The sequence below is a fragment of the Rutidosis leptorrhynchoides genome, chromosome 2, assembly GCF_046630445.1.
Source record: "Rutidosis leptorrhynchoides isolate AG116_Rl617_1_P2 chromosome 2, CSIRO_AGI_Rlap_v1, whole genome shotgun sequence".
NCBI classification, from domain to species: domain Eukaryota; kingdom Viridiplantae; phylum Streptophyta; class Magnoliopsida; order Asterales; family Asteraceae; genus Rutidosis; species Rutidosis leptorrhynchoides.
The window spans coordinates 148247371-148319459 of NC_092334.1; positions in this window are offsets into that span (position 1 = coordinate 148247371).

Consider the following 72089-nt stretch of genomic DNA (forward strand, 5'->3'; position numbering starts at 1 on the left):
TTCAAACTCCGCGAGTCGCGGAGTTTGATATATATATATATATATATATATATATATATATATATATATATATATATATATATATTTTTTTATAATCATTAACTTATGAAACAATTAAGTACTTAATTTTGAAATTTTGTTTCCCTTGTTATTTGGGACGAGGTCGTTTCGGATCGATGTCCTAGTCCGTCCCTCGACAAAATTTTAAAATTTGTCTTTTTGTAGCGATTGTTTTAAAAGCTAAGATTTTTGGGTTTTTTCAATGTTTTTGGCATACTTTAATTCAATAAGATTAAAAATAATGATAATAAAAGTTCTCGTCCCTCTCTCGGGTAAAGCAATTTCGGTTCAAAGACCTAGTCTTCAACTTACGACGACTTTTAAAAATCATATTTTTAACTTAATGAGATAAAGTAAATTTTTGTTTTTAAATTCACACAACTTAAATATAAAATTCAAAATTAATATTAAAAATTCACACCAAACTTAAAATTTGAAATGCATAAAATTAAAAATTTATATTTTAAAAATTAAAAATTCACACCAAATTTAATTTAAAAATTTACAAATTCATACCAAACTTATATTAATTTTTTTTCAAATATTTACAATTTTAAATATATATTTTTTACAAAGTTTACAATATTAATTTAAGATTTAAATATTAATTTTAAAAACATGGTAAAAATAAATTTTAAAATCTTTTTGTCTTTTTATCCCACTTTAATCAATCAAATATTATCAAAAATATGCGCCCCTCTTTTCGGTAAAGTAATTTCGGTTCCAAGACCTAATTTAACTCATGACGAATTTTTGAAATATTTTGGGTTGATTGTTTAAAGATATTTATACCTTAAGAATAAACGTTAAATTTCGCAGTGATGTAATAAATTTTTGAATGATATCAATAATTTCGGTCGCCAAACCTAATTTTATTCAATACCAATTTAATACTTTTTAGCGAACAAATTAGCGTTTATTATCAAAAGGTTAAAAATAAAAATAAAAATAAAAACTGTACAGACATACCTGTGAAATAGATTTCTTAGTTATATGATCTATCCCATTCATAAGATAGTCGGTTTAATTGGTTTTCCATGGCTACATAGGCGTAACCTCGAGCATTCAGTGTCTTTTCTTCTAAACATATGAACGGTCCGTCTCTGCATAAAGTAACAAATTCGGTATTTGAATAGGTTTGATTATTTGAACATTTACCTCCATGTGACCATTTTCCGCATTTGTGACATCTTTCTAGGTGTCGTGCTCTTCTTTTCGCTGCGGATTTTGATTTTCCTTTACCAAATTGTAACTTATTATCTTCGCATCTGGATTCTTTTCTAACTCCGTCCATTCTTTCTCTGATTACTGATACTAGTTCACTCGGTAGTATGTCATTATTACGTTTAGTGATCAAAGCGTGTAGCATTAGACCATGGTTTAGTTCACAGGCAGTCTTCATTTTGTAAAAACCTAAAAAAAATAAAAATTCAGAATGGGGGGAGAAGACTAGTTCTTTAGGGTCTGCTAGGGAAAGACCATTCGGGTTCCATTTTCGAGAACTACATGAAAACAGACAATCTAACTCTAACAGAAATACATATTATCCTTTAAAGACTTGATTCTCCCCACACTTAGTTAGCTGTGGTGTCGAAATTGTGATTAACTTCGTTGTCGACTTCCATCGGACCATGTATGTAATGTTTAACTCTGTGACCATTAACTTTAAATTCAATCCCATTTGAATTTATTAATTCTATCGTTCCGTATGGGAAAACTCTTTTGACTATGAATGGTCCAGACCATCTTGATTTCAATTTTCCAGGAAATAGCTTGAATCGTGAATTGAAAAGAAGAACTCTGTCTCCTTCTTTAAATTCTTTTGAACTTCTGATTCTTTTATCATGCCATTTCTTCGTTCTTTCTTTATAGATTAATGAATTTTCGTATGCTTCATGTCTTAATTCTTCTAATTCATTTAGTTGACTTAATCGTAGACGTCCAGCTTCATGTAAATCAAGATTACATGTCTTCAAAGCCCAAAATGCTTTGTGTTCAATTTCTACTGGAAGATGACATGCTTTTCCATAAACAAGTCTAAAAGTTGTGGTTCCAATTAGAGTTTTGTAGGCTGTTCTAAAAGCCCAGAGTGCATCCTCCAATTTAATGGACCATTCCTTCGGATTTGATCCTACGGTTTTCTCTAGAATACGTTTTAAAGCTCGGTTGGTATTTTCAACTTGTCCACTTGTTTGTGGATGATATGCGGTGGAGATTTTATGAGTTACTCCATATCTTTTAAGAACTTTCTCATGTTGATTATTACAGAAATGAGTACCCCGATCACTTATTAAAGCTTTCGGTGTTCCAAACCTTGCAAAAAGACGTTTTAAAAAGTTGACTACAACTCGTGCATCGTTAGTTGGGAGAGCTTGTGCTTCCGCCCATTTAGATACATAATCAATGGCTACGAGTATATATAGATTATTATGAGATTTTGGAAATGGACCCATAAAGTCAATACCCCAAATGTCAAATACTTCACATACTTGGATGACATTTTGTGGCATTTCATCACGTTGACTTATTTTTCCGGCCCTTTGACATGCATCACAGGATTTGCAAAGAAGGTGTGCGTCTTTGTAAATTGTAGGCCAATAGAATCCAGCTTCATAAACTTTTCTTGCTGTTAGTTGAGGCCCATAATGCCCTCCTGTTGGTCCTGTGTGACAATGGTTTAAAATTTTACTAGCTTCATCTCCAAATACACATCGGCGTATTATTCCATTGGGACAACTTTTAAACAGGTGTGGATCTTCCCAGAAATAGTGTTTTATATCACTGAAGAATTTCTTTCGTCTTTGGTACGATAATCCTTTTTCAAGGAATCCACAAACTAAGTAGTTTGCATAGTCTGCAAACCATGGTATTTCTTTATAATCTATCTTCAATAGATATTCATCAGGAAAGTTGTCTTGTATGGCCGATTCATTTAGAACTTCTAACTCAGGATTTTCAAGACGAGAAAGATGATCAGCGGCGAGATTTTCTGCTCCTCTTTTATCTCGGATTTCAATATCAAACTCTTGTAAGAGTAAGATCCAACGGATTAATCTTGGTTTAGCATCTTGTTTTGAAAATAGGTATCTAAGAGCAGAATGGTCGGTATAGACCACCGTTTTTGCTAGAACGAGATATGATCGAAATTTGTCAAAAGCAAAGACAATAGCAAGGAGTTCTTTTTCAGTAGTTGTATAGTTTGTTTGTGCTCCTTGTAATGTCTTACTAGCATAATATATAGGTTGAAATCGTTTTTCAATCCTTTGTCCTAAAACGGCTCCCATTGCAAAATCACTTGCATCGCACATTAGTTCAAATGGTAGATTCCAATTTGGTGTTATCATGATCGGCGCATTAGTGAGTTTCTCTTTAAGAATATTAAAGGATTTGATACACTCATCTGAAAAGATGAATGGAGCATCCTTTTCTAGGAGTTTATTCATAGGAGTGGCAATTTTAGAAAAATCTTTTATGAAACGTCGGTAAAAACCGGCATGCCCTAGAAAACTCCTAACTCCTCTAACATTGGTGGGATGTGGAAGTTTAGCAATTACATCTACTTTAGCTCTATCCACTTCAATTCCTTCTTTTGAAATTTTATGTCCAAGAACGATGCCTTCTTTAACCATGAAATGGCATTTCTCCCAATTAAGTACTAGATTTGATTTTTCGCATCTAATTAGCATTCGTTCCAGATTAACTAGACATGATTTAAATGTATCACCGAAGACTGAAAAGTCATCCGTGAAAACTTCCATGCATTCTTCTATCATGTCGTGAAAAATCGCCATCATACACCTTTGAAAGGTTGCAGGGGCGTTGCAAAGTCCAAATGGCATGCGTTTGTAAGCAAAGGTACCATAAGGGCACGTGAATGTGGTTTTCTCTTGATCTTCGGGTGCTATTGGAATTTGAAAATATCCGGAAAATCCATCTAGAAAACAATAGTAACTATTTCCGGCCAGTCTTTCCAACATTTGATCAATGAAAGGTAAGGGAAAGTGATCTTTTCTGGTGGCGTCATTTAATTTTCTATAATCAATACATACACGCCATCCTGTTATAGTCCTAGTAGGAATAAGCTCATTTTTTTCATTTGTAATGACAGTCATGCCACCCTTCTTAGGCACGCATTGAACTGGGCTTATCCACGGACTATCAGAAATTAGATATATCAAACCTGCATCTAGCAGTTTAATAATCTCTTTCTTAACTACATCTTGCATATTAGGATTTAGTCTTCGTTGGCGTTGCACATACGTTTTATGACCTTCTTCCATAAGGATTTTATGTGTGCAATACGAAGGACTTATTCCTTTAATATCATGAATCTTCCATGCAATGGCTGGTTTATGAGCTTTCAACACAGAAATGAGTTGTGATTTCTCATTTTCAGTAAGAGAAGACGATATTATTACAGGTAATTCAGATTCACCATGTAAATAAGCGTATTCCAAATGGTTTGGAAGTGGCTTTAACTCTAATTTCGGAGGTTCTTCTATCGATGATTTATATCGATATCTGTCTTCTTCTTTTAGCATTTGAATTTCTTCTGTTGTTGGTTCATATCCATTAGCTATAAGTGTAGCTAACATTTCAGCTTCATCAATTGGTTCATTACCTTCTCCTAAAGAACATTCTCCTGTTCCTTGTAATTCTGGAAATTCTTTTAATAATTCTGCATGTGCATCTATAGTTTGAATATAATGACATGTATCATCTGCAGATTGTGGTTGTTGCATTGCTCTATCAACTGAAAAGGTAACACTCTCATCCTCTATACTTAGGGTCAGTTTCTTACCGAACACGTCTATCATTGCTTTAGCCGTGTTTAAGAATGGTCTTCCTAATATGAGAGGAACTTGAGAATCTTCTTCCATGTCTAGAACAACAAAATCTACTGGGAATACTAAAGTACCAACTTTAACTAGCATGTTTTCCATTATCCCTCTAGGATATTTTATTGATCTATCGGCTAGTTGTATGCTTATTCTGGTTGGTTTCAATTCTCCAAGGTCTAGTTTAGTGTATAGTGAATACGGCATTAGATTTATACTAGCACCTAAGTCTGCCAATGCTTCTATTGAACTAAGACTACCCAGAAAACATGGAATTGTGAAACTTCCTGGATCAGATAGTTTTTCTGGTATCTTATTCAACAGCACTGCTGAACAATTAGCATTCATAGTAACAGCCGAGAGTTCTTCCATTTTCTTTCTATTTGAGATTAGATCTTTCAAGAATTTAGCATATCTAGGCATTCCTGAAATCACATCAATGAAAGGAAGATTTACATTTATCTGTTTAAACATATCCAAGAATTTGGATTGCTCGGTTTCAAGTTTCTCTTTCTTCATTTTACTCGGATAAGGAAGTGGTGGTTGGTATGGTTTAACATAAGGTTTATCCTTAACTATGTTATCTTCATTAACCTTTTCAACTACCGGTTCTTTTTCCTTATCTTGATCAGGTTGTGGTTCTTGTGGAGTAGGAATGGCTTCATCAGAAGTTACAGGTATTTCAGGTGGTTTAAGTGTTGTACCACTTCTTGTGGTAATGGCTTTAGCTGTTTCATTCCGGGGGTTAGCATTTGTATCACTAGGTAGACTTCCCGGTTTTCTTTCACCTATTAACCTTGCTAGGTTACTCACTTCTTGTTCTAGATTTTGAATAGAAGCTTGTTGATTTCTAAATGCTTGAGCATTTTGTTCATTGGTTTGTTTCTGAGATGTGAAAAACTGCGTTTGAGTTTCAACTAGCTTCGTCATCATATCTTCTAAATTCGGTTTTTTATCATCGGTTTGTTGTGGTGGTTTGTTTTGAAAATTAGGTCTTTGCTGGTTGTAAGTATTATTGGATACTTGTTGATTGCTAGGACCTTGTTGGTTGTTGTATGGAATATTTCGGTTATAATTCTGGTTTTGATTGTAAATCGGTCTTGGCGGTTGATAATTATTCTGATAATTATTTCCAGGCCTTTGGTTTATGTATGAAATATTCTCTCTTTGTTCCATTGTTAATTCAATACTGAGACAATCTTTTGTCAAATGTGGTCCTCCACACTGCTCACAACTAATTCGTATTGAGTGAATATCCTTAGTCATCTTTTCCATTCGTCTCTCCACAGCATCTATCTTTGCGGAAATGGAATCTAAGTCATGGCTAGAATCGGCTCTAGCTGCTTTAGATGATCTAATGATATCTTTTTCTTGGTGCCACTCATGTGAGTGGGAAGCAGTATTATCAATAATTTTGTAAGCATCAGTTTCGGTTTTCTTCATAATAGAACCACCAGCTGCTATATCTATGTCTTTTCTTGTAGTGATGTCGCATCCTTGGTAGAATATTTGTACTATTTGACAGGTGTCTAAACCATGTTGCGGACATCCTCTTAACAACTTTCCATATCTTGTCCAAGCCTCATATAGAGTTTCATTTGGCTTCTGTGTGAACGTAACAATTTCTGCTTGAAGTCTTACGGCTTTAGATGCAGGAAAGAATTGTTTAAGAAATTTGTCAACTAAAACATCCCATGTATCAATCGCCCCTTCAGGTAACGATTCCAACCAATCTTTGGCTTCTCCCTTTAAAGTCCAGGGAAATAACATGAGATATATCTGTTCATCCTCTACTTCTCGGATTTTAAATAGTGTGCAGATCCTATTAAAGGTACGTAGATGTTCATTTGGATCTTCCTTCGGCGCACCACTAAATTGGCATTGATTAGTCACCATGTGTAGAATTTGTCCTTTGATTTCATAATCTGGCGCATTAATGTCTGGATGAGTAATTGCGTGACCTTGGCCAGTGCGTTTAGCTCTCATTCGGTCTTCCATACTTAAAGGTTCCAGATTCTCCATAATTGAATTTGTTGAATCGGTATCACTAGATGATTCTGATTTAATGGTTCGTTCCTCAACAATCTCTGTTTGAATGTTTGGTGGCTCCGGAGGAAAGTTTAGTGGTTCAGGATCTACGAACCGTTCCTGAATATTCTCCGGATTCTCAATTGTGAGGTTGGTTTCAAAAAATGGATTATCGGAAATTTGAACTGAAGTACTTGGTCTACTGGATGACGATTCTAAAGAAAAATCAACGGCGGTTATATTTGCTAAATGTCTTGATCTAGTTACAGGTGGTGAACGTACAAAAGTTGGTGAACGTCTTGCTCGGTGCATTCACTGAATATCCTATTAGTTTTAAAAAGGAAGAAAAATTATAATAAGTTATCCAATTAATAGACTTTTCTGATTTTGCCCACGTTTTGAATAGCCAAAAGATGCAGCAGAGGGGCAGGATTCGTTTGGTCTCAATATAATTGAGGACTGTTTGGCTCCAATAACCCGGTCCACGTACAAATCCAACTATTACTACGAACCAGAAAATTTTGATGTCTATTAATTTAACCACTTAAAATAAATTTTCGTAATTTTAAGAAATTTAGATAAGAAGTAGAATAAAAATCTATGTCCTAAAACTAGAATAGCGAGAAATAAGAAAGAAAAAGAGTTCGTCGAAAAAGGTCAAAAAAGAAAAATGGTTGAAAAATAAAAGGTGACGGAAAAATAAAAGAAACTTATCAAAAAATACTTGACTAACCTAACCTTATTACTACAACTAACTTAAAATTATAATCGCAAATTGAAATTACTAATTGGAATGATAATTGATACATAGTTAAAAGGTGTCTAAAAATATTAAAGCTTACAGGAAAAACTAAATCCCAAATGGAAATAACTTAAAAAGAAACTAAAACTTAAAAAGGCGTCGCAAAATTCTAGAGTACCTAAATCTTAGTCTAAAGAAAAAGCACTTAAGGAATTCTACGGCAAAGCCTAAAAATCTAGGAGTAAAAATGATTATAGCAAAAACTAAGTTTTAAAATTAAATATGAGCTAAAAATACAAATATTACGCTAAAACGATTAAAAAGGGACAAAATATAAAAATATACAAAAAGTTGTAAAAAGTACAATTTTTATAAAAATATTATTTTTATATTATTTATTTAAAACTATTAATTTTATAATTTAATTAAACTAATTTAACTAAAATATATAAATTAAATAAAAAGTAAAAGTTAAAAATAAACTTAATTATAATAATAATAGTAATTAGGGTTAAATAATAATAATAATTAATAATTACCCGTAATTAATGCTGAATTAGGGTTTTGTCGCCTGTCAGATATTCTCCGCGAGTCGCGGTATTTATTGCATCAAACCCCGCGAGTCGCGGGGTTCAGAATTTCAGATCTGGAGCAGTTTGAAATTTTACGCGTTTTTTTTTTCTTTTTTTTTTATTTTAATTTCTGTTTTTAATTTTCTGTTTTAATAAAAGTATTTATATAATAAAAACTTATATCTAAAAACTAAAATAGAAATATTTTATAATTTTATAAATAAAAATCTTAAAACTAGATTTATATATATATACTTTTTTTATATGTTTTTAAATAAAAACAAAACACTTAAATAAAACTTATATAAAAATAAAGAAACTTTATAAAACTTAAATGTTTAACAAAATCTTAAAAATGCTTATATTTTTTTTTTTCTTTTTATATTTTCGAATATTTAAAACGTATTTTTACAAAAACGAATTTTTAATAGAAGTAAACTAAAAATCTTTTTTTTTTTTTATATTAGCGTTGCGTTTCCGGCGTTTTAAGAAAGTTCCCCGGCAGCGGCGCCAAAAATACTTGATGTTATGCGAGGTGTATACGAAATAGTTTATATTTTACTAGGAAAAACTATTAAATATGATACAATTTTACACAAGATATTTATTTATTTATAGAATGGATATACTTAAACCTTGCTACAACACTTATAGGCAGTGTACCTAATCGTACAGTAGTGTAGTTTTTAGTAAGTCCGGTTCGTTCCACAGGGAAATCTTTAAACAAAGCTCAACGCTATATTAGTTTACTTTTATAAAAATACAAATATATATATATAAGTAATATTATTATTATAAAGGGGGGTTTTTACCGTTTAATGACTGGTTTGTCGATTTTAAAACTTTAGTCGCAGTTAAAACCAAATGTAAAATATTAAATAAATAAAAGACTTAATTTAAAGCGTAAAGTAAATAACGATAATGAAATTGCGAATAATAAAATTGCGATAAAATAAAATTGCGATAATTAAAAAGTACGATAATTAAAAGTGCGATTAAATAACAATAAATAAAAGTGCGATAATTAGAAGTGCAATTAAATATAAAATAAAGGAAATTAAATATGAAATAAAAGAATTATGCTTATTTAAACTTCCGTAATCATGATGTTTGACGTGTTGATTTTAGTTTTATGCCCATGGGTTAATTGTCCTTTGTCCTGGATTATTTAATATGTCCGTCTAGTTTTTGTCCATAACAGTCCATCAGTCATAAATATAAAATGCGAGTGTCCTCGTCAAATTATTCTTATACCCGAAGTTAAATATTCCAACTAATTGGGGATTCAAATTGTAACAAGGTTTTAATACTTTGTTTAATGAATACACCAGGTTATCGACTGCGTGTAAACCAAGGTTTTACTACTTTGTTAACAATTACACCAATTACCCTTGAATGTAATTCACCCCTGTTTTAATTATTCTAGTGGCTATTAATCCATTCCCGTGTCCGGTTAAATGAACGATTATTCGTACATATAAATACCCCGCCCATCGTGTCTGATCGAGTGTATATGGTAATTTATAGGGACGCCCAATTGTAAATCTTTATATTAACATTAACAAACTATCATTTAGTTAAACAAATATAAAGCCCATTAATAGCTCATAGTCTAATTTCCACAAGTGTCGTTCTTTTGTCCAAACCCCAATTATGGTACAAAGCCCAATTACCCAATTTTAGTAATTAGCCCAACATCATGATTACTTCGTTTTAAATAAGCATAATAATAACTTAGCTACGAGACATTAATGTAAAAAGGTTGAACATAACTTACAATGATTAAAAATAGCATAGCGTTACACGGACAGAATTTCGACTTACACCCTTACAACATTCGCTAACATACCCTTATTATTAGAATTATAATTAAAATTAAAATATAAATTATAAATATAAATATAAATTTTACGTATGAATGAGGAAGAAAAAGATGATGATTTTGATCAGAATTCGATTGGCTTTATAGGCAGAAATTTATTTTGGGGCTCCGCGACTCGCGGAATTTTTGCCTTCAAACTCCGCGAGTCGCGGAGAATGAAATTACAGCTCAGTCCTTGGAGTCTTTCTCTGCCGACGGTTTTTATTTATAAATATAATATATATATATATAATTAATATAATTAATTATATATTATATTATATTTATATACATAGTTAACTTGTAATTTTTAGTCCGTTGCGTCGAGCGTTAAGAGTTGACTCTGGTCCCGGTTCCGGATTTTCGAACGTCCTTGCGTACAATTTAATATCTTGTACTTTGCGTTTTGAATCTTGTAATTTCGAGACGTTTCTTATCAATAATTGGAACCTTTTTGATTGTCTTTTGTACTTTTGAGCTTTTTGGTCGTTTGCGTCTTCAATTCGTCGAATCTATCTTTTGTCTTCACCTTTTATTATTTAAACGAATATCACTTGTAAATAGAACAATTGCAACTAAAAGCTTGTCTTTCTTGAGGAATAATGCTATGAAATATATGTTCGTTTTTAGCACTATCAATTATCCCTCAAGAAAGACAAGCTTTTAATTGCAATTGTTCTATTTACAAGTGATATTCGTTTAAATAATAAAAGGTGAAGACAAAAGACAGATTCGACGAATTGAAGACGCAAAAGACCAAAAAGCTCAAAAGTACAAAATACAATCAAAGTGGTTCCAATTAGTGATAAGAAACGTCTCAAAATTACAAGAGTACAAGAAGCAAAACGCAAAGTACAAGATATTAATTTATACGCAAGGACGTTCGAAAAACCGGAACCGGGACCAAAGACAACTCTCAACGCTCGACGCAACGGACTAAAAATTACAAGTCAACTATGCACATAAATATAATATAATATTTAAATAATTCTTATAATTATTTATATATTATATTATATAATAAAAACCGTCGGCAGAAGAAACAAAGGCATGTGAACTTCACCAGCTGGCCTTGCGATCGCATGGCCTGGAAGAGTTAATTCCATGCGATCGCATGGCTGACTTTTACAGCCCACATGCCTATAAAACTCGCGGTTTTGATTAAAGTAAAACACATCTTTTTCTTCTTCCTTCATACGTAAACATATATATATATATATATATATATATATATATATATATATATATATATATACATACATATATATATATATATATATATATATATATATATATATATATACATACATATATATATATATATATATATGTATATATGTATATATGTATATATATATATACATGTATATATATATGTATATATATATATATACATGTATATATATATATATGTATATATATATATATACATGTATGTATATATATATATATATATATATATATATATATATATATATATATATATATATATATATATATATATATATATATATATATATATATGTATATATATGTATATGTATATATATTTTAATTTTAATTTTAAATTCTAATAATAAGGGTATGTTAGCGAATATTGTAAGGGTGTAAGTCGAAATTCTGTCCGTGTAACGCTACGCTATTTTTAATCATTGTAAGTTATGTTCAACCTTTTTAATTTAATGTCTCGTAGCTAAGTTATTATTATGCTTATTTAAAACAAAGTAATCATGATGTTGGGCTAATTACTAAAATTGGGTAATTAGGCTTTGTACCATAATTGGGGTTTGGACAAAAGAACGACACTTGTGGAAATTAGACTATGGGCTATTAATGGGCTTTATATTTGTTTAACTAAATGATAGTTTGTTAATTTTAATATAAAGATTTACAATTGGACGTACCTAGAAATAACTATATACACTCGATCGGACACGATGGGCGGGATATTTATATGTACGAATAATCGTTCATTTAACCGGATACGGGAATGGATTAATAATTAATAGACTTATTAAAACAGGGGTGAAATTATGTACAAGGACACTTGGCATAATTGATAACAAAGTATTAAAACCTTGAGTTACACGCAGTCGATAACCTGGTGTAATTATTAAACAAAGTATTAAAACCTTGTTACAGTTTAAGTCCCCAATTAGTTGGAATATTTGACTTCGGATATAAGGATAATTTGACGAGGACACTCGCACTTTATATTTATAACTGATGGACTGTTATGGACAAAACCAGACGGGCATATTAAATAATCCAGGACAAAAGACAATTAACCCATGTGAATAAACTAAAATCAACACGTCAAACATCATGATTACGGAAGTTTAAATAAGCATAATTTCTTTATTTTCATATTTAATTGTACTTCTAATTATTGCACTTTTATTTATTGTCATTGTATTTAATTGCACTTTTAATTATCATACTTTTTAATTATTGCAATTTTATTTTATCGCAATTTTATTTATCGCAATTTCATTATCGTTATTTACTTTATGTTTAAAATTAAGTTGTATTTATTTTTAATATTTTACATTAGGTTTTAACTGCGACTAAAGTTTTAAAAATCGACAAACCGGTCATTAAACGGTAAAAACCCTATTTTTATAATAATAATATTACTTATATATATTTGTATTTTTATAAATTAAAACTAATATAGCGTTAAGCTTGTTTAAGTGTATCCCTGTGGAACGAACCGGACTTACTAAAAACTACACTACTGTACGATTAGGTACACTGCCTATAAGTGTTGTAGCAAGGTTTAGGTATATCCATTCTAAAAATAAATAAATATCTTGTGTAAAATTGTATCGTATTTAATAGTTTTTCCTAGTAAAATATACACTATTTCCTAGTACGCCTCGCGAACATCAAGTATTTTTGGCGCCGCTGCCGGGGAACGATTCTGCTTAAACGCCGGAAGAGCAACGCTATAAAAAAAAGATTTTTATTAATTTTTGGTTTACTTTTATAAAAATAAGTTTTTGTAAAAATACGTTTTAGTTTCCGAAAATATAAAAAGAAAAACAAAAATTATATATTTTTAATAGTTTGTTAAATAAATATATATAAAACTATCAAGTTTCCTTAATTTTTTTTTTAGTTTGTAAAAATATAAATTTTATTTATATAAATCAGAAAATTAAAACAGAAAAAAAAAATTAATATAAAAGTTTACGGGCTACACTGTAGCAGCCCAACCCACCTGGCCTGAAAACCTACTCCATGCGATCGGATGGATTTTTAAGGTGAGGACAATGCGATCGCATGGCCCTGACAGACACGCCACATTTGACCTAGTTTCGCATTAATTACGGAGTATTATTTATTATTATTATTGTAAAACCCTAATTAGGTTTTTAATTATTTATTATTTAGTTTAGTTTTTAGATTTAATTTGTATTTTTAGTTTTAATTAGTTTAAATATATAAAATTAATAGTTTTATAAAATAAATAATATAAAATAATATTTTTATAAAAATTGTACTTTTTGCAACTTTAAGTATATTTTTATATTTTGTACCCTTTTAATTGTTTTAGCGTAATTTTTGTATTTTTCGCTCATAATTAGTTTTAAGTCATAGTTTTTGCCATAGTATTTTTATTTCTAAATTTTTAGGCTTTGCCGTAAAATCCCTTAAGTGCTTTTTCTTTAGACAAAGATCTAGGTGCTTTAGAATTTTGCGACGCTATTTTTATATATTAGTACCTTTTTAAGTTATTGCCATTTGGGATATAGTATTTCTTTTAAGCTTTAATATTTTTAGACTCAACTTTTAATTTTTAGTTTTTAGTTCCTTTTTAAGTTTCGACTCGCTACTTTCTTATTTTTATTTTTCGACGCCTATTATTTTTAAATCTTTTATTTTTCGACTTTTTTCGACGCGCTCTTTTTCTTTCTTATTTCTCGCCATTCTAGGTTTAGGACTTAGATTTTATTTTCTACTTCTTCTCTAAATTTCTTTAAATTACGAAAATTTATTTTAAGCGGTTAAATTGATAGACATCAAAATTTTTTGGTTCGTAGTAATAGTTGGATTTATACGTGGACCGGGTTATTAGAGCCAAACAGTACTCGATTATATTAAGACCAAACGAATCCTGCCCCTCTGCTGCATCTTTTGGCTATTCGAAACGTGGGCAAAATCAGAAAAGTCTATTAATTTGATAACTTATATAATTTTTCTTATTTTTATAACTAATAGGATATTCAGTGAATGCACCGAGCAAAACGTTCACCGCCTTTTGTACGTTCACCACCTGTAACTCGATCAAGACATCTAGCAAATATTGTCGCCGTTGATTTTTCTTTAGAATCGTCATTCAGTAGACCAAGTACTCCAATTCAAATTTCCGATAATCCATTTTTTGAACCCGAACTCACTATTGAGAATCCGGAGATTATTCAGGGACAATTCATAGATCCTGAACCACTAATCTTTCCTCCGGAACCACCAATCATTCAAATAGAGATTGTTGAGGAACCAACCATTAAATCAGAATCCTCTAGTGATTCAGATTCAACAAATTCAATCATAGAAAATCTGGAACCTTTAAGTATGGAAGACCGAATGAGAGCTAAACGTACTGGCTAAGGTCACGCAATTACTCAACCTGACATTAATGCGCCAGATTATGAAATCAAGGGACAAATTCTACATATGGTAACTAATCAATGCCAATTTAGTGGTGCACCGAAGGAAGATCCAAATGAACCTCTTCGTACATTTAATAGGATCTGCACTCTACTTAAAATAAGAGAAGTTGAAGATGAACAGATATATCTCATGTTATTTCCCTGGACTTTAAAGGGAGAAGCCAAAGATTGGTTAGAATCATTACCTGAAGGGGCGATTGATACATGGGACGTTTTAGTTGAAAAATTTCTTAAACAATTCTTTCCGTCATCTAAAGCCGTAAGACTTCAAGGTGAAATTGTTACGTTCACACAGAAGCCAAATGAAACTCTATATGAGGCGTGGACCAGATTTGGAAAGTTATTGAGAGGATGTCCGCAACATGGTTTAGACACTTGTCAAATAGTACAAATATTCTACCAAGGATGCGACATCACTACAAGAAAAGACATAGATATAGCAGCTGGTGGTTCTATTATGAAGAAAATAGAAACTGATGCTTACAAAATTATTGATAACACTGCTTCCCACTCACATGAGTGGCACCAAGAAAAAGATATCGTTAGATCATATAAAGCAGCTAGAGCCGATTCTAGCCATGACTTAGATTCCATTTCTGCAAAGATAGATGCTGTCGAGAGACGAATGGAAAAGATGACTAAAGATATTCACTCAATACGAATTAGTTGTGAGCAGTGTGGAGGACCACATTTGACAAAAGATTATCTCAGTATTGAACTAACAATGGAACAAAGAGAGAATGTTTCATACATAAACCAAAGGCCTGGAAATAATTTTCAGAATAATTATCAACCGCCAAGACCAACATAAAATCAAAACCAGAATTATAACCGAAATATTCCATACAACAACCAACAAGGTCCTAGCAATCAACAAGTATCCAATAATACTTACAACCAGCAAAGACCTATTTTTCAAAATAAACCACCACAAACCGATGATAAAAAGCCAAATTTAGAAGATATGATGTCAAAGCTAGTTGAATCTCAAACTCAATTTTTCAAATCTCAGAAACAAACGAATGAACAAAATGCTCAAGCATTTAGAAATCAACAAGCTTCTATTCAAAATTTGGAACAAGAAGTAAGTAACCTAGCAAGGTTGATAGGTGAAAGAAAATCGGGAAGTCTACCTAGTGATACAAATGCTAACCCCCGGAATGAAACAGCTAAAGCCATTACCACAAGAAGTGGTATTACACTTAAACCACCTGAAATATCTGTAATTTCTGATGAAGCTATTCCTACTCCACAAGAACCACAACCTGATCAAGATAAGGAAAAAGAACCGGTAGTTGAAAAGGTTAATGAAGATAACACAGTTAAGGCTAAACCTTATGTTAAACCATACCAACCACCACTTCCTTACCCGAGTAAAATGAGAAAAGAGAGACTTGAAGCCGAGCAATCTAAATTCTTGGATATGTTTAAACAGATTAATGTAAATCTTCCTTTTATTGATGTAATTTCAGGAATGCCTAGATATGCTAAATTTCTGAAAGATCTAATCTCAAATAGAAAGAAAATGGAAGAGCTCTCGGCTGTTACTATGAATGCTAATTGTTCTGCAGTGTTGTTGAATAAGATACCAGAAAAATTATCTCATCCAGGAAGTTTCACAATTTCATGTTTTCTGGGTAGTCTTAGTTCAATAGAAGCATTGGCAGACTTAGGTGCTAGTATAAATCTAATGCCGTATTCACTATACGCTAAACTAGACCTTGGAGAATTGAAACCAACACGAATAAGCATACAACTAGCCGATCGATCAGTAAAATATCCTAGAGGGATAATGGAGAACATGCTAGTTAAAGTTGGTACTTTAGTATTTCCAGTAGATTTTGTTATTCTGGACATGGAAGAAGATTCTCGAGTTCCTCTCATATTAGGAAGACCATTCTTAAACACGGCCAAAGCAATAATAGACGTGTTTGGTAAGAAACTGACCCTAAGTATAGAGGACGAGAGTGTTACCTTTTCAGTTGATAGAGCAATGCAACAACCGCAATCTGCAGATGATACATGTTATTATATTCAGACTATAGAATCACATGCAGAATTGTTAGAAGAATTTCCAGAATTACAAGGTACAGGAAAATGTTCTTTAGGAGAAGGAACTGAACAAAATGATGAAACTGAAATGTTAGCCACACTTATGGCTAATGGATATGAACCAACAACAGAAGAAATTCAAATGCTAAAAGAAGAAGACAGATATCGATATAAATCATCGATAGAAGAACCACTGACATTAGAGTTAAAGCCACTTCCAAACCATTTAGAATATGCTTATTTACATGGTGAATCTGAATTACCTGTAATAATATCGTCTTCTCTTACTGAAAATGAAAAATCTCAGCTCATTTCTGTGCTAAAAGCTCATAAACCAGCCATTGCATGGAAAATTCATGATATTAAAGGAATAAGTCCTTCGTATTGCACACATAAAATCCTTATGGAAGAAGGTCATAAAACGTATGTGCAACGCCAACGAAGACTAAATCCTAATATGCAAGATGTTGTTAAGAAAGAAATTATTAAACTGCTAGATGCAGGTTTAATTTATCCAATTTCTGATAGTCCATGGGTAAGCCCAGTTCAATGCGTGCCTTGGAAGGGTGGCATGACTGTCATTACAAATGAGAAAGATGAGCTTATTTCTACTAGGACTGTAACAGGATGGCGTGTTTGTATTGATTATAGAAAATTAAATGACGCCACCAGAAAAGATCACTTTCCCTTACCTTTCATTGATCAAATGTTGGAAAGATTAGCCGAAAATAGTTACTATTGTTTTCTTGATGATTTTTCCGGATATTTTCAAATTCCAATAGCACCCGAGGACCAAGATAAAACCACATTCACGTGCCCTTATGGTACTTTTGCTTACAAACGCATGCCATTTGGACTTTGCAACGCCCCTGCAACCATTCAAAGGTGCATGATGGCGATTTTTCACGACATGATAGAAGAATGCATGGAAGTTTTCATGGATGACTTTTCAGTATTCGGTGATACATTTGAATCTTGTCTAGTTAATCTTGAACGAATGCTTATTAGATGCGAACAATCAAATCTGATACTTAATTGGGAGAAATGTCATTTCATGGTTAAAGAAGGCATCGTTCTTGGACATAAAATCTCAAAAGAAGGAATTGAAGTGGATAGAGCTAAAGTAGATGTAATTGCTAAACTTCCACATCCCACCAATGTTAGAGGAGTTAGGAGTTTTCTAGGGCGTGCCAGTTTTTACCGAAGTTTCATAAAAGATTTTTCTAAAATTGCCACTCCTATGAATAAACACCTAGAAAATGATGCTCCATTCATCTTTTCAGATGAATGCATCAAATCTTTTAATATTCTTAAAGAGAAACTCACTAATGCGCCGATCATGATAACTCCAAATTGGAATCTACTGTTTGAACTAATGTGCGATGCAAGTGATTTTGCAATGGGAGCCGTTTTAGGACAAAGGATTGAAAAATGATTTCAACCTATATATTATGCTAGTAAGACGTTACAAGGAGCACAAACAAATTACACAACTACTGAAAAAGAACTCCTTGCTATTGTCTTTGTTTTTGACAAATTTCGATCATATCTCGTTCTAGCTAAAACGGTGGTCTATACCGACCATTCTGCTCTGAGATACCTATTTTCAAAACAAGATGCTAAACCACGATTAATCCGTTGGATCTTACTCTTACAAGAGTTCGATATTGAAATCCGAGATTAAAAGGGAGCAGAAAATCTGGCCGCTGGTCATCTTTCTCGTCTTGAAAATCCCGAATTAGAAGTTCTAAATGAATCAGCCATACAAGACAACTTTCCTGATGAATATCTATTGAAGATAGATTATAATGAAATTTCATGGTTTGCCGACTATGCAAACTACTTAGTATGTGGATTCCTTGAAAAAGGATTATCGTACCAAAAACGAAAGAAATTCTTTAGAGATATAAAACACTATTTCTGGGAAGATCCACATTTGTTTAAAAGTTGTCCCGATGAAATAATACGCCGATGTGTATTCGGAGATGAAGCTAGTAAAATCTTAAACCATTGTCACACAGGACCAACAGGATGGCATTATGGGCCTCAACTAATAGCAAGAAAAGTTTACGATGTTGGATTCTATTGGCCTACAATTTACAAAGACGCACACCTTCTTTGCAAATCCTGTGATGCTTGTCAAAGGGCCGGAAAAATAAGTCAACGTGATGAAATGCCACAAAATGTCATTCAAGTATGTGAAGTATTTGACATTTGGGGTATTGACTTTATGGGTCCATTTCCAAAATCTCATAATAATCTATATATTCTCGTAGCAATTGATTATGTATCTAAATGGGCGGAAGCACAAGCTCTCTCGACTAACGATGCACGAGTTGTAGTCAACTTTTTAAAACGTCTTTTTGCAAGGTTCGGAACACCGAAAGCTTTAATAAGTGATCGGGGTACTCATTTTTGTAATAATCAACTTGAGAAAGTTCTCAAAAGATATGGAGTAACTCATAAAATCTCAACTGCTTATCATCCACAAACAAGTGGAAAAGTTGAAAATACCAACCGAGCATTAAAACGTATTCTAGAGAAAACCGTAGGATCAAATCCGAAGGAATGGTCCATGAAATTGAAGGATGCACTCTGGGCTTTTAGAACAGCCTACAAAACTCCAATTGGAACCACACCTTTCAGACTCGTCTACGGAAAAGCATGTCATCTTCCAGTAGAAATTGAACACAAAGTATTTTGGGCTTTGAAGTCATGTAATCTTGATTTACATGAAGCTGGACGTCTACGATTAAGTCAACTAAACGAATTAGAAGAATTAAGACATGAAGCATACGAAAATTCGTTGATCTATAAGGAAAGAATGAAGAAATGGCATGATAAATGAATCAGAAGTTCAAAAGAATTTAAAGAAGGAGACATAGTTCTTCTTTTCAATTCACGATTCAAGCTATTTCCTGGAAAATTGAAATCAAGATGGTCTGGACCATTTATAGTCAAAAGAGTTTTCCCATACGGAACAGTAGAATTAATAAATTCAAATGGGATTGAATTTAAGGTTAATGGTCACAGAGTTAAACATTACATAGATAGTCCAATGGAAGTCGACAACGAAGTTAATCACAATTTCGACACCACAGCTAACTAAGTGTGGGGAGAATCAAGTCTTTAAAGGATAATATGTATTTCTGTTAGAGTTAGATTTTCTGTTTTCGTGTAGTTCTCGAGAATGGAATCCGAATGGTCTTTCCCTAGCAGACCCTAAAGAACTAGTCTTCTCCCACCATTCTGAATTTTTATTTTTTTTTAGGTTTTACGAGATGAAGACTTCCTGTGAATTAAACCATGGTCTAATGCTACACGCTTTGATCACTAAACGTAATAATGACACCCTTTCAAGTGAAATAGTATCATTAATTAGAGGTAAATTGGACGGAGTAAGAAAAGAATCCAGGAACGAAAATAATAAGTTACAGTTTGGTAAAGGAAAATCAAAATCCGCAGCAAAAAGAAGAGCTCGACAACTTGAAAGATGTCACAAATGCGAAAAATGGTCACACGAAGGAAAATGCTCGACGAATCAGACATATTCCAATACCGAATTTGTTACTCTATGCAGAGACGGACCGTTCATATGTTTAGAAGAAAAAACGTTGAATGCTCGCGGTTACGCCTATGTCGCCATGGAAAACCAATTAGTCCGACTATCTTATGAGTGGGCTAGAGCATATCACTAAGAAATCTATTTCACAGGTAAGTATGTACAGTTTTTATTTTTATTTTTATTTTTAACCTTTTGATAATAAACGCTAATTTGTTCGCAATAAAGTATTAAATTGGTATTCGATAAAATTAGGTATGCGTAACCGAAATTATTGATATCATACAAAAATTTATTACATCACTGCAAAATTTACCGTTTATTCTTAAGGTATAAATATCTTTAATCAATCAACCCAAAATATTTCAAAAATTCGTCATGAGTTAAATTAGGTCGTTGAACCAAAATTACTTTACCGAAAAGAGGGGCGTATATTTTTGATAATATTTGATTGATTAAAGTGGGATAAAAGATGTAAGACCCAAATATTTATTGTACATAATGTATTTATGGTGTACGATGCGTATACGAAGTGTACGAAGCAGGTACGTGTTGCTTGCTCGAACGTCGAAGGAAACTGGACGTTGTCTGAAGTAACAAGGTGTGTGCTTATATTTTCAACCCCAAATAAAGTTTGTGTTGATGTTTCAAAGCCTTACCATTGGAAAGAAAATCTTATTATGTTTCCAACGATATTTGGTTCATCAAAAACGGAGCTACGGTCAAAAAGATATGGCCAAAACAAGTTTCTGAAATCTGACCTGCAGTGTGGAGCGGCGCGCGACCTTTTGGCGCGGCGCGCCGAATGGGTCTGAAGCGTTTTTTTCAGCATTTTAAGTGTCTAAATGAAGGGTATTATGGTCCTTTCACTTGTGGACGGATTTGTGGCTTTTAGATCAGTTTTAGATCCACTTTTGGATCATTTTCAAGTCCACAAACACTCTCATCTTCAACCTCAAGTTCTAGAGTGAGAGTAGAGTGAGAAAGCTTGAGAAGAGGAAGAAGAAGCTTGGATTCTTCAAGTTTAAGCTCATTACTTGTGTTGTTGTTGTACTAGCTTCGTTTTCTTCAAAAGGTAAAACCCTAATTCGGATTTAGTTGTGTTAATTCGTTTATTATGCTAGGGTTTGTGTTAAAGTAGATGTAAAACCCATTTCTTGGAAGTTTGGGGTAAACGGGTTAAGTTTTAGTGCAAGAACCCTAATATTGGTGGGTCTAGGGTTGGATGATGATATTGTGGGTTTGTAAAACTAAATTAGTTGATGAAATCACTAGCTACTTGGATTGTTGGTGATTAGGGGTGTAAACTTACAATTTGGTGTTTTGACTAGTTTTAGGTCAAAATGGGTTTTTGAGTAAACAACCCTATAAATGGCGTTTAATGGCTAAAAGAGTTAAGATTAGCTATTTCGGGAACGCGGGAAGTGATTTCATAAGTTTTGGACTTGTGAGTATCGTTTTATGCTTAATAGGGTGTAAAACACACTTTAGGACCAAATGGGCGGGTCGTGTGTTTAAATGAGTGATCGAATGACCAAACCATGTTTAAATGATGTTGTTGAGGCATAATCACAAGTCATTTGTGATTATGAAGGTTTTCGAGCGAAAAATGGTTTTTGGTCAAAGTTGGTCAATAGGATGTTCTAGGAGAACATATGTATTGTTTAAGTCGAACAAGCATTGTGAGTAGCTTATTTGCATTGAAACTTTGCGTAGGTGATTTGCGTGAAGTCGGTGAAAGAAGTAAGATCGCGGATACGTTCTTCAAGTGTTCAAGGTGAGTGGAATATTTATACGCTTATGTATATAATTTGGTTGCTTGTGTGCGGGGTGGTAAGTGATATCCGTTAGGATTCACTTTTCGTGGACCACATTTGAGTTGGGAAAAATATAGTGAGTGATATCCACGTGGATAGCTCTTCGTTGGCTATATTCGTTTTGGATATGTAGCGAGTGGTTAATGTTTGACCTATCACTCTTCGTCGGCTACATGTGTGCGTTTGGATATGTGACGAGTGGTTAATGTTTGACCTATCACTCTTCGTCGGTCACATGTGTATATTTAGTTTGTGGCGAGTGATTAATGTTTGACCTATCGCTCTTCGTCGGCCACATGTGTGTTTGGGTAAGTGGTGAGTGTTAACCGTTTAGGGGTTCGCTCTTCGTTGGCCACTTATCGTGGGATGGTAAGCGGTTCCGCTTTTCGTCGGCCATCCTTGTGATTGAGGTAAGTGTTAACGTTTCGGTTGCACTTTTCGTCGGCCTCATAGTGCGTAGTGGTGAGTAGTTAACGATTTTGACCTACTACTCTTCGTCGGCCACTTACGCGTGCGATGGGTGGTGAGTAGTTAACGATTTTGACCTACTACTCTTCGTCGGCCACCATCGAGTCGAATGTCGACATTGGGTATATTGGGATGTGTAATTTTATTAGCATTGTACGTATTCGTTTTTGGCATGTATTATTGTTGAGATCTCTATGCTAATGATGTTGACTTGTTGTACGTACGATTAATCGTTTATTTGTTATTGCGGTTTGCTAATGTTATTGTGTTGTTGTGTAGGTGTATGCAAGTAATTGGATTATGTATGTATGCGTATAAGTATTGCATTCACTAAGCATTAGCTTACCCTCTCGTTGTTTACATTTTTAGGTTCGAAGGCGGACGTGGCAAGGGTATGCTCGGGATTAGATGATTTTCCCATTTTGTTGCTTGCTTGGATTACTTTTGGATTCGACCTAGGATTGGGTAGTTTATCCCCAACATCATGCTCGTAGTTTGTTGGAACTTAAACTCATTGGGTCGAAGTTGTATTTTGTATAAAAGGGGTATTTTGGGCATATGTGGGCCCCGCGATGTAAAACTCGTTTTAATTAATTAATCGTGGGTTGGTTTGGGTTGTTACAAAAGACCAAAAAGATTTTTAATTTTATTTTTACTTTGTTTTTAAAATTAATATTAAAATAATATTTTAAACTTTTTAAATCAATATATTTAAAATTGTAAATATTTAGAAAATTAATATTTTTAATATAAGTTTGTATGTATAAAACCAAAAATATAATATAAGTTTAGTGAGAATCTTTAAATTTTATTAATATGAATTTTTAATTTTATGCATTTTAAATTTAAGTTTGGTGTGAATTTAAAAACAAAAATTTACTTTATTTCGTTAAGTTAAAAATATGATTTTTAAAATTCGTCGTGAGTTGAAGATTAGGTCGTTGAACCGAAATTGCTCTACCCAAGGGAGGGACGAAAACTTTTATTATCATTATTTTTAATCTTATTGAATTAAAGTATGCCAAAAACATTTTAAAAAATCCAAAAATCTTTACTTTTAAAACCGCGCTTAAAAATTGACAAATTTTAAAATTTTGTCGAGGGACGGACCAGGACAACGATCCGAAACGCCCTCATCCTAAAAAGAAGCAAAATTTTAATTTTATTAATTTATGTTTTAGAAGTTATAAGGTTTTTATAAAAAAAAAAAAAAAAGAGCAAATTTCACTGTACCCGGACCCCCATGCGATCGCATGGGGTTTACACTTCAACCTCATGCGATCGCATGAGGCTGAAATTTTGGCCAGAAACATAAACCCAGCGAGCTCTCTGTCTCCACACTTTTCACATACATACACGAACACACACTCAAAAACCTCCCAAAATTCACCATTTTAACACCAAAATCAACCAAATTTCTTGCTACAATCCGCTCTAAACATGAATTTGATAAGGAGTTTATCAAAAAGGGTAACAATTTCACTCCTAAACCTCTTTAAATTTAATTTTTAGTGAACTTGAGCTATATTTTTCATAATTTGATTTTGTTAATTTCTAGTTTAATTAGAGTTAAATTGATAGTATTTTATGCATGTATAACCTAGATTGATGCTATTTAACATGATTTGAAGCCAAAAACTTTAAAATTTTTAGAAATTTAGGGTTTGTGTTCTTGAGCAATTTGGGGCTTTTTAATATAAACAGGTTATGGCCGATTTTTGTCATGAATTATTGCTAAATTGAGTAGTGTAACATGTTTAGGTAGTTAAATAATCCAAACATTGATCCTAAACATGATTTTTGGAGATTAAAGTGGACTTTTTAGGTGCAAAATTCATGAACTTGATTAATTTGATATAATTGCCATTTGAGACTTGTTTAATTGTTAGTAATGACTATTTTGACATGTTATTTGAGTTAAATGCTTATGAACTTTGTCTACATTTTCATATGTGCTTATTTGAAAAAGTGTAGAATTGTAAAAATTATGAAAATGCGTATAAGTTTAAGTTTGAATTAACATGTTATTGTGGTTAATTTAAGTTGTTATTTTGCTAACACTAATGCATATTTGGATGCACAAATTTTGTGTTTAATGTGTTTTGCAGAGAGCCGATAATGGAGGTTCAGGATCATCATCATCTAGACGACCTGCTCCAGCTCCAGAACTAGAACCAGAAATGCAATATGAACCCGAACAAGTACCACAACAGGAACTACAACATCAGCCTGATCAACATGTACCCTATTATGATCCGCTACAGTTTGTTAATGAATTCATAATATTTCTAATGAATCCGCCTGTAGAATACCCAACGATTCCTGAACACACGTTGCATCCTAATCTGAGATACGATAGATGATGGAGAGATTACCCAGCATATTAAAGTAATAAATTTAAATTAATAACGAAAGATGTAGAGGTGCCTAGGGTAATTGATTGGGATCCTTTGGAAAGGGTCCAACTTGCTGACCGTGTTAGGGAGCATTTGATCCAAAGGTATGGCAGTTCTTCTTTTACTGATTGGAAACGCTTATTCACTATTCGTAGACCTGTATATAAGGAATGGTGTGTTAAGCTGATGAGTACTATAGCATTAAATGTTGATGTAGATAGATTAGATGATAGAAGTTTTCTTAGGTTTATACTTGGCGGTAGAATGTACAGGATGTCCATGCTGGACATGGCTAGGGCATTACAGATATATACGCCCGCTGAATTACTACTACCCGATTGTATGAGTTTGATTTATCGTGGTGAAAGGGTAGATAGGAATTTTGACGTGAACGCCGTCTGGAGGCATATATCTGATTATAATGTTTTTGGGCGGGGAGGAACACATACCTACTTACATATTAACAAAGCCGAGCTTCGTATAATTCATAGATTTTTGGCTAACTCGATTACACAGAGAGGTCACAACAAGGAAAAATTGACCTTACATAATTTATTTTACCTAAAGTGTATTTGAGACCCTAGAGGCTTTGTTAATATCCCCTATTGTGTTGGTTTTTATTTATCTAAGATGGTTGAAGGAATACAGGAAGGGGGGATAATTGGAGGAGGTGTTTTTGTTACTCTCATTGGAGAGTATTTAGGTGTAGATAAGGACCAAGGGGGTCCACTTATGGTATGTAGGGAACAGGTTGAGCCTTTAGGATTGAAGGTTTATGCGGGTGCTAAGGTATTGAAGAGTAGACGCAACCAGACAATACCCTATGTAGGTAGTCAACCTCAGGTAGAGAGAGGCTCAGATGAGGAGATGGAGGAAGCGGATGACATTAGGGATGTCATTCGGGAGGCTATGACTGATGTCTACCAGCGTGTAGATGAGGTAGACATGACAAACGCGGAGAGATTTCATCGGATGGAGCAGTGGCAAGCCCGGAATGATTACGAGCATTCCAGGAAACGACAGCATGATAGATGGGACTATCATCAGCGTCAGATTATGAGCCGGCTGTCACCTCAGGATCACTACATTCCAACCCGACCCGCTTACTATCCTCAACACCAGCCCGAGATGAGACCGCCTTATACTCTCTACGACCCTAACCAGGCATACCAGTACACCTATCACCAACCATAGAAACCGGACGATGACATGAACTGGAACCCCTATCCATGATTGATTTAGTTCTGGTTGGTAATTTATATGATTTTTAATTTTTATTATTTCTGTTTATTTATGTTTAAACATAATATATTGTGATACTTTTATTGTAATATTTAATAGTTTTATTATGTTGTACTAATGTTTCATTTTTGATTTGAAAGTGGAATTTTAAGTCCCATTTCAAATTACCATGCATGTTTATATTTGTATGTATGTATATTGTTAATTGTACAAAACAGGGTAAAACAGCGCATTTTCAAAGACTGACATTAAGTTCAGCAAAAGCTAGTACTTTTGACGACAAAACGAAAAACAAATGTGATGTAACAACAAGACGGAATGAACAAATGATATGCACCATTTATCATTCAGCAAACAAACGCCAATATGTTTGGAAACTTTGGTAAAATTTAATCATTTTTCTACGCTAATCACCCTCAATAATTTAAATTGTTACTGATTTCTTGCAGATGAGGGCATTGCAAGATCTTAAGTGTGGGAAGGGATTAAATTCTTTCGGATTTTAAATTTTTTTTTAATTTAAACACTTGGTTACCATTAAGAATACTAGTAACGCATTAGTTGTATTAGAATCTAGTGCTCTCTGATAATAAAGAACAGCCCTAGTCTTATATACTGACTACCCAATTCTAGTAAATTTTTTAAAATTTTCAATTAAATGAACTCAAAATCATGTTTATACATATTTATGAACAATAAAACTAGGTGTTAACACCGAAATTATTGTTACCTCGGAAAGGACATAAATTGAGAAACAAACCAAAATGTTAGAATTCATTTAAAATGGAATAGAGGACAATAAAAAGGAAAATAAAAGCCAAGTGTGGGAAAATTTACCAAGTTATTTAAAACATATATCACATATTTTTGTACAAATAACTGAAGATACTTTTGCTTTGGACTAATCTAAACAGTTTTACCCAATTTACTGTAATATATTTGAAAGAAAAGATGGATCCACACGATGAATCAATTCCATCATTAAAAGGAAGTAAAGTCTTCCGAAAAAGAAACGCGCTTCTTGATTTAGGTCATGAAGTTGTCGTCCAGACCAGCTGTAGGTTGACGAAAAATCTAGAAAATTCATCTCTAAAATCAGCAGGAAATCCACGGACCTCAGCATCAAACAGGGTCGCCAAGTGGTCAGACTTATCCTAACCATGAGAGGATCTGTCTCGTAAAGTGGGGAGGACGCCGTGCAAATTAGCTGGATAAGACTAATGAATCAGATCCCCAGAAAGGATAATCTCCTTAAAGATCAAAAATTAGCTTTTAAGACTGATATTACTCAATCCTTGAGATTGACTTGAAAGATTGAGAATTCAAACTCATGGAATTCGATGATATCTAAACTCGAGCTTGAACGAGAAAATAGTTTGATCAAAATTACAAACCAATTTGTTTTCTGAAAACCCATTTTCAATGCGTTCATTACCATTGAACGTAAAATCCTAGGAATTCACCTGGAATTTATTAGGTCACCTGAACCAAATCGGGTGTCAACCGTAAGAACGGTGGTTGCATAGCATGGTCAACGACAGGACCTTGTGCCAGACCGAAGAAAAATTATAAGGGTGAGCTTTACTATTGCTCCTACCAAGGATAGTAATTGCATCCGACACGTTATAGACCAAAAACTTAACCGCATGTCAGAGGACATTGCCTTAACATTTGCTTGTTCAACGCTTTCCTTTACAACCGGACGGTAGTTTATCGAAAGGTAATATACGGAGCAAGTATACTGGACGTGTTGCTTTCCCAATACAAGGTTAGCAAGTGGGTGACACAAAACCTTAAGTTTTGAGCTAAAAATTTCAAATATGAAACCCACCAAACCCACAAAAAGAATTTGCAAACACCGGTGAAGGGTTATCCCGGAAAACTTATCTAGGGTAAAAGCTAGATTTAATTTTCAAAAGATCAAATGTTTTCATAAAGATCCAATTTCCTTAATAGATCTAAACTTTTATAGTCAGGTGGGACTGTAAACCACATTGTTACTACCATTGTTTATACCGCCGTATAGATATCACTGATGTACAAAGTGTGAAGAATAAAGAAGTGATTCTAGTATATTTCAAGACTATATTGCTTGAGGACAAGCAACGCTCAAGTGTGAGAATATTTGATAATGCTAAAAACAAACATATATTTCATAGCATTATCCCTCAAGAAAGACAAGCTTTTAGTTGCAATTGTTCTATTTACAAGTGATATTCGTTTAAATAATAAAAGGTGAAGACAAAAGACAGATTCGACGAATTGAAGACGCAAAAGACCAAAAAGCTCAAAAGTACAAAATACAATCAAAGTGGTTCCAATTAGTGATAAGAAACGTCTCAAAATTACAAGAGTACAAGAAGCAAAATGCAAAGTACAAGGGTATGTTAGCGAATATTGTAAGGGTGTAAGTCGAAATTCTGTCCGTGTAACGCTACGCTATTTTTAATCATTGTAAGTTATGTTCAACCTTTTTAATTTAATGTCTCGTAGCTAAGTTATTATTATGCTTATTTAAAACAAAGTAATCATGATGTTGGGCTAATTACTAAAATTGGGTAATTAAGCTTTGTACCATAATTGGGGTTTGGACAAAAGAACGACACTTGTGGAAATTAGACTATGGGCTATTAATGGGCTTTATGTTTGTTTAACTAAATGATAGTTTGTTAATTTTAATATAAAGATTTACAATTGGACGTACCTAGAAATAACTATATACACTCGATCGGACACGATGGGCGGGATATTTATATGTACGAATAATCGTTCATTTAACCGGACACGGGAATGGATTAATAATTAATAGACTTATTAAAACAGGGGTGAAATTATGTACAAGGACACTTGGCATAATTGATAACAAAGTATTAAAACCTTGGGTTACACGCAGTCGATAACCTGGTGTAATTATTAAACAAAGTATTAAAACCTTGTTACAGTTTAAGTCCCCAATTAGTTGGAATACTTGACTTCGGATATAAGGATAATTTGACGAGGACACTCGCACTTTATATTTATGACTGATGGACTATTATGGACAAAAACCAGACGGGCATATTAAATAATCCAGGACAAAGGACAATTAACCCATGGGAATAAACTAAAATCAACACGTCAAACATCATGATTACGGAAGTTTAAATAAGCATAATTCCTTTATTTTCATATTTAATTGCACTTCTAATTATTGCACTTTTATTTATTGTCATTGTATTTAATTGCATTTTTAATTATCGTACTTTTTAATTATCGCAATTTTATTTTATCGCACTTTTATTTATCGCAATTTCATTATCGTTATTTACTTTACGTTTAAAATTAAGTTGTATTTATTTTTAATATTTTACATTAGGTTTTAACTGCGACTAAAGTTTAAAAATCGACAAACCGGTCATTAAACGGTAAAAACCCCCTTTTTATAATAATAATATTACTTATATATATTTGTATTTTTATAAATTAAAACTAATATAGCGTTAAGCTTGTTTAAGTGTATTCCTGTGGAACGAACCGGACTTACTAAAAACTACACTACTGTACGATTAGGTACACTGCCTATAAGTGTTGTAGCAAGGTTTAGGTATATCCATTCTAAAAATAAATAAATATCTTGTGTAAAATTGTATCGTATTTAATAGTTTTTCCTAGTAAAATATACACTATTTCCTAGTACGCCTCGCGAACATCACGTTAGCACATATAAATAGCAAACTGTTATGTTAGTACGTGATTATACTATTCCTACCCTTTCCATCCGGTCCGACTATGGCTGGACGCACATCTTCCCATGGCCAGTGTGCGGATATCTTCCCTAACCGCAACATCACGTTCCCGTATGACCGGTGCACCAGCTGTTCGTTAGCGCACTCCGCCAATAGTTTTGTTTCCTCGTCATCAAGGACCGGGGTTTTGTTCACATCCTTCTCCACCTTCGCGCACCATATAAGCGTTTGCGGAAAATTGGTACCAACTACAGTTTGGTCAATGTAAAAGAAAGTTTCTTTCCAGTTACCCGCATTCGACTTTGGGGTCTTGGTGAAATTTTGTCGGGCGAAGAAGGTGAACCAGGATTTGTGGTGATTGGCTAAGCGGTATAGATGACAGAAAAATTTAACCAACGGTACCTTGTTGATTGCGACGCACCACATCTCAAACAGTACTATTTTACCTATGGCATAAGGGTGTAGTTGCCCTAATCCCACTCTGAAGTGATCTAGTACGCCTAGGAAGAAGTCGGAGGGGGGAACCCTAAAGTTGTCATGCTTGAACGCATGTTCGTAGATGGCCACCTTCTTCTCCGGTGGCTCGTGAGCACGTTGATTGGGCAGGGGTGGCACCAGATTGTACTTTGCTAACGGTGGGTATTGTTTAACTTAGTGATCAATGTGTTTCTGCTCTATAATCGATCTAACACTATCTACATAGGTCTCGTTAGCCTTAGTCATTTTCTATAGAGTGATTGGAGAATTACTAACCTTTAGACGGTGGCCGGAGTATTTAGGATATGATCGGAATTGAATATAGCAGCGTATTGGGGAAGCTTGAAGCAGAAAAATGGAAATGTGTGTGAATTGGGGCTATTTATAGTGAAGATTTGGAGTCATGGGGTGGAATGGTGTGATCGTGGCTGTACACGTGTTACGCGATCAACGGGTGGCATTTTCAGTGCGCGCGTGGATGTCACTTGGGTATGGTTACCTATGCGCGCGTGGCTGACACGCGCCTGCCAACTGCCACTTTACATCTTGTCAGCCAAATGGGCTTCTGCGACAGTGACAGGCATTAAATGACCTCGAAACGCACGCGAAAAATTAAATGCTAGCCGTTTTCTTGTTTTTTTTCGCTTAATAGTTTGATATCATATGTCTTGCGTCATATAACATCAAACTGGGGGGACATAATGATACCGCAACCCGCATGCACATCCCATATGTATTCGGGCACTCACTAGTGTGCGTATACGTGTGCTTATGCGCGTTATGCGGTATGCGGATTCGTATCTAATGCCTTTGTTCCCGGTACAGCGATTACTTGGCTATCAAGTAAATATCTTTTCCATAATTACATCCGTGATTCGGGGGAGTTTGTTATGGAAAGGATTGCCATTATCCTGGATGGTTCTAGAATTAGGGTTTGCCTATATATACAAACACTAGCTATCATTCTAAACACAATCACATTACGTAACCATCAGCTAATACACATCTTACGTAACCAGCATTGCCGAGCATCTTCTAAAGGTTAACAGGTTAGTTTCTTGATTAACTAGTACCTACGACTTTATTTGGGGCCTTCTAATCGACGATCGTCATTAAAGGTGGACTTAATCACTTGGCCACCCCGCCGACATCATCATGTCGGCCAGGGTTATTCACGGTAGCCGAACCGGAGAGCCTTGTTCTAAGATCCTTAAACCCCACCCTTCTAACGTGTTGAGCAGGCATATTAAACCCCGCGGTAAAATATACATGATCAAATAGAATGATGAATGAGTGTATACTAGTTATAAAAGTGGAGATATATTATAGGGTAACAAACGTTAAATTTTTTTTTTTTTAAAAGTAGCATGTACATACCATTCGAATTCAAACGACTAATAGTACAACCAATCATGCTCAGCCACATGTCCACACGCCCTGATTGGTGTTAAAACTAATGCCCCGTGTGCATTTTAAGCATTAAATTTTGCCAATCTGAATTTGACGCCTTTTTAACGTTGCGTAAGGACCGGTTTAAACCGGTCTAAGATGACCCAAATCATAATGATTGTTGATTGATAATCATATCTTACACAAATGTTATTAATATCAAAATATCAATATGTATAGTCTAAGAAAGTGTGCAATAAATATTAAAAAGGATACTGATATCTCTAGAAGCAAGGGAGTTCAATCCAAATTATTGGTGAGATATTGTAGCAAACCGAACACACAAGTGTCTCTCTTTAATATGTATCCATAAAGTTAGAAGATATTGACCTAGGAATGTGTGGTGGTGGATCAAGAAACCTTCTTTCTTACTCAAAAAGAGGATATGAAATGATGGAGAATATATCATTTCATATCTACCTCACAATCATCTTATTTGTAATGTTGCATGTATGATTAATTAAAGTTATAATTCTCTTTCATGTTGCTTGATAAGTAGCCAAAAACATTGTGGAAAACAATACTGGAAGTGAACACTCGATCATTTTACTACAAACTGTGATCACTGAAACATAGGACTAGGTACCATTTCGGTCTTTTACCTTCTGATTGTCGAATTCCCATTTATCTACATAAAGTTTAATCGGCTTTTAAAGGATGCGGAGAAATCAAATATCAACGTAATACATTGCTCCAATGCTCCTTAAACACTCGTATGATCTTGTTTAAATTTAGAGTACGTACACTTGGAAGTGATTAAAACATTGGTTCTACAACTTTCAATTTCGAAATGTAATAATGGCGCAAGATATTGGTGCCGGTGCTGCTGCTCATATTTTTACTAGGATAGGTTTTGCTAGTGATTGAGGTGTGGGAGCCCAGATTGTCTCTAGGCTTCCCACTAATTTTTTGTATGTTTTAAAACTTTTAAGTTTATTATAATAATAATAAAAATAATAAAAATAATAATAATAATAATAATAATAATAATAATAATAATAATAATAATAATAATAATAATAATAATAATAATAATAGTAGCTTAAAAGAATACGGAGTATATAATAAATGCGGTCAAAAATCCTAAAGAGGTTGTAGTTTAGATGTTTTGTAGTGTACTTTCTTGAAATCAAACTTTTTTAATAAAGTTGTTATTAGAATATTACTTTTTGAATTTGAATAGGATAAATTCTAACCAAACTAATCAACCCGTACGTGTGCTAAGACCACTTCCTAGGACAATGATCATCCAAATTGATGAATACTCATTCGATTCGTTTAAAGCGGATATGAATAATCTCAATAGATGAATATTGGATGTGGATGTGGATATGGATATCAAATATGAATGATAATTTATAATTCAAGAATGAACCCGATTTCACCCAATATATATATATATATATATATATATATATATATATATATATATATATATATATATATATATATATATATATATATATATATATATAGTAGAGGGATTAAATGAGAACTTTTTTGTGTGAGAACCTTGAGAACTTAAAAATACACTGAAATTCGAGCAAAAAAAGGGAAATTCGAGCAAAAATGGGACACGCGAACAAAAAAAGAACAATTCGAGCAAAAAATGGGACAAGGGCGAACAAAAAACGAGCAATTCGAACAAAAAAAGTGATGATCGAACAAAAAAAAAAGGTGGGCGAACAAATTTTGTTCTACATTTTTGATAGTCGAACAAAAAAATGTAGAACACATGGGTAATCGAACAAAAATGCTAATATTCGAACAAAAATGTGTTCTACATTTTGAAATTTTTTTTTTTTGCTCGACTATGAATTTTTTGTTCGTCTGTTTTTTTTATTTTTGCTTGAATTTCTTTTTTTGCTCGCCCGTGCACCTTTTTCAGTGTATTTGGAGTTCTCACTGGATCGTATATATATATATATATATATATATATATATATATATATATATATATATATATATATATATATATATATATATATAGGGACAGGATCAATGGGGAAGTAACCAATCGGGGGAAAGCGGAGGGAAGCAAAAAAAAATTTTTTGTTTTTTTTTCGAATTTTTTTTCCAAGCATCAAGATCATACGAAAATATGAACATTTAAAAAAGACACTTCGTGATGAATGTTATTATTTAGGTGGAGAAACGATCGACAAAAATAACATTCAAGATAATATTGATCGTGAAGAATGTTAACGTTTTTTTTTTTTTTTTTTTTTTTTTTTTCCAAGTTTTGTGAAGTAAAATTTAACCCGATTTAGAGTTTAAGGTTTAGGGTTTAATGTTTTGGGTTTAGTCCCTAAACCCAAAACACTAAACCCTAAACCTTAAACACTAAAACTTAAATCCTAAATCCTAAACCCTAAATTTCTAAACCCTAATATCTAAACCCTAATATCTAAACCCTATATACCCTAATATCTAAACTCTAATATCTAAAACCCCAACATACGCTCGAAAAACACGATAATTGTTATATATTTATTCTTCGAGCGTTTTTCCGCCAAAATAAAAATATTTATCAGAAAGTGTCTTTATTAAATGTTCATATTTTCATCTAATCTATAATGTTCGTGAACAAAGTTTTTTTTACAAAAAACGAAGAAAAAAAATTTTTGTTTCCCCCCGCTTCCCCCGATTGGTTACTTTCCCCTTGATCCTACCACTATATATATATATATATATATATATATATATATATATATATATATATATATATATATATATATATATATATATATATATATATTATAAGAAAGAAAACCCTCCTATGAACGAGCACATTGGCTCCCTCATAGAAGGTAAAATCTCGGGTAATCAAGCCCACGAGAGCGAGACCTGGTTTCGGATGAATTGCGCATTATGCACACCCTTTAGTCACTTAATGATCTTAATTTAAAGGTTCCGATAGAAATTCCTTACGAAATAACAAGTATAATAATCAATACGAATAAACACTATCAACGCTATAAATAATGTAAAATTAATATATTAAAAAAATTATGGCGAACATACGCACCCTACACGATTTTTACACGAATACATAGATAATGGTCACACCTTAACTTGAACTTATGACATTAAAGTTAGAGAGCCACTTCGATATGTCATTTACATTTTACATGTATATATAAACTAATATAATTTTTTTTATTATGTATATAAACAAATTGTAAAGACCCGTCCTAATCCATAAGAACGAATACAATAACATATGAATACATTGCAAGGTATTTGACCTCTATATGATACATTTTACAAACATTGCATTCGTTTTGAAAGACAAAATTTCATTACATCGAAAGTTGACAGACATGCATACCATTTCATAATATCCAGCTATAAATGATCTAATCTGTCATTTACTTAATCATAATCTTTACTGAACTCAACGACTTGAATGCAACGTCTTTTGAAATATGTCATGAATGACTCCAAGTAATATCTCTAAAATGAGCTAATGCACAGCGGAAGATTTCTTTCATACCTGAGAATAAACATGCTTTAAAGTGTCAACCAAAAGGTTGGTGAGTTCATTAGTTTATCATAATCGATCATTTCCATAATTTTAATAGACCACAAGATTTTTATTTTCATTTTTCATAAACATCATCTCATATCAGGCATTTGGCAAAAACTTCAGAGAGATAAAAATCATTCATATGGTGAACACCTGGTAATCGACATTAACAAAACGCGTCTAGAATATCCCCATCATTCCGGGACTCTCATCGGACATGATAAAGTTGAAGTACTAAAGCATCCGTAACCCGGATGAGGTTTGTTAGGCCCAATAGATCTATCTTTAGGATTCGCGTCAATTAGGGTGTCTATTCCCTAATTCTTAGTTTACCAGACTAAAAAGGGTGATATTCGATTCGATAATCCAACCATAGAATGTAGTTTCGATTACTTTTGTCTATTTCGTAAAACATTTATAAAAGCAGCGCATGTATTCTCAGTCCCAAAAATATATATTGCAAAAGCATTTAAAAGGGAAGGAAATGAAACTCACAATACTGTATTTCGTAGTAAAAAATACATATGACGTCATTGAACAAGTGCAAGGTTGGCCTCGGATTCACGAACCTATATTAAGTGTATATATATATATATATATATATATATATATATATATATATATATATATATATATATATTTATATAATGGTCAATATCTGTTTAAGATTTAGGTCAAGTCATAGTGTATCACAATCCTAATGCTCGAGTCTAATATGCAAAAGTCAACAAAAGTCATCTTGACCCAAAATGACTTCCAAAATCTATACATGATTATTATATAACTTAAATATAGTCGTTTTATATATATTCAAATATATTTATTAGATTTTATTTAAGTAAATAATAAAAATCATTTGTTAATAAAAATTTATATTTAAAATTTACATAAGATAAAAATATACTTTTTATATATTTTAAATAATAAAATTCATAAAGTTCACTTAATATCATAAAAATATAGTGGTATGTAATTTTAATGTAATTATATTATGTGTGGTAAAAATATCTTTGTATCACATATTCATTTGATAAAATAATATTGATAATAATAATAAGTAAAAGTTGTATTATTTTGTAATAATGATAATTATTATTATTCTTCTAATAAAAATAAAAATATTTATATTTACTAAAAATGATATTAATTATGGTAAAATGATAATTTATAATAACAAATAGATTTCTATTAAAAATAATAATTTTAGTAAAATGATAGTTTTAATATTAATAATACTTTTAATAATAATAATGATAAAAAAAATAAGAACGATAATTTTATCTAAATCAATATCTTACAATATTTTAATTTCGTCATGATACTCATACTCATTATTTCCTAATCGATTTGTTTAATAGTTTTTAGTCGTCTTTTATATCGCGTTCATATTAATGATAATAAGAGTAATCATAATAATTAGGTGTTACTAATATTAGTTTTAATTATAATAATACTAATGATAATAAATATAAATGATAATACTAATTATAACTTTAACGATAATAATGATAGTAATAATAATAATGATAATTCCTTTTATTGATAATGATAATAATAATAATAATAATAATAATAATAATAATAATAATAACAATAATAATAATAATATAATAATAATAATAATAATAATAATAAGATAAAAACTATAACGACGATAATAACGACGATAATAATAATCATTTTTAATAATAATACAAAAATTCAATTGACTATAACTTGTAATCCGTTCATCGAAACCATTCGATATCTAAATGAAAAGTTTTTAATTTTTCGCTAGCTTTCCAACGACATGCATATCTTATACCTTATCTCAACCGTATGTGTAACTAATTCAGGATTCAACATATCCTATCTAATGACAATATCAAAAATACAAGCATGCATAATCCTATATACTCGAGCACTAGTCAGAGATACACTATTAATATATAAAAGTTAAGTTATGAGTGCTCACGTATCAATATTGAGATTCAATATTGCAGGAAAGTACGTAGACGCAACGGAGATGATAAACACTAGATTGACCCTACAATCATACCCCCGAACATTACCCATCACCTCCATAGCTATAACCCATAATTTCCTTAGCCCTATCCTACTCGAAAAATCCATTTTTGAAAACATGCGAGCAGAACCTCGTCGTAGTATTTTATGTATAATAATACTAATAATAATACTCCTAACCATAAGATTAATAATAATATTAATCTTAATACTAATAATAATAATAATAATAATAATAATAATAATAATAATAATAATAATAATAATAATAATAATAATAATAATAATAATAATAATAATAATAATATAAATCCTACGGAGTATGTAAATGAATGTGTGCAAACTGAATCCAATTCATTCGATATTTAAAGGATTCTTTCACCATCTAACCACCTCATGCACTTGCATGAGAATTGTGTGGAGAGCTCATGCGAGTGCATGAGACACAAATTCAACTCACATTCATTCATTTTAGGCTACCGACACCCATTTATTTAATATAAATAATTATATATATATATATATATATATATATTTAATCTTTATAATTAATTATATATTATATTATATTCACGTGCATAGTAGTCTTGTAATTTTTGTTCCTATGACTTGTACGTTGACGCTCGACTTATGTCCCGGTTCCGGTTTTTCGAACGCCCTTTAGTACGCTAAGAAAACTTGTCCTTTACGTTACGCGACGCGTACCTTTATCAATAATTAGACTTTAACATGGATAAACTATATTATCCAACGCATAATCTTTTATATTTGAGTGTCGTGGTCATTTGCTTCCATAAATCAAAGTCTCGTTGTTTATCAAAATATATTACTTCAAATCAACCATTAAATATTATATTTTGTCACTTGTAAAATATATATATATATATATCCTTATTTAAAAAAAATATAAATTTGTTCATATTGAAATATTTACTTAATAATACAATATTTAGTTTTTCAAAAGTAATTATATTTTAAAAGTTCATTTTGGAATAGTAGAAATATATAATTCCAAATCAAGTTTACATTTTTGAAACACTTTATATATTTGTAATTTTTAATATAACCTTTATTTAAATTCTTCAAAAGTCATATACAAATTATCTTATAAAACGTTTTAATAATAAAGTTCTTTTTAAACAAAAATGTTTTTGTACGTTTAAATAAATATGAGAACTTTGTTTTTCCAAAACTAAATATATTTAAGAATCATTTTACTAAAATGGTTATAATAGTAGAAGTTGTTATATCGTAAAACGTTTTAGAAAGGTAAGATTAAATACACTCTTAATAGGTTTCAAAGTTTTAAGTTAACGTTTGTTGGTGAAACGTGATATGAAGTCCAAAGGTTAGATAAACGTATGAAATCATCTTAATGTAAAATGTCGATATCCAACGTCTAAATTATTTACATTCCACGTTCCAACTTTAAAATGAAAGTTAAAATAGTTATCTTATTAAAATCACGAGGAAAATGTTATAAAGCATGAATTGAAAATCAAATAGGAATTTCCATTAACTCTTGTCTAGTTCCCGTTAATTGACACTTTTGTTCTTACTTGTAATTCACTTTACCAATTATTCCGAATACCGTTAAAAAGAAAAGGTTCCCTAATTCAAAGTGGACCTCTTAATCAGAGACACGTAAATCATATCGTAATGAATCTTGATAATTCAACCATTTGATATTATCTTATAATTTCATCTATATTCTTATATTGAAACTAATATGGTTATGTAAAGTATTATTCACCAAACACTCTTATTAACGTTTGCAAGTCATAATAATACTTTCATAATTATTTTCATAACAACCAACCCATTAAATGTTTTATTAATATTTTTCAATTTACTGATCACGCATATGTATATATTCATATATATCTATTTACACATAATTGTTCGTGAATCATCGAGAGCAGTCGAAGGGTAAATGAATACATGAACATAGTTCAAAGTTTTTGAGATTTCAACATTACAGACTTTGCTTATCGTGTCGAAAATATATAAAGATTAAGTTTAAATTTGTTCGAAAATTTTTGGGTTGTCACAGTACCTACCCGTTAAAGAAATTTCGTCCCCGAAATTTGATCGAGGTCGTCATGACTAACAGTAAGATTGTTATTATGACGAATATAAGCTGATACATAGAATTTTATCATGATTAAGAAATACGGATAAAATAATTCGATTTTTCGAAGCGTATGAGTGAAGCTATAGTAAAAGAGTGAAATGAGAAAATAGAGAATTGCCTTATCTTTTGACGTCATCACAGTTGATTAAAGGAAATCTTTGTAATCTATATAGGATTTGATTCTTCGGCGATTAAGGAAATTATGATCCTCTTCGATTTAATGAGATAATCCATCTTGATTTCTCTGTCGGATATTTTACTATAAATCCACCTCCTTCGTTTCCTTACAACTCACACCTTCTATTATTTCTCCCTTAACTCGTACTTTAAAGCATTCATCAATATGATCCATCCCGTTCTGATTCTTGATATATTCATAACTTTCATATCTGTCATTCTTCTCTTTCATCTCCCACCGGAGGATTTTATTTACTTTTACTATTACCTTGGGGTTATAGTGTTTTTAATTCTCCCGTGTCTTTACGTTGCAATACGTATTGATATACACGGTTTGTAATTTATGTGTTGTCGTCGAGCTTTATATTTTCCCTTGTATTTTAGAATTCCATGCTTTCGTCTCTTCTTCCCGACTTCAAGTCAAGCGAATAACGGTCCGGAATTCGTAGGTATGGATTTAGAAATGAATATAGTTAATGTTTTAAGAAAGAATTTATAATAGTACGGTCTTGATTTGTCAAATTACCAGAATATCCCGGGAAAAGACCGAATCATCAAGAAAATATTTTCTTGATATTTTTAGAGGTTAAATAGAATACAAGAGTCGTGTAACATGGCACATGATGACGTTATGATCTGTGAATCATCACGTTCCATTTAGAAACTCTGCATGACTTACTGTAATATAATCACGTTGATCAAGTGTCATTATATTATACTAATTCATGCTTCAGTTCCCAACACTACTTCAAAAATATTCTTATTTTAAACTCGAAGGTTTCAGAATTTAGAAACTAAAATAGTTTCTTTTATGATGTAATACAGATAGCGCGAAGAGATAAATGATTTCAGATATGAATAATTATGGAAAATATCTTCAGAAATATGGAGGATATTTATAATGACAGATACGATGATATCTTAGAATTTATAATATCAGAGGATGATGAAGGATATTGTCCGTAGGGGTTTAGAGTCAGGAGTAAGGTATTCGTTAATGACTTCAGCAGGCACTGAATCATTTAGATTCTTTGAATGCAGGTTTAGTCTTTATGATATGTCCACAGCCTCCTTTATGGTTTGCTCAATCCGTTTTCCAGTTCCAAACCTTCTTTTTTTCTGAGCTTTGCCAACACACTATTCTTTATCATCAAACTTTTGACTGTTACAGTTGTCTACAGTTTCTGCTGCTTCATTCAGCTTTTTCAAAATTCGGAGAACTAGTTCGCAGTTTAGGGTATTTTTTAGAAACTTCACATTCGAAGTATGTAAGTCTAGAAGATAGACGTTATATGTACATATATAACTGTTGGCGTAGACATGCTGCGGAATTTCAAATTATTGATTGCAAATTCCCGATGATTCGTATGACAATTCTCGCTATAAGATGGAGATGAGTAAATGATGGGGTTTCAATGAGTACATATAATGATTTTTCGGAGAGACTTACGCCAAAGGGGTAACGAGTTGCTGGTACATCTGCTGATAATGTCGTAGAATATAAAAGGTTCCCCGGTAACAAAAGGGTAATCGTATATATCAGGGTTATAATAAGGTTATTCTGAATGAAAAATCGGAGTTGACTTACTGGAGCGGTGACAGAATTTGCTACTTTGAAAAGGATTCGCATGGTTATTTTTGCTAATAAATGCCAAAGGATTTTAACGCGGGTACGTGTTAAACTTTTACTTAGGTTTCAAGAGTTTTCCAGATGCATGATTATGAATAACAAGTGGTTGGATCATCATCTCGATTGTTCATTGTTTGAAGTGTCTTCAAGAATTTCAGAGGGTTTGAACACAGATTGTAATCGTTAATATACATTTGATGTTCTAATACAGTTTTGAAGTCAAAGTATAGCTTTGAAAGATGCAGAAATCTAAGAGTGATGATACCGGTTGAATTTTGACTTAAATTTTGATTTGTCAAAATCAGAATACATAATCAAATTTGGATGAGAATGGTTGTTTTGATTTCTATAAAAGAATGTATATTTTGGTGAGAGTAGTGAGTATAGTTGATGATTGCTGAATCAGATTTGAAGAATGTAACATATAAATTGTGAATTTATATATATATATATATATATATATATATATATATATATATATATATATATATATATATATATATATATATATATATATATATATATATATATATATATATATATATATATATATATATATATCGGGTATTACCTACCCGTTAAAAAAATTTCACAATTAATATTTTGTACAAAAGAATTTTATTACAGTCTTTATAAAAATATATATATGTCTATATTTTCTTCAGATGTAACATTGATTTTAATGAGTTAATACTAAATTAAACTCATTTGATTTATGATTGAAACTAGAATTGAATAATCCCTAAAGGCTTTAGAAATTACATAACTTTTACGGAGTATTTATTCAATGAAATTTGAAATTATGAATTAATACTTCGTTATTTGTTGATGCATGATGTTGGTGGTTGTAGAATTCTTATGAACTTTGCAAGGTATAAATAATGTTATCAGAAAAGTTTTGAGTACATTGATGATGAAAGTGTAAAATCAAACATATATTTGAATAATATACTTGATTTATTATGAGCTGGAATTCATTGAATTAGAACAGAGATTGTAGTTAATGATGGTTAAGTTGCTGACGAAGGATGTACATCATAGCATATTAGTAATATGAATTAACCGAGTAGTTAAGATCCATACATAATAGCTTAGTACAGAAAGATTTATTTTGATCTCAAAATTTATATATATATAAAATATACATATAATTTCTTCAGAGGGAATGAGTTAATACTTCATAACTCGTTGATACAATATATGCGTTATTGATTCGTAATGATGTCCACAGTGATTCTTGAACTGACGGAGTTTGTGATGTTATAGGTGCTGCTGATTCTGACAATGCTGATGGCACTGACTGTGCTGGTGATGCTACGGTACTGTTGATGCTGTTAGTAAAACAAGTCTAACTTGTAAATCACACACCATTCTTGTCAGGGTTCCTACTCTTTCTTCTATCATTTTGTTTCACTCAACTGATTTATGTTTAGGGCTAGAATAGATAATCTCTAAGACTTTAGAGACTACATAATCGTCGCAGAATGTTTCTCCAATGAAGTTAAGAATCAACACTTCATCGTTTGTTATTGTTGGTATTCCTTGGTATCTACATAGCGTATGACATTGGTGCTCGCGGGACAGATTATAAAGTTGAGGTTTACAACGCGGTTGTGGTTGGAGGTGGTAATGGTATGCTGCTGGTGCTGCTGGTGCTGCTGGTGGTGTTTGTAACCTTTGCACCATATTCTCCAAAGCCACTATCCGAGCGCGAAGCTCGTTGACTTCTTCTATCACACTGGGATGATTGGTGGTTCGGACGAGTGGGTGAATAAGATCTAGAATGTGAGATAGTATATAATCATGACGAGATACTCTGGAAATGAGAGAGAAAATGGTGTCTCGAACAGGTTCGCCGGTAAGTGCTTCAGGTTCATCGCCAAGAGGACAATGTGGTGGATGGAAAGGATCACCTTCTTCTTGTATCCAATGATTGAGGAGGCTATGAACCCATTCCTAATTCATCCAGAATAGATGATGGCTGATTAGTTAATCCATTCCGGTCACACTGCTTTCGGAGCTTGAGTGGGATTCTATTTCGGAGTCCGAGGGACTTGAACTAATGACGAATTCCATTTCGTACGATTGAATAAAGGATTTTTCGATATGAAATTATTTTTCGGCTATCGAGTGGTATTCTAATTACATAGAATATATATATATATATATATATATATATATATATATATATATATATATATATATATATATATATATATATATATATATATATATATAGCAAAAGATTTCGTAGATTACGGAGGAATTTACGGGATATTGCAGGCAAAGTTTACATTAACAGATACGCTAAGATATGAATTTAGCAGATACGCTAAGATATGAATTTTGTCTACACACTATTCATGCAATCAATGCAATAAGATGTGTCTAGACTAAGAATGATAAGCATGTAATTTCCGACAAGAAATGATAAGCAACACTTTTTGACATGCAGCTAAGGTCGAAGTCCAGACTCACTAATGCATCCTAACGACTATCAGTTTGACACACTAGTGCAGACCCGGTTTGCTAAGACCACCGCTCTGATACCACATGTAAAGACCCGTCCTAATCCATAAGAACAAATACAATAACATATGAATACATTGCGAGGTATTTGTCCTCTATATGATACATTTTACAAACATTGCATTCGTTTTGAAAGACAAACTTTCATTACGTCGAAAGTTGACAGGCATGCATACCATTTCATAATATCCAACTATAAATGATCTAATCTGTCATTTACTTAATCATAATCTTTACTGAACTCAACGACTTGAATGCAACGTCTTTTGAAATATATATATATATATATATATATATATATATATATATATATATATATATATATATATATATATATATATATATATATATATATATATATATATATATACACAGCGGAAGATTTCTTTCATACCTGAGAATAAACATGCTTTAAAGTGTTAACCAAAAGGTTGGTGAGTTCATTCTTTTATCATAATCGATCATTTCCATAATTTCAATAGACCACAAGATTTTCATTTTCATTTTTCATTTTTCATAAACATCATCTCATATCAGGCATTTCGCAAAAACTGCATAGAGATAAAAATCATTCATATGGTGAACACCTGGTAATCGACATTAACAAAACACGTCTAGAATATCCACATCATTCCGGGACTCTCATCGGACATGATAAAATCGAAGTACTAAAGCATCCGTAACCCGGATGGGGTTTGTTAGGCCCAATAGATTCGCATCAATTAGGGTGTCTGTTCCCTAATTCTTAGATTACCAGACTAAAAAGGGTGATATTCGATTCGATAATCCAACCATAGAATGTAGTTTCGATTACTTGTGTCTATTTCGTAAAACATTTATAAAAGCAACGCATGTATTCTCAGTCCCAAATATATATATTGCAAAAGCATTTAAAAGGGGAGGAAATGAAACTCACAATACTGTATTTCGTAGTAAAAAAGACATATGACGTCATTGAACAAGTGCAAAGTTGGCCTCGGATTCACGAACCTATATTAAGTATATATATTTATACAATGGTCAATATCTGTTTAACGATTTAGGTCAAGTCATAGTGTATCACAATCCTAATGCTCGAATCTAATATGCAAAAGTCAACAAAAGTCATCTTGACCCAAAATGACTTCCAAAATCTATACATGATTATTATATAACTTAAATATAGTCATTTTATATATATTCAAATATATTTATCAAATTTTATTTAAGTAAATAATAAAAATCATTTGTTAATAAAAATTTATATTTAAAATTTACATAAGATAAAAATATACTTTTTATATATTTTAAATAATAAAATTCATAAAGTTCACTTAATATCATAAAAATATAGTGGTATGTAATTTTAATGTAATTATATTATGTGTGGTAAAAATATCTTTGTATCACATATTCATTTGATAAAATAATATTGATAATAATAATAATAAGTAAAAGTTGTATTATTTTGTAATAATAATAATTATTATTATTCTTCTAATAAAAATAACAATATTTATATTTACTAAAAATGATATTAATTATGATAAAATGATAATTTATAATAACAAATAGATTTCTATTAAAAATAATAATTTTATTAAAAATGATAGTTTTAATATTAATAATAATTTTAATAGTAATAATGATAAAAATAATAAGAACGATAATTTTATCTAAATCAATATTTTACAATATTTTAATTTCATCATGATACTCATACTCATTATTTCCTAATCGATTTGTTTAATTATTTTTAGTCGTCTTTTATATCGCGTTCATATTAATGATAATAATAGTAATCATAATAATTAGGTGTTACTAATATTAGTTTTAATTATAATAATACTAATGATAATAAATATTATGATAATATTAATGATAATACTAATTATCACTTTAACGATAATAACGATAGTAATAATAATAATGATAATACATTTTATTGATAATAATGATGATGATGATGATAATAATAATAATAATAATAATAATAATAATAATAATAATAATAATAATAATAATAACAATAATAATAATAATAATAATAATAATAATAATAATAATAATAATAATAATAATAATTAGATAAAAACTATAACGATGATAATAACGACGATAATAATAATCATTTTTAATAATAATACAAAAATTCAATTGACTATAACTTCTAATCCGTTCATCGAAATCATTCGATATCTAAATGAAAAGTTCTTAATTTTTCGCTAGCTTTCCAACGACATGCATATCTTATACCTTATCTCAACCGCATGCGTAACTAATTCAGGATTCAACATATCCTATCTAACGACAATATCAAAAATACAAGCATGCATAATCCTATATACTCAGTACTAGTCAGGGATACACTATTAATATATAAAAGTTAAGTTATGAGTGCTCACGTATCAATATTGTGATTCAATATTGCAGGAAAGTACGTAGAAGCAACGGAGATGATAAACACTAGATTGACCCCACGAGCATACCCCCGAACATTACCCATCACCTCCATAGCTATAACCCATAATTTCCTTAGCCCTATCCTACTCGAAAAATCCATTTTTGAAAAAATACGAGCAGAACCTCGTCGTAGTATTTTATGTATAATAATACTAATAATAATACTCCTAACCATAAGATTAATAATAATAATAATAATAATAATAATAATAATAATAATAATAATAATAATAATAACAATAATAACAATAATAATAATAATAATAATAATAATAATAATAATAATAATAATAATAATAATAATAATAATAATAATAATAATAATAATAATAATAATAATAATAATAATAATAGTCCTACGGAGTATGTAGATGAATGTGTGCAAACTGAATCCAATTCATTCGATATTTAAAGGCTTCTTTCACCACCTAACCACCTTATGCACTTGCATGAGAATTGTATGGAGAGCTCATGCGAGTGCATGAGACACAAATTCAACTCACATTCATTCATTTTAGGCTACCGACACCCATTTATTTAATATAAATAATTATATATATATATATATATATATATTTAATCTTTATAATTAATTATATATTATATTATATTCACGTGCATAGTTGTCTTGTAATTTTTGTTCCTATGACTTGTACATTGACGCTCGACTTATGTCCCGGTTCTGGTTTTTCGAACGCCCTTTCGTACGCTAAGAAAACTTGTCCTTTACGCTACGCGACGTGTACCTTTATCAATAATTAGACTTTAACATGGATAAACTATATAATCCAACGCATAATCTTTTATATTTGAGTGTCGTGGTCATTTGCTTCCATAAATCAAAGTCTCGTTGTTTATCAAAATATATTACTTCAAATCAACCGTTAAATATTATATTTTGTCACTTGTAAAATATATATATATATATATCCTTATTTAAAAAAAATATAAATTTGTTCATATTGAAATATTTACTTAATAATACAATATTTAGTTTTTCAAAATATAATACCAAATCACGTTTACATTTTTGAAACACTTTATATATTTGTAATTTATGATATAAGCTTTATTTAAATTCTTCAAAAGTCATATACAAATTATCTTATAAAACGTTTTAATAATAAAGTTCTTTTTAAACAAAAATGTTTTTGTACGTTTAAATAAATATGAGAACTTTGTTTTTCCAAAACTAAATATATTTAAGAATCATTTTACTAAAAAGGTTATAATAGTAGAAGTTGTTATATCGTAAAACTTTACTCTTAATAGGTTTCAAGTTTTTAAGTTAACGTTTGTTGGTGAAACGTGATATGAAGACCAAAGGTTAGATAAACGTATGAAATCATCTTAATGTAAAATGTCGATATCCAACGTCTAAATTATTTACATTTCACGTTTCAACTTTAAGATGAAAGTTAAAATAGTTATCTTATTAAAATCACGAGGAAAATGTTGTAAAGCATGAATTGAAAATCAAATAGGAATTTCCATTAACTCTTGTCTAGTTCCCGTTAATTGACACTTTTGTTCTTACTTGTAATTCACTTTACCAATTATTCTGAATACCGTTAAAAAGAAAAGGTCCCCTAATTCAAAGTGGACCTCTCAATCAGAGACATGTAAATCATATTATAATGAATCTTGATAATTCAACCATTTGATATTATCTTATAATTTCATCTATATTCTTATATTGAAACTAATATGGTTATGTAAAGTATTATTCACCAAACACTCTTATTAACGTTTTCAAGTCATAATAATACTTTCATAATTATTTTCATAACAACCAACCCATTCAATGTTTTATTAATATTTTTCAATTTACTAATCACGCATATGTATATATTCATACATATCTATTTACACATAATTGTTCGTGAATCATCGAGAGCAGTCGAAGGGTAAATGAATACATGAACATAGTTCAAAGTTTTTGAGATTTCAACATTACAGACTTTGTTTATCGTGTCGGAAATATATAAAGATTTAGTTTAAATTTGTTCGGAAATTTCCGGGTTGTCACACAAATGTGATGAATTCATCATTGAATCAATTCATTAATAGGCAATTAAACACAACCTAACTTACTATTAGTGTTTCTTTAAAATTATTCACACACTCATAAGTGTTTAAAAGTTTATAACCGTGAAAACGTGTTAAAATTGATGACACTCACTTTTGTTACGCTAAAAATAAATCCATCTTCAGGAAAAAAGAGGTGCGAACAAATTAAGTGTGAACTTTTTTATAACTTCTTTAAAGTGTGAACGAAGTTTACGTTTGTACATATATAAAAGTGTGCACCTTTCTCCGCACAGTTTTAAGAGTGAAAATATACATACATTTATAATTGCGAGAAATTTAACAGATTAGTTGACACTTTTATTTTGCGAAAATTTTAATCTAAATTATACTAATAGATTTAACGAGGTACATGATAATCGCGCGTTGTTGCGAGATATCATTTCCACTATTTTAATAGATTATAATTACAATACCTATATATGGATGACTGATATAAAATTAATGCGCGTCATTGCTTACATTATCTTTTATTATTGTTATTTTTTTAAAGGTAAAATTACTTACATTATTTTAACATGTGTGTATGAACATTTGCTCATAAAAATATTAATTAACTGAGTAACAAAGAAATAACATTACATTTATCTTATTTAAAAATCGTTTTTGACGTGAAGTTAGAAAAACTTTATTGTTTTATATAAATTTATGGTATTCACACTAATATAATGTAATTAAAAGAAGAAATCATAAAAGAATATTTAAAGAAACATTTTAAAAGCAAAAGAAAAGTGGGGAAAATAAAGAAAAAAAGAGTAATAAAATAAAAAAGAAGGGTATAAATGATTAAACGATTAGCATTACATAATGGTAATAATTTAAAGGTTCCGATAGAAATTCCTTACGAAATAACATGTATAATAGTTAATACGAATAAATACTATCAACGCTATAAATAATGTTAAATTAATACATTAAAAAAATTATGGCAAACATGCACACCCTATACGATTTTTACACGAATACATAGATAATGGTCACACCTGAACTTGAACCCATGACCTTAAGATTAGAGAGTCACTTCGATATGTCATACCAATACGCTTTTGGTAATACATTAACCTTTTACATGGATAAATAAACAAATATAATTTTTTGATTATGTATATAAACAAATGTGATGCATTCATCATTGAATCATTTCATTAATAGGAAATTAAACACAACCTAAATTAATATTAGTGTTTCTTTAAATTTATTCACACACTTACAACTATTTAAAACTTTATAACCGTGAAAACGTGTTAAAATTGATGATAAAATCACTTTTGTTACTCTAAAAATTAATTCTTCTTCAGAGAAAGACAGGTGCGACCAAATTAAGTGTGAACTTTTTTATAACTTCTTTAATGTGTGAACGAAGGTTACATTTATACATAAATAAAAGTGTGCACCTTTTCCGTATAGTTTTAGGAGTAAAAATATACATACATTTATAATTGCGAGAAATTTAACAGATTAGTTGACACTTTTATTTTGTGAAAGTTTTATTCTAAATTATACTAATAGATTTAACGAGGTAAATGATAATCGTGTGTTGTTGCGAGAAATCATTTCCACTTTTTAATAGCTTATAATTACAATACATATATACGGATGACAAATATAAACTTAATGCTTGTCATTGCTTACATTATCTTTTATTATTATTATTATCATTTTTAAAGGTAAAATTGCTTACATTATTTTAACATGTGTGTATGAACATTTGTTCATAAAAATATTAATTAAATGAGTAACAAAGAAATAACATTACATTTATACATTTATCTTATTTTTTATTTTTTTGAAAAGCCAGCAGATATATTAAAGATAAAAATATGTACATTTGATCTTATTTAAAAATCGTTTTTGATGTGAAGTTAGAAAAACCTTATTTTTTATAACAATTTATGGTATTCACACAAATATAATGTAATTAAAAGGAGAAAATCATAAAAGAATATTTAAGAAACAGTTTAAAAGCAAAAGAAAAGTAGGGAAAATAAAGAAAAAAACAATAATAAATAAAAAAGAAAGGTATAAAATAGTTGTTAATCCAAGGGATCGAACCCTGATTGCCTATCATCCTTATATGGTAAAGTACCACTCAAAAACAAACAAACTTTATTTTATATTGCTTAAGTTCCAAATTTAACGACTTACATTAGTGGTAAAAATAAAATTATTATAAAATTAATGAACAGTGCTTTGTTAGTTGTTAATATATATGTTATTCATCTAAGTCACACTTTTAAAAGAATATAAAATGTAGAAATATATGAATGTTATAAAAGTCAATTATGGATGCTAATTTTATTATTATTATAGATATTGTATAGTAGATTTTTTGAGTATATATATGTGTTATGTAAGAGCTCATAATGTGCACACTTCTGAAAATATATAAAACACGTACTTCTCTTATATTCCCTCTATATACTTATTAGTAGTCTACAGTCAAGAACCAGGCCACTAAAGGTAGTTATAAGCCTACTGAATTATAACACGTTATTAGCACGAAGTGCTCCATATAATCAAGGTTTATCTAAGCAAGCACATGTCACTAATCAAGGTAAGAAATTTTTTAACTTTTATTAACTTCACTAACATTTATATTTATGTTATTTAAGTTATATATGGTCGGTTATACCGCCTGAATTATATTTCTGTAATCTAACTTTTATTAACTTCACTAACATTTATATTTATGTTATTTAAGTTATATATGGTCGGTTATACCGCCTGAATTATATTTCTGTAATCTAACTTTTATTAACTTCACTAACATTTATATTTATGTTATTTAACTTCACTAACATTTCATTTTATTATTTGTCTAAGCTTAGAAATTGATTATGATTATAAATTATGTTCATCTTTCTGAAAATAGAAAATGTCAAACTTATCAAAGCTTGAGTTTGATGCCCTAGACGTATCGGGAACAAACTACACATCATGGATCATGGATATAGAATTAAATCTTGGATCATTGGGTATTCTAGAAACTTTAACAGAAAACAATAGTTGTTCTGATCAAGATAAATTAAAATCAATTGCTTTTATTCGTAAACATATTGATATCACCTTAAACCATATGTATCTCATTATCAAAGATCCACATGTTTTATGGGAAAGTATCAAGAGTAGATTCAATAATCAAAAGGAAATATTACTCCCAGCTGCGAGGGAAGAATGGAGAAATCTAAGGTTCCAAGACTTTAAAAAGGTAAGTGAATACAGCTCAGCCATGTTCAAGATCCATTCAAAGCTTCAATTCTGTGGTCAAGAAATAAGTGATGCTGATATGATGGAAAAAACTTTCTCCACAATGCATTTTGCAAACATTACTATACAAGAAAATTTAAGATTGCAGAATTATAAAACTTTTTCCAAACTTCAAACTTATCTCTTAGTTGCAGAAGTGAATAAAGAATTACTGATGAAGAATCAAGAGTCTCATCCTATGGGTACGCTAGCATTCCCTGAAGCTAATGCTATTAACAATAATAATAAAAAAAGAAATGCACCTAGACGAGGACATGGGCGAGGTCGTGGTCATATTGGCCAAAACCATCATCATGGAAATTACCATAATAATAATAAAAATCATAACAATGTTCGAAATCACCCTTATGGTAATGGTCGTGGTGGTGGTCATGGTCGTAATGGTTACGGTGGCCGTGGTCGTGGACAAAGAAATAATAATCCACAAAATTATAATTTTCAACCACCATACAATCCCACAAATCATAATGTTGAAGGAAGCTCTTCAAAGAATATTGAAGATTCTTGTTATCGATGTGGTAAAATTGGACATTGATCTAAAAACTGTCGAACAAATCAATATTCTGTTAATCAATATCAGGAATCCCTAAAAGGAAAAGGAAAAGAGGCAAACCTTGTGGATGACCTTGATACAAAAATCACTGAGCCAACAAGTGACTACTTTAATGAATAAATTTCCTATTATATGTCCATATCAAATAAATGGATATAGATTTACGATCTATACCATATCTACTTTACTATATGTTTCCTTATTATGTACTTTCATTTATAATATATTTTTGAATGTAATATATTGATGAATTATGTACTCATTATTTGTTTCTCATATTTTGAAGTTCATGATGTACACTACTGGAGTGCAAAATCAGTCAAATGGTGGGGATCTTTGTATTGCAGACAGTGGTACCACACACACTATACTCAAATCTAAAAAATATTTCACTGATTTTAAAGCAACAGAAGGAACGGTACATACTATATCAGGTCATGCGGATTTAATAAAATGAATGGGAAAGGAAAAATTCATCTTACCAAATGGTACAAATTTTCTGATAAAAAATGCCTTATTTTCTCTCACGTCAAAGAGAAATTTGTTAAGCTTCTCTGATATATACCAAAATGGATATGATTATCAGTTAATGAATACAGAAAATGATAAATATTTAAGTATCTCTGACAAGAAGCATGTGTGATGACCCGGGAATTTCCGACCAAATTTAAACATAATCTTATATGATTCGACTCGATAAGCAAAGTCTATTAAACCGAGTCTCATTATGTTTGAACTATTTCATGATAACATTTGACCTTTAACTATTTCCGACGATTCACGAACCTTTAATTGTAACTAAGAATGTAAATATAAATAATTATATATAAAACTAATTATATTAGTATTAATGAACTATTAAGTAATTTTGTTATTATAAAAGATAACATTTAATAACTAAAGATTTTCATTTTGAATATATATAGTATATTGTATATAAATGATTCAAACATATTTTACCAACGTTATCAAAATATTAAATGTACAATGTTATACTTTGTAGTTAATTGTTTAATATACATAATTAATCATCTACTCAACATTTAAAACATGATTTTATATATATGGTAGTATACATATATACATAAATATAACTATATATATATATATATATATATATATATATATATATATATATATATATATATGATTTTATACATAATTATTATATTATGTATATGTAGAAATTTATAATATATCTATGATGAAATAATGTACTATTTTAATAAATATATATAATACTTACATATATAAAACATTTATATTTTTCATAATTACATACATAAGTATAATATAATTAGTATGTAAATAAATATTATAATATATTTATATTAAAATGCATAAATATATAATATTCAGTATATGTTACAATACATATTACATAATTATTAAATATTACATAATAATAGATGATATTAATAAATTAAATTTAAATACAAATATAGTTGTTGTAGTAATGTTATTTGTATCGTCAAATATCAATATTTGTATTCATAATATCACTTTATATCATATAAAGATGAAATTGGATGTATAAATTAGATTATTATTACTAATATTATTATTATCGATAAAATATTAATATTATCATAATTAGTATGGTATTATTATTATTATTATTATTATTATCATTTTTACAATTATTATTATCATTAATATTATATTTATCATTATTATTAATTTTATTAATATTATTAGATATTAATAGTATTGTTATTATATATTATTATTATTAATTAAAAAAAAGCAGTAGGGATCTATATTATACGCTTGACCTCTGTATCCTTTATCTCTATTATTATTATTTTTTTTGTTTCTTTCCTGCTCCCAACTCGTGAACCTGTGTTGACATTTTCTCCATTTTTTATCAACCGATCTCTATTATTACAACATGATTATGTATAATTGCAAATCAAATAAAAAGGAAATCCAATGGGATTAAAGAGCACAGCGATATTTTTGTTTTCTTCTTCTCTGCACGCTCCAATTTTTTTTTCTCTTAATTCAATTTCGAATAAAGTTTCAAAATCTAAAAATGCAGAAAGGTTAGAAATCTTTCTTTGAATCTATCTGCAAAATCTCAACTCTCAAATCTTTATATCGATCTTGAATTTTGAAGTCAAAGTTTAGTTTAAAAAAAGTCAACAATTGTTCTTGAGACAAATTCGCGTTCGTGTATATGTTTCTGATCAAATTGACGATTCCAGTAGTTTTTATACATGTTTAGAAAACTATTTCGTGTTATAAACATTATCTATAATGTTATCTATTACGAAATCAATTTTTTTTGTTTTGTTCCAAGAACCGACGCTGCAGTAGGCCTTAGTGTTTTTTTTTTTTATTTTAGAACCCAAATTATTTTTTTTTCTGTAATGTTTTGAAGCTTTAAAGGGAACCCCGATTTTTTATTTTTTTTTGGTTATTGATGTTTTGTTGAATCCATGAGACTTGTGGAGAAGAAGAGGAATAGAAGAAAAACAGTTTATATATAAAATTTAAATTCGATATTAGTACAGAGAATCAGAATTGGTGGGATGGTCGAGAGTGTTTGCGTGTGAGCATGTGGTCACGAGATCGAGTCCAGAGGACGGTAGTTTCTTTTTTTTTTTTGAAACTCTTTTCATGTGAGGTAGTTTTCTTTTCTAATTTTTTTATTGTTATTATATATTAATTATTATTAGTATTATTATTATTATTGTGATTGTTTTGATTGTTATTGTTATTGTTATTATTAGTATCATACTTGTTATCATATTTGAAAGTATTATAGACATTACTATTATTATTATGATAGGTATTAATAATATTATTATTAGTAATAAACTTATCATTTTAGTATTTTATCATCATTAGGATTATGATTATGATTATCATTATTATTATTATGAAGGAAATAAAAATATATTATTATCATCAATATTAGAATTTGTACCGGTTTATAAATAATAGTATCATCAGTACATTTATAATTAATAATATCATATTTATCAGTATCATCATTAATATTTACTAGTATTATTATGATTATCATTTATCATTTTATAAATATTAGAACCCTTATTATTAACATAAGTATGGTATTAGTATTAATATTATTTTAGAGTTATTATTATTAGTATCATTAACAGTTATCATTTTCATTTTTTTTGCTATTAGTATTATCATTATTAATAAAATTATTATTATTATTAGTAAATCATTATTATCTAAATTATTATTTTAACAAATAAATCTTTTGTACACTATATATATACTTATGGTATATACTAGGATTGTATTAATAATTCACATAACAAACTAATAAAATTTCATAAATACAATACTAACCACAAATATATGTATATAAATATATTAATGTCACTATTTATATAAACGTAAATCATTATAGATATATACATAAAATCGATATATATATATAAAATATAACTTAAAATATAATATAAGTATACGTTTTAAAATAAAGGTTAGAATAAATTCTACAAAACTATAATATATAAATAATACATATTAATAAATGAAATTTTGTAACTTACATTATACGTATTAATATATACACAATTGATATAGGTTCGTGAATCCGAGGCCAACCCTGCATTGTTCAATGACGTCATATGTATTTTTACTACAAAATACAGTATCGTGAGTTTCATTTGCCTTTTTACCCTTTATATTTTTGGGCTGAGAATACATGCGCAACTTTTATAACTGTTTTACGAAATTGACACAAGTACGTGAAACTACATTCTATGGTTGGATTATCGAAGTCGAATATGCCCCTTTTTATTAAGTCTGGTAATCTAAGAATTAGGGAACAGACACCCTAATTGACGCGAATCCTAAAGATAGATCTATCGGGCCCAACAAGCCCCATCCAAAGTACCGGATGTTTTAGTACTTCGAAATTTATATCATGTCCGAAGGAGGATCCCGGAATGATGGGGATATTCTTATATATGCATATTGTTAATGTCGGTTACCAGGTGTTCAATCCATATGAATGATATTTTTGTCTCTATGCATGGGACGTATGTTTATGAGAAATGGAAATCTGAAATCTTGTGGTCTATTAAAATGATGGAAACGATTGTTTAAGTTAAACTAATGAACTCACCAACCTTTTGGTTGACACTTTAAAGCATGTTTATTCTCAGGTACGAAAGAAATCTTCCGCTGTGTATTTGCTCATTTTATAGATATTACTTGGAGTCATTCATGGCATATTTCAAAAGACGTTGCATTCGAGTCGTCGAGTTCATCAAGATTATTATCAAGTCAATTATAGTTGGATATATTATGAAATGGTATGCATGCCTGTCAACTTTCGATGTAATGAAAGTTTGTCTTTTCAAAAACGAATGCAATGTTTGTAAAATGTATCATATAGAGGTCAAGTACCTCGCGATGTAATCAACTGTTGTGAATCGTTTATAATCGATATGGACTTCGTCCGGATGGATTAGGACGGGTCTTCACAGTTGGTATCAGAGCGGTGGTCTTAGCGAACCAGGTCTTGCATTAGTGAGTCTAACTGATAGTCGTTAGAATGCATTAATGAGTCTGGACTTCGACCGTGTTTGCATGTCAAAAGTTTTGCTTATCATTTAGTGTCAAAAAATTATTTGCTTATCATCCTTAAAGTCTAAGACACGTCTTACTGCCTTTATTGCATAGACAGTGTATAGTTAAATTCATATCTTAGCGTATCTGTTATTGTTACCTTTGCCTGACAGCTTCCGTAGATTCCTCCATAGCTTATGGGATTTTAGTATTATATATGCTTATGTAAATTATGTATTGCAGGGTACTAATCTACATCCTATAATCTATTTCTTATCGAAAATCCTTCATCTGATCGTACGAGATGAATCCCTCAACCAGTTCGAGTCCATCAGATTTCGATAGCTATTTCGATAGTTATTCCGACAGCTATTTCGATATGGATTTCCACTCGAGCTCCGAAAGCAGAGTAACCGGAATGAATCGATCAATTAGCCATCATCTATTCTGAATGAATTGGAGATGGGTTCGTAGTCGACTTAATCAATGGAAACGCGAAGAAGGCGATCATTTCCACTAACCAAATTCACCTCTTGACAATGAACCTAAAACGTTTACCGGCGAACCTGTTCGAGACACCATTTTCTCTCTCATTTCCAAAGTATCTCATCACGATCATATACTATCTCAGATTCTAAACCTCATTCATCCGCTCGTCCGAACCGACAATCATCCCGGTGTAATAGAAGAAGTTAACGAACTTCGCGCATAAGTTGTAGTCTTGGAAAATATGGTGCAAAACGTACCAGCTTCATCCAAATCACCGGCACCAACAGTACCACCAACAACCCAAATTTCAATATCACATGCCTCAACATCTCAATCTATACCTCGAGTATAATCATCATTCTACATGACATTCTACATCAGTTATCTTCGTTCGACATGGTGATTATGTAATCTCTAATGTTTTAGAGATTATTTATTCTAGTTCCAACTGAAAACTAAATGAGTTTAATATCATGTTAACTCATTAAATTCATGATTACATCTGAAGAAAATATATATGTATATATGTTTTCATAAAGATTGTAATTAAAAATTCTTTTGTACAAACTGTTAATAATAAAAATATTTTAACGGGTAGGTAATACCCGAGGAATATTTAAATTTCACATTAATAAGTTACACTGTATATTCTTCGAATCTGATTCAACAGTTATTCACTATCCTATTTACAACCACCGGGATACTTATCCGTTCACCAAAGAATAACTATTTTTATTCAAATTCAATTTCATATTTGAATTTTGACCTATCAGAATCCAACAAGTGGCATAATGAAGAAATAATGGACACAATAAAAATTGATTAGAAACAGACTAATTAACAATATTAAATTTTATTAAGAAACCACGCTAACAAAATCCTAGCTAACTGTTCCTAGCTAACTGTTAATTCCGTATTACATTTTATTTATCGCAATTTATTTATCGCAATTTATTTATCGCAATTTATTTTATCGCAATTTATATTCTCGCAATTTTATTTATTGTCATTTAATTTCTGTTATTTACTTTACGCACTTTATTTATCGTCATTTAATTTCTGTTATTTATTTTACGCACTTTAAATATCGGGACACGTATACAAGGTTTTGACATATCATATCGACACATCTATATATATTATTTGGAATCACCATAGACACTCTATATGCAGTAATGATCGAGTTCTCTATACAGGGTTGAGGTTGATTCTATAATAATATATATACTTTGAGTTGTGATCGAGTCTGAGACATGTACACGGGTCACGATACGTATTAATTAATTCAAATATTATATATTAAACTATATATGAATGATTGCACTGTCAACTGTGGACTATCGACTGTGGACTAATAACATTGGACAATTAAAATGAATTAAAATATTGAATATAACATATGAAACTAAACAATTCTTCAAGTTTGCCACTTGATTTCGTCTTAAACCTCATTTGTATCTTCACAATTACATTCTGCGTTCAAACCTTTCATGATTCTTGAAAACACCTCAATCGATAGGATGAATCAACCGCACTTTATCTACGGAAGGAAAGATTTATGCATATAGTTATGCACCTGAGAAACTCTCGGCAATTGTGTAAAAGTTCAACACGTAGCCGCGTCAGATCCTTTGGCATTTATTAACAAAAACAACTTTGCGATCCCTTTTCAAAATTAGCCAATTTTGTCACAGCTCCAACAAGTCAACTTCGACTTTTCGTACGAAACAACCTTATTATAACGTTTATATATACGCGTGCTCTTTTATTGTTACCAGGTAACCTTTCATATTCCATCATATTACCATCAGCGTTTAATCATCTAAAAACACAATTCTCCTGAAACCACCTCGGATTAATAACCGATGATTCAGATATCATAGCATTAAATGCAGAGGAAACAGAAAAATGGTAGATGGTCTAAACGGACAAAAGTTTGATGATAAAGAAAGGAGTGTTAGGAACGCTCGATAGAAAATTGGGTATTGGAAAACAGATTGAGTTACCCATGAAGGAGACCAAGGACAAATACAAGGACCAAATCCTATATTCAAAGGATTCAGGTAATTCTGGATCCGTTGAAATCTTTAGAGAATATCTTGCTCCGAAGTCATGTTAAAATCTTGCGGAAAATCTTTCTCCATCAACCGTCGAACTTAGAAATTCCAAAATATCATCATCAATATCTTTGATATTTCTGAGGATATTTTCATAAATATTCTCGTCCGAAATTATATACCTCTTCGTGCTTCCTGTGTATCAATATATTGGAAACATTCAATAGAAAATATAGTGCCGAAAAGCAGATTATGCGAAACTATGAAGAAAGCCGTGGATAAATCACAAAGAATAAGTTTGACTTCAAAGAATCCAAATAATTCAATGTCTGCTAAAGTCTATAGTGAATAACTTGCTCCTTACTCTAAACCCTTGCAGACAATAGTTTCTATCATCCTATGATCTTAGATATTCTGAGATATTATCGTACCTTTCATTATAAATATCCTCCATATTTCTGGAGATATTTTTATAACTATTCTTATCTGAAATCATTAATCTTTTCGTGCTATCAGTATTACATCATATAGAAACTGTTAGTTTCTATATTCTGTAAATTTTCAAGCTTAAAATATGAATGTTATTGTAGTAATGATGGGAACTAATGCATGAGTTAGTATAATATAATGACACTTGATCAACGTGATTATATTACAGTAAGTCATGCTGAGTTTCTAAATGAAACGTGATGATTCACAGATCATAACGTCATCATGTGCCATGTTACATAACTCTTTCATCCTACTTAACTCCGTAACAAATCAAGAAAATGTATTCTTGATGGTTCTATCTTCCGTGATGTTGATAAATTTGAAAATCAAATCGTGCTATCACGTTCCTTCATGCTTAGAACATTATAATCATTCGAAACTCTATATCTATAAATTCTGGACCATTATTCGCTTGACTTGAAGTCGGGAAGAGAAAACAAAAGCATAGAGCTTTGAAATATAAGGGAGAATATAAAGTCCGATAACAACACATAAATTACAAACCGTGTATATCAATGTTTATCGCAACATAAAGACACGGGAGAATTAAAAACATTATAATCCCGAGGGCGAAGTAGAAGAAAGCAGATTCCTCTGGTGGAAGTTGGAAAAGGAGAATGATTGTTGCGATAGTAAGGATGAGGACAAGGATCAAAACTGGATTAATCATTTTCAGAATCTTTTGGATGTATGAACTAAGAAAGAAAGTATAAGAATGGTGAGAATAATGGAAAGGAAGAGCTTAATTTATACTGGAAATATCAGACGTAGTAATCGGGGCAGATCACCGTATTTAATTAAAGAGATCTTAATTTCCATAAATCCCGAAGAATCAGATTTTATAGATCTTCAAGATTTTCTTTAAATTCCTTAAATTCCGGAATTCAACCAAGGCAATGTCAAAAGTTAAGACGCGCCTTATTTTCTAAATTCAAACCTGACTACGTCAAAAGTTAAAAACAAATCTTTGTTTCTCATTTCATCCTTTTGTGAATAGCTTCATTCGCACTCTTCGAATAATCGAATTATTTTTATCCATATTACTCAATGATGATAAAACTCAAGTTATCAACTCATATTCGTCAGGAAAACATATTTATTGTTAGTTATGACGACCTCACTCAAATTTCGGGACGAAATTTCTTTAACGGGTAGGTACTGTGATGACCCGGGAATTTCCGACCAAATTTAAACATAATCTTATATGATTCGACTCGATAAGCAAAGTCTATTAAACCGAGTCTCATTATGTTTGAACTATTTCATGATAACATTTGACCTTTAACTATTTCCGACGATTCACGAACCTTTAATTGTAACTAAGAATGTAAATATAAATAATTATATATAAAACTAATTATATTAGTATTAATGAACTATTAAGTAATTTTGTTATTATAAAAGATAACATTTAATAACTAAAGATTTTCATTTTGAATATATATAGTATATTGTATATAAATGATTCAAACATATTTTACCAACGTTATCAAAATATTAAATGTACAATGTTATACTTTGTAGTTAATTGTTTAATATACATAATTAATCATCTACTCAACATTTAAAACATGATTTTATATATATGGTAGTATACATATATACATAAATATAACTATATATATATATATATATATATATATATATATATATATATATGATTTTATACATAATTATTATATTATGTATATGTAGAAATTTATAATATATCTATGATGAAATAATGTACTATTTTAATAAATATATATAATACTTACATATATAAAACATTTATATTTTTCATAATTACATACATAAGTATAATATAATTAGTATGTAAATAAATATTATAATATATTTATATTAAAATGCATAAATATATAATATTCAGTATATGTTACAATACATATTACATAATTATTAAATATTACATAATAATAGATGATATTAATAAATTAAATTTAAATACAAATATAGTTGTTGTAGTAATGTTATTTGTATCGTCAAATATCAATATTTGTATTCATAATATCACTTTATATCATATAAAGATGAAATTGGATGTATAAATTAGATTATTATTACTAATATTATTATTATCGATAAAATATTAATATTATCATAATTAGTATGGTATTATTATTATTATTATTATTATTATCATTTTTACAATTATTATTATCATTAATATTATATTTATCATTATTATTAATTTTATTAATATTATTAGATATTAATAGTATTGTTATTATATATTATTATTATTAATTAAAAAAAAGCAGTAGGGATCTATATTATACGCTTGACCTCTGTATCCTTTATCTCTATTATTATTATTTTTTTTGTTTCTTTCCTGCTCCCAACTCGTGAACCTGTGTTGACATTTTCTCCATTTTTTATCAACCGATCTCTATTATTACAACATGATTATGTATAATTGCAAATCAAATAAAAAGGAAATCCAATGGGATTAAAGAGCACAGCGATATTTTTGTTTTCTTCTTCTCTGCACGCTCCAATTTTTTTTTCTCTTAATTCAATTTCGAATAAAGTTTCAAAATCTAAAAATGCAGAAAGGTTAGAAATCTTTCTTTGAATCTATCTGCAAAATCTCAACTCTCAAATCTTTATATCGATCTTGAATTTTGAAGTCAAAGTTTAGTTTAAAAAAAGTCAACAATTGTTCTTGAGACAAATTCGCGTTCGTGTATATGTTTCTGATCAAATTGACGATTCCAGTAGTTTTTATACATGTTTAGAAAACTATTTCGTGTTATAAACATTATCTATAATGTTATCTATTACGAAATCAATTTTTTTTGTTTTGTTCCAAGAACCGACGCTGCAGTAGGCCTTAGTGTTTTTTTTTTTTATTTTAGAACCCAAATTATTTTTTTTTCTGTAATGTTTTGAAGCTTTAAAGGGAACCCCGATTTTTTATTTTTTTTTGGTTATTGATGTTTTGTTGAATCCATGAGACTTGTGGAGAAGAAGAGGAATAGAAGAAAAACAGTTTATATATAAAATTTAAATTCGATATTAGTACAGAGAATCAGAATTGGTGGGATGGTCGAGAGTGTTTGCGTGTGAGCATGTGGTCACGAGATCGAGTCCAGAGGACGGTAGTTTCTTTTTTTTTTTTGAAACTCTTTTCATGTGAGGTAGTTTTCTTTTCTAATTTTTTTATTGTTATTATATATTAATTATTATTAGTATTATTATTATTATTGTGATTGTTTTGATTGTTATTGTTATTGTTATTATTAGTATCATACTTGTTATCATATTTGAAAGTATTATAGACATTACTATTATTATTATGATAGGTATTAATAATATTATTATTAGTAATAAACTTATCATTTTAGTATTTTATCATCATTAGGATTATGATTATGATTATCATTATTATTATTATGAAGGAAATAAAAATATATTATTATCATCAATATTAGAATTTGTACCGGTTTATAAATAATAGTATCATCAGTACATTTATAATTAATAATATCATATTTATCAGTATCATCATTAATATTTACTAGTATTATTATGATTATCATTTATCATTTTATAAATATTAGAACCCTTATTATTAACATAAGTATGGTATTAGTATTAATATTATTTTAGAGTTATTATTATTAGTATCATTAACAGTTATCATTTTCATTTTTTTTGCTATTAGTATTATCATTATTAATAAAATTATTATTATTATTAGTAAATCATTATTATCTAAATTATTATTTTAACAAATAAATCTTTTGTACACTATATATATACTTATGGTATATACTAGGATTGTATTAATAATTCACATAACAAACTAATAAAATTTCATAAATACAATACTAACCACAAATATATGTATATAAATATATTAATGTCACTATTTATATAAACGTAAATCATTATAGATATATACATAAAATCGATATATATATATAAAATATAACTTAAAATATAATATAAGTATACGTTTTAAAATAAAGGTTAGAATAAATTCTACAAAACTATAATATATAAATAATACATATTAATAAATGAAATTTTGTAACTTACATTATACGTATTAATATATACACAATTGATATAGGTTCGTGAATCCGAGGCCAACCCTGCATTGTTCAATGACGTCATATGTATTTTTACTACAAAATACAGTATCGTGAGTTTCATTTGCCTTTTTACCCTTTATATTTTTGGGCTGAGAATACATGCGCAACTTTTATAACTGTTTTACGAAATTGACACAAGTACGTGAAACTACATTCTATGGTTGGATTATCGAAGTCGAATATGCCCCTTTTTATTAAGTCTGGTAATCTAAGAATTAGGGAACAGACACCCTAATTGACGCGAATCCTAAAGATAGATCTATCGGGCCCAACAAGCCCCATCCAAAGTACCGGATGTTTTAGTACTTCGAAATTTATATCATGTCCGAAGGAGGATCCCGGAATGATGGGGATATTCTTATATATGCATATTGTTAATGTCGGTTACCAGGTGTTCAATCCATATGAATGATATTTTTGTCTCTATGCATGGGACGTATGTTTATGAGAAATGGAAATCTGAAATCTTGTGGTCTATTAAAATGATGGAAACGATTGTTTAAGTTAAACTAATGAACTCACCAACCTTTTGGTTGACACTTTAAAGCATGTTTATTCTCAGGTACGAAAGAAATCTTCCGCTGTGTATTTGCTCATTTTATAGATATTACTTGGAGTCATTCATGGCATATTTCAAAAGACGTTGCATTCGAGTCGTCGAGTTCATCAAGATTATTATCAAGTCAATTATAGTTGGATATATTATGAAATGGTATGCATGCCTGTCAACTTTCGATGTAATGAAAGTTTGTCTTTTCAAAAACGAATGCAATGTTTGTAAAATGTATCATATAGAGGTCAAGTACCTCGCGATGTAATCAACTGTTGTGAATCGTTTATAATCGATATGGACTTCGTCCGGATGGATTAGGACGGGTCTTCACAGCATGTGATTGAAAAACTACCAAGACTTAGTTCTGGTTTACATTATACATATATAAATGTACTAGAAACACACATGGTAGTTAATGAAAAGGCATGTGATCCTGTAATGATAAATCTGTGGCATGAAAGATTAGGCCACCCAGGATCAACAATGATGAAAAGAATAATTCAAAATATACATGGACATCCATTGATGGATCAAAAGATCCCTCATGATGCAATTATCCCATGTACATCATGCTCACTTGGAAAATTGATAATAAGACCATCACCTCTTAAGGTTGAAAAAGAATCACCAATGTTTCTTGAAAGAATTCAAGGTGATATATGTGGACCAATTCATCCACCATGTGGACCATTTAGATATTTCATGGTCCTAATAGACGCATCTAGTAGATGGCCTCATGTTTGTCTATTATCAAGTCGAAACATGGCATTTGCAAAATTTCTTGCTCAAATTATTAAATTGAGAGCACATTTTCCTGATTATACTATTAAAAGGGTGAGATTGGATAATGCTGGTGAGTTTATATCTCAAGCATTTAATGAGTTTTGCATGTCTATTGGGATTGTTGTTGAACATCCTGTTGCTCATGTACATACACAAAATGGTTTAGCCAAATCACTAATTAAACGATTACAGTTAATAGCTAGACCATTGATAATGAGAACAAAACTCCCAGTATCTGTATGGGGTCATGCAATTTTACATGCTGCATCATTAATTCGCATTAGACCAGGTGCAAGTCATACATATTCTCCCTTGCAACTTGCTTTTGGCCATCAGCCAAATATTTCCCACCTTAGAACATTTGGTTGTGCGGTTTATGTTCCTATCGCACCACCACATCGCACTAAAATGGGTCCTCAAAGAAGGATGGGAATATATGTTGGATATGAAACATCTTCAATCATAAGATAGATTGAACCCATGACGGGTGATGTTTTTACAGCACGTTTTACTGATTGTCACTTTAATGAAACATTATTCCCTATATTAGGGGGAGAAATAAAAAATAAAGAAAATGATGTTTCATGGTGTGAACCTCAATTAATGTATCTTGATCCTCGCACAAAAGAATGGGAGACCAATTGGTTCTAAAGATAAAAATCCTCAAAAAAGAAAATCAGCTGATAATGAGGTAAAAGAAAGTGTTCAAGAAGAACCACAAATCAATACTCCTTCTGCAGAGGAGATTGATGATGTCAATACGGAATTTTCAATCAATTATGCAAATTCAAAAATATTATGGAATCGAGATGAAATGAAAAATCTTGATGAGATATTTTCATATAATGTTGCATATGACATCATGAATGATGATGATGATCCAGAACCAAAATCTGTCATGGAATGTCAAAATAGACATGATTGGGATCATTGGAAAGGAGCAATACAAGCTGAATTTGAATCACTCAATAAAAGAAAAGTTTTCGGATCTATCATTCTCACACCTAAAGATGTGAAACCTGTGGGATATAGATGGGTTTTTGTGCGAAAAAGAAATGAGAAAAATGAAGTTACAAGGTATAAAGCTAGACTTGTAGCTCAATGTTTTTCTCAAAGACCAAGAGTTGATTATCTGGAAACTTATTCTCCTGTTATGGATGCAATTACTTTTAGATACTTAATCAGTCTGGCAGTTTCTAAAAATTTAGAAATGCATCTCATGGATGTTGTAACTGCTTATCTATACGGATCACTTGATAGTGATATATGAAGGTTTTTTCGTATGCCCGATAGACATATTTAATTAATGTGGCTAATATGTTATGATCCAAGTCGGGTCATACCCAATAACAAGCTTACCGACACCTTAATCGTATTTAAACTTAATGAATGGATCATTAAATCAATACGCAACACTTGGATTTTAGAAGATCGGTTTTCTAAAATATTATTACTTGAGATAAATTATTTGGATAATTTATATGATGAGGATTTAATTATTTATAAGTTTTAAATAATTAAGTTGTGTTATATTTTATAAATGGGTTTATAAAAGAAAGTAACTTAACAAATATCTTGTTTTATAAACAGAAAAAAACTGCATTTTATACATCCCAAAAAGAGTGGCAATTTTGGCATGCATAAATGGGTCTCACCCATGCTTATTTGTGAAGTTCAAGATGACACAACTCCTAATGTGCATGATCAACATGTTTACCAATGTGTTGACTCAAGTAATAAAAGACTAACATGCATTCAAACAAGGCAAGAGAAGAAAAAGACTCCCAATTTATTCTGCTGAGTATTCTGGCCGAAATTTTTGAGGTAAAGAGGGAGTGCTTGAGCTTGATTGAAAGCTCATCTTCAAGTGTAAATAAATCCTAACCATAGTATTAGGTGTTGGCATCAAGTTTGGGGTATTATCTCTTGAGGTTTCATTGTTTTGAGGCTTCATTCAACATCATCTTTGAGCTTGCTGCTGTCCAGTTTTTGGGGTGTGAAAGGAGTGGGTTTCAAGCTTTGTTTGCTAGCTCATTAAGGTTCTAAAGCCTAATTACATTAAGGGTAGTGTTGGTGCATCAAAAGCTTGGGCTTTTACACATTGTTCATCACTTTGTTCTTCACACACACCCTCAATTGACTTGAGGAGGTAAATACTTTCTTATCTTCTTCTATTATTTGTAAGCATATTTTCATGACTTGAGGTCCACATGGAATTCAACTAATATGGTTTAACATATAAACTTGTTTTCTTGATCATCATGCTTCCGCTTTCACTAACTATTGTAAAATTGGTTTGTGATTATATTAACATCAAGAACATGTTATAATGTTGAATTCCATCAATGGTATCTAGAGCCGAAGTCAATGAAATATGCTTCTAATATATGGTCTTTAAAACCCACCAACTTTGCATTCTATGTACATGCATGAAAGTAGAATGTAAAAATATTCGGGTTTGGATGGGTTCATGATTTTGGCCGAATTTTAAGGGTTCCAAAAGTGGGTTTGGAACTTGCAAATTGGTCAATTTTGTTGTATGTTGTAAGTTCACAATCTAGCCATGACCATGTGTTTGAATGAATGCTTATTTGGTTGATTTATTATTCAATTGATATGGTTGTAATATTCATTTATTTGGTTTGTAAAATTAATTATTCATTTGGCATGTAATATTAATTTTGGTTATGTAATTTATTTACATTTGGTATATAAAATAGAATAGGTTGTATTTTCATTTTCTAGATAAAAATGTATTAGGATACATATTTTGTAAAATGAAGATACAAGATGATGAAGACTTGAAGAACACAAGGAGCATATGGATGCAAGGTTAAGTGGGAGATTTGAAATCTCCTACTTTGTATTTTACCCCTTAACCCGGTGACATTTGTTTTTGGCTAAACAAATGTCCACCAAAATGGCTAGATTGTGAACAAACTTGTTTTGCATGTGTGGTTGTTTGTATGTTTATTGTGTTTGTATGTTTGGTTGATACAATTAATTACAAGATAACAACAAGCATAACGACAATTTAATTGGTTAAATTAGACATATTAATGACATGCAAAATGACAATTTAATTGGTTAAATTAAAAGCAACTAAAGACCTTAATAAATGATTATTAAGAACAAGAAAAGGATCACATATATATAAAATGGTTTATATCAAGTAATTGGCAAATTACATGACATGTAAATGGATTTTCATAAATACCATACACTAAATGCATGTTGGTGTATGGCATAAATGTTTTCTCAAACTAGAAATAACGAAAACTTAAAATCCCTTTTAACAACAAGACAAACAAGTTAAATGCCATCCTTTTGTGCAAACACTTAAAAATATTAGGGAACTCTTAATGGGATAAAGGCCACCTAACCGTTATGAGCAAACTAATATGATTGAGGTAAATTTTGCACACTTGTGGGATAAAGGTCACCTAACCACTAGCATGTTGAATTTACACGTTAGCACAAGTAGGACGACTTGATTTGAGAATCATGAACTTAGGGTAACCGAAGCATGATGAACAAATAGGCGTTGATGGGATAATATGCCATGCAAAAGGATTGCATGATCCCATAACTTAGAAGTTGCAAAAGGATTGCAATTGTCATATAATGACTACCTAGCTAAATCAAATGACGGGATAAAGGTCACCTAACCGAAATTTGGTTTACCGTTGGATTCTAAAATTTAATAAATATCAATTGGATTTAAAGGGTATTGATTGTTAAATTAAAATTAATACTTAAACAACTTTGTTAAATTTTGTAGATGGCCGCCAATAACAACAACATGCAAAACGCACCTATTAACTTGAACAACCTATCGTTAAGGTCTCTCCTCGAGAAAGACAAACTCAACCATACGAACTTTATGGATTGGTTCCACAATCTTAGGATTGTCCTCAAACTTGAGGATAAGGCGTATGTGTTGGAAGACCCCATTCCCGATCAACCCAACGAGGATGATACGGAAGGCATGGCTTATTGGGATAAGTATTGCGCCGATTCGGTGCAAGTCGCTTGCCTAATGCTTGGGACTATGATACCCGAACTCCAAAAGGATTTCGAACATCATAGTGCATATGACATGATTACGCAATTGAAGGAGATGTTCCTTCAACAAGCACGTGTCAAGCGCTTCGAAACGGTTCGAGCGTTACATGCATGTCGTATGGATGACACCTAATCCGTATCCTCTTATGTCCTCAAAATGAAAAGCCTTATTGATCGCGCAAACCGTCTTAATCTCAACATATCTAATGAGCTAGCCACTGAACTTATCCTAAACTCCCTGTCAAAGAGGTTTGACCAATTTGTAATTAATTACAATATGAATGGGATGGATAAGACCATTGGTGAACTTCATGGCATGTTAAGGACGGCGGAAACTAGCATGGGTAAGAGGGCTTCACCCGTGCTAATGATCAATGATGGTGGGTCCAAAGGTAACAACACCTCTAAGCCAAAGGCGGCTAAGAGGAAAGGACTCGCCCATCAAAGCAAAGGAAAGGGGAGGATGGTTACCCCAACCAAAAACAAGAACAAGAAGCAAAAGGTTGCCGGACAAGCAAACCCCAAGGAAGACCCGTGCTTCGGTTGCGGTGAAATGGGTCACTGGAAACGCAATTGCCCGGTCTACCTTAAGGAGTTGAAGGAAAAGAGGGATGCGGGGCAATCCTCAGGTAACATATATATGGTATATATAGAGCTTAGTATTACTTCTTCTAATACATGGGTATTAGACACTGGATGTGGAACTCACATTTGCAATTCTTTGCAGGGGTTCAAAAGAAGTAGCAAGCAAATGGGAACATCAAGTCTCTTTATGAGTAATGGAGCCAAAGTGCAAGTGAAGGCTCAAGGAGACTTTGTATTAAAGCTTCCAAGTGGTTTGGAACTTATTTTGAACAATGTTTTGTATGCACCGGATTTATGTCGAAACATTATTTCAGTTTCCCGTTTAAAACAATGTGGTTTTTATCTTAATTTTGTTAATGATGATATACACGTTTATTTAGATAATGTATTCTATTTTAAGGCTTCGCCTTCAAATGGAATTTATGAATTGGTTCATGATGACACATCATCTAATAGCTCAATATACCATACAAGCACCAAGAAACTCAAAAGGGATTTGAGTGATTCCTACTTATGGCATTGTCGCCTTGGTCACATAAACAAGAACCGAATGCATACACTTCAAAAGAATGGACTTTTGAAATCAAATGAGATGGAATCATTTAATGTATGTGAATCTTGTTTACAAGGCAAAATGACTAAAGCACCTTTCAAAGGGACCTATGAAAGGGCTAAAGACTTATTGGGATTAATACATTCAGATGTGTGTGGACCCTTTAAGCCCATGACTAGGAATGGTGAAAGATACTTTATTACATTCATTGATGACTTCAGTCGTTTCGGATATGTCTACTTGTTAAGGCATAAGGATGAAACTTTTGAAGCATTCAAAGAATATCAAAACGAAGTACAAAATCAACTCAACAAGACAATCAAGGTACTGTGTACCGATAGAGGAGGTGAATACCTAAGCGATGCTTTCCAAGAACATCTTAGGAGTTGTGGGATTATCTCACAACTTACTCCACCAGGAACACCCCAACTTAATGGAGTTTCCGAAAGGAGGAACCGAACCCTAATGGATATGGTTCGATCTATGATGGCAAGAAGCTCATTACCTCTGTCGTTTTGGGGTTATTGTCTATGCTCCGCGGCCCATATTTTAAATATGGCCCCAACCAAGAAAGTGGAACGAACTCCTCACGAGATGTGGTTTGGAAAACCTCCTTCTCTTTCATACTTGAAAGTATGGGGATGTGAAGCTTATCCAAAGCGCTATAATGCTAATAAGTTGCATGCTCGATCCACGAAGTGTATCTTCATAGGATATCCCAAGGATGATATGGGATACTATTTCTATGATCCGACCGACCAAAATGTATTTGTTGCTCGAAAGGCTGAATTCCTTGAAACTAAGTTCCTAATGGAAGGCAAAAGTGAAAGGAAGATAGATCTTGAAGAGGTTCAAGATCAAGTAGATGATACACAATTGGCTGACATTAGCACTCAACATGAAAATGTTGAGAGTGATCAGATGGATGATCAAAATACACAAGACGTTCGCAGATCTGGTAGGATTAGTAATCCTCCTGAGAGATATGGGTTTCTCATGGATGGTTGCTATGTGGTTGATTTGGATGAACCAATAAACTACCAAGATGCTTTATCAAGGATTGATAAAGATAAATGGCAGGAAGCCATGAACGCTGAGATGCAATCCATGTATGACAACCAAGTTTGGGAACTTGTTGCGCAACCTCCTGGCTCTAGGCTAGTTGATTGTAAATGGCTGTTCAAAATGAAAACCGACATACATGGAAACTTGGATACATATAAAGCTAGACTTGTAGCAAAAGGTTTCACTCAAACTCAAGGGGTTGACTATGATGAAACTTTTTCGCCTGTGGCGATGCTAAAGTCTATTAGGATATTACTTGCCATTGCTGCTCATTATGATTATGAAATATGGTAGATGGATGTCAAGACCGCTTTCCTAAACGGACATCTTGAGGAAGATGTCTATATGGTTCAGCCTGAGGGTTTTGTTGATCCAAAATATCCTAAAAAGGTATGCAAGTTAAAGAAGTCAATCTACGGATTGAAACAAGCATCTAGAATGTGGAATCATCGTTTTAATGAGGAGGCCAAGA